The sequence below is a fragment of the Gossypium hirsutum genome, chromosome A03, assembly GCF_007990345.1.
Source record: "Gossypium hirsutum isolate 1008001.06 chromosome A03, Gossypium_hirsutum_v2.1, whole genome shotgun sequence".
Taxonomy (NCBI): domain Eukaryota; kingdom Viridiplantae; phylum Streptophyta; class Magnoliopsida; order Malvales; family Malvaceae; genus Gossypium; species Gossypium hirsutum.
In genome coordinates, this window is record NC_053426.1 from 84,662,947 (window position 1) to 84,735,035 (window position 72,089).

Below are 72,089 nucleotides of genomic sequence, written 5' to 3' on the forward strand. Positions count from 1 at the left end.
TCATAAGTTCATTTTCAACTAATCATGAACTCACCATTTCATGGATTCCATGTTCAATTTCACAATGTGAGTTAGCATGATATTGCAACAAATTTCATAATCATAATTCATACATCTTAGCTCACCAATGTCTCAATATTTCAAAGTCTCAATAATCATAAGCTTAGTGTACATACCTATACCATTCATAGTATAGTATACAACCATACCTTCTGTAACATGCCCTCCTCAGGCCTTTCCTTACATCATCCATTGTATTACCCGCTGAACACTCGGAATGCTATTGGATACGCGAAAATTCGCACATAAGTGCCACATATATTTACGTAGCCAAAGCTGCCACATAACATGTAATGCTCACGAAGGAGCTACTCACGGGCTTGCTCATATAAGCTATTGGTCAAGGTGTAGCTACACGAGCTGCTAACTCAAGTTGTCAGGTATCCGACCAACTCAAGGATTACCTAGCCACCGGTAAGACACAAAAGACCATTGCCCAAAACCCAATTACATGTATCGCATCCATAATGAACTCGGACCAACTCAACAAACTCGGATGTCACATGTGTCGAATCCATTATGAACTCGGACCAACTCAACAAGCTCGGATGCTCGCATCCATAATGAAATCGGACCAACTCAACGAGTTCGGATGCCTCATACATATCACGAACCCAGACCAACTCAACGAGTTCAGATTTCTATATTCCTAGTGACATGTCACTTGTATCCTAGACTATTCCTAAGGTTCAAATGGGATTTTCCTCACTTGCACATGGCATACTTTGTCATACTTGCTCGTGATGTCGTATATAATGGCCAATTATCATTTATGCTTTCATAACAACCAATAAGTATATAACTCATAATAACAAGAAAACATTTATCACATAATATCAAAACATTAAAAACATGCTACAACACCACATTATTTGCATATGCACTTACTATCGCAAACATATAATTCATCACAACTAAATTAACATACCAATTTAGATTTCAGCCATAAATAACAATAACATTAGCAACATGCTTATTTCATCACACGAACTTACCTCAAATCCGAGCACGGCTAATTATTTCATTGTAGTCCACAATCTCGTACTTTCCTGATTTAAGCTTGAATCTCGATTTTCTTGATATAAAAATTCAAATATAGCTTATTTAGGACTCACATTATCCATATAGACCAAAAAATAATATTATGGAAAAATTATATTTTTGCCCCTAAACTTTATCATATTTATAATTTTGCCCTAAGGCTCGTAAAATGACTTTCATTCAATTTCTTTGTACTTTAAGCCCAGAAGGATCATTTTCATAACTATAGCAGTCCACAATTTCCACTAAAACACACTTTTATGACAAATTTTATAACTTTTACGATTTAGTCCTTTTAAGCATTTTCACCAAAAATCTCTTAGCAAAAGTCGTTTATTTAACACCCAACATTTGTTTTTTACCATTAGACATAAAAAAAATGCATATCATTCATGGGTATATTTTTAAACATGAACCCTGGCTCAAAATATAGGTAGAAACGAGTATATCATGTTACGAGGACTTCAAAAATGCATAGAACATTAAAAACGGGGCTCGAAATCACTTACAAATGAGCTTGAAAGCTTGAACACAAACCCCAGCCATGGCTTCTTCTAATATTCGGCTGGATGGGGAAGAAGATGAGCAATATTAGCTGAATTTTCCTTTTTAATTGATTTATTTACAAAATGACCAAATTGCCCTTTTAACCTTTCTTTGAAATTTCTACCACACAAGGCCATTTTTAAGAACTTGGTCTAATTACTCTTTAAGGACCTCTAATTAATACTTCAATTTAATTTCATGCTTAAAGCTTCTAGAACTCAAGTTTTATAATTTATTCAATTTAGTCCTTAAAGTCAAATTAAACACCTTTCACATAAATTTTCTTCATGAAATTTTTACACCATCATATAAACATATCATAAGCCTTATAATAATCATAAAATAATTATTTCTAATTCAGATTTGTAGTCTCAAAACCACTATTCTAACCAGGCCCTAATTCGGATGTTACAACTCTCCCCCCTTTATGGATTTTTGTCGCCGAAAATCTTACCAGAAGAGTGGTTTGGTTCTCACATAAATTTCACTCTCTCATAATCATTGCTAAAGAACTTTTACTCAGGCTATACTTAGTACTTCATTCTTTAATTTCTCTTACTAGAGTAATAAGCAATTCTTCACCAAACGACACACCAACTGAATCTTGATCTCTATCCGCTTAAAGAGAACTAGCATACTAAGAAATCTGACAATCTTAGAGATACATGATACCATTAATCCGTTAAGCAAAAATTCAACACATACTGAAATGATTTGCGGATCTCATCAAACATTTAGCAACAAGCCACAAAACATTTTTCTCTTTCAAATATAAGAATAATCCTGATAACAATCCATGTATTCAAACACAAATATCAGAAATGTCGAGTTCTAAACTCGAGCACCAATACATCACTCTTATGAATTTTCTTGCAAACTCTCTGCATAAGCTCTAGATTTTCTCCCCAAGCACTTGTAACCATATTTTTCTTTACTCAAAGATCATACAATAACTAACTCAAGTCGTCTACGCTATCTCAAAACTCAAATCTAGCTATAACATCGGATACTTTGAGCTATCACATTGCCTTTTTTGTCTTATAACACCTCGTAAACCATTCAACTACATATCACTAAAAATCCAGAAGTCTCTGCCTAATGCAGACTGAACTGGTTCAAAGGCTTCGGTTAACAATGTCCTTGTCTATTTAAAGCTTTACTAACATGTAATAAACCTTTCGACTTTCACAAGGCAAAAAATTTATCATTCAAAGTAGCTTTAAATCATATCGACGTCTTCTAAGATATATACACTCTTCATTCAGACTATCTGTTCTTTACCTGAAAAGAAAAGAAGTAAAATCTTATTCTCAAACATTAATATTCCATTTAATCTTTCAAACAATAACCAATACAGATTTAACAACCAAGTCAGTCTTAATCACCAATAAATGACATTTCAAGAAATCCTCTCTTCCAGTCGATAGAATGATTCAACATGTAATCATTCAAAATTCACTCATCATGCCAATTAAAGTCTATTTCAATTGCATTAACTCAAGGCAGCATAAATATTCCCAATCGAAGGCATTAACTTGATTAACTTACTTGAGGAAAGAAATCCACCATACAAATTGTAACTAGCAATTTCACCACTTTTGCCTTCGTCGATATCAATTCTTCGCACGAAAATTTGGAGAAATCCAGATACTGGAATCATCACGTTACTATAATCAACCAAAAGCATGATCATAATTAACATATTCATCATAGGCTAAAGAACACATTTTTGATGAGTCACAATCGACAATTTGCGGAATAGAGATGACATGAAAACCAAGATAAAGAAGTCCAAGACAAAGAAATCCAAGATAAAGAAATCCAAGATATAGAAATCCAAAATACAATATCATAATGAAAGACCCAGAACAATGCTCATAAGAAAATTATGTAGAATCTCGATAATTCCTCAGAGAACAGAAATCTAGAAGAATACATCAATCCAACCCACTAGAATTAAATGCAACAAGGATAATATACCTTCCCATATATGTATCGAAGAGAACACCAGTTAGAAGAAACAGAATTATAACATCATGTGTATTTTCTCATAAAGTCCCAATAAATGAAATGTAATAGAATGCCAGATAGAAATACATCAATACAGGCTATATACTAGTCAGACTATCAATACTTTCGTCTATACATCATGATTAAAACATTCTCATAGAACAAGGATTTTATCAGAAGAGTAATGGCCATAGGAATAATCCCAAGAACAATTAAACATATAGAATACCTCAGAAAAAGCTGTCGAAATCTGTTTAGCCATAACTGTCATACTCAGATATCTTACCTTTCAAATATTATTCTTTCAACTACTTCTGTCATCACAAATCCCATATTATGATTCTCATTGAAAAAGATCGGTCCTGAAGAAATTCCAGTTAATACATTTCTTGACATCGCACCTTACTAGTTTTGTCTTTACTTATCAATCCAATTTAATCTCTGATCATATTTATAATCACTATACAGCCGAACTCTTTGGCCTCATACTTGTGAGCTTATTCAACACTGATATCATAAAATCCTTTACAAAACACCACTCTGGTAAGGGGTTGGGGTCTTAAGGTCCCTAACTCGTCTCTCATACACATATACATATAACACTATTTCATCATCATAGTAACATTTCCACAAGCATATCATTCACTTCAGGCAAACTATTATTCACGTCTGTATGACATGAACTTTCCAATTATCTTATTTAAACCAGTGCACTTATGCATGCATTCTATGGATTCTAAACAACTTTACTTATCATTTTCATTCAATTAAACAACTCAGGCACATAATATCATATGAAGGCCAAACAAACATGGATAAGTATATCACTGTCTTAACTTTCATCTTGCACATCATCGTATACATATCATTACATTCACATGAATCAATCCATCAATTTAACATAGATAAGTTCATTACATTATAATCCCTTGTCTCATTTAAAGATATCATTAAAATTCATCAACATTCAACGTCCAATCGGGACAATGATATTTTTATCTGTAACACGATATTGTAAACCTTTGTTCATACCTTTATGAATTTATTTTTGTGACATTCACTTAATCAAACAAGTGAAGTGCTCAATATCATGCGAACATCAAACAAGCATAGGTACTCATCGTAACATGAACTTTCATCTCATATGTTATCACAGACATATCATGAACTTTTATTCATACCTTTTTGAATTTAAACTCATCATGACTGTAATTTACTCAAATACCTTAGCTTCACGTTGAACATGGTCTGTGTAGCTTAGTTGGAGAGTACCTTTGTCTAAACTAGATAGCTCTCATTCGCATCGGGAGACATCACACTATCACAAATTGGTGGCATGTATAGCTAGACTCTTATGCATGATAGGTTAGCCTGAGAACCGACTAAACTATAGCTCTGATACTACTAAATGTAACACCCTTTACTAGTATCTGACGTCGAGACAGGGTTCGAGGTGTTACCAGACATAAAATTACACAATTTCATAAAATTGGGCCATAAAATTTCATTTAAATTAAAAATATTCAATCACATGCATAATGTCCCTTACACGAGCTACCGAGGCTCTAAACATGCATTAAAGACGGTTTGGGACTAAACCGAGAACTCTGGAAAGTTTTAGCAAAACTTAGAAAAAACTTTCATGAAATAGGGTCACGCCCGTTGGATAAAGGGACACACCCGTGTGCCTCCAACACGCCCATATCCTCAAGCCGTGTAACTCTCTGTTTATGACGTCAGCAAAATAAATCGAACTACACAGCCAGGCCACACACCCATGTGGTAGGCCATGTACTCCACACGGTTGAGACACATGGCTGTGTCTCTACCCGTGTGGCTAGCACTTGGGCTATTTACCAAGCCTTTTTGTAACACCCCGAACCCGAGACCGTCGTCGGAGTCGAACACGAGGTGTTAACAGACTTCAAACCACTTATTAAAAATTTCCCAGACAAGCTGCCAATCTGCATACTAGTCACTTTAAAAATCATATCCTGAGTTCTGAAACTCGAAATTCAGTTCTGTAAATTTTCCCGGAACTAGACTCATATATCTATATGGTAGAATTTTTGTAGAATTTTTGGTTGGGCCAATTGGTACAGTTTATTAGTTAAAGTCGTCCCTGTTCCTGGGTTCGACTACTCTGACCCTTGTGCATTACGACTTAGATATCTCCCTTTACAGAGCTCCAATACTTATGCCGTTGGTTTCTAATGAAACTAGACTCAAAAGGGAATCTATAAATATAAAGCATGACTTCTAATTGTCTCTGATTAATTTAGGGTGAATTTCTAAAGTCGGGACAGGGGATCCAGAAATCGCTCTGGCCCTGTTTCACAAGAGTTTAATTATCTCCTAACATACAGCTCATATGGTCGTTTCGTTTCTTCTATATGAAAATAGACTCATCGAGATTCGATTAAATAATTTATTCATTAATTAATTCCATTCCTACTATTTTTAGTGATTTTTCAATCTCACGTCACTGCTGCTGCCAGCATCTGTTACTAAAGCAACTATGCCTATTTCGTGATTTCTCCTTGATCTAACTAGTAATTCATCATACATATCACAAATTATGATCATGACTAGCCATGCCAAAGGCTAATCATTGTCAAACATCTCCCTACTACACTATTGCCATATCATGAATTTTAACACCAAAAATAATCAACCATGACATATGGCATAAAAATCGAATTACCAAGACTTACGACCTAACATTATAGAACCAAATCCAACCGAACATTTATGCCATTTTCGCATGGCTAAAAGTTTACATACCAAATTTCAACAAAACATATTAGCCTATACATGCCGAAATGTTCTCCTAGACCGACTAAAAAGAAGATACCAAAAGTTGCTAGCCGGTGTGATGACTTCGATGACAGTCCCGAGCACGCAAAAAGACGAGTCCAAGAAACCTAAAGTAGGTGACAAGCAAACACCGAGTGAGTATATAACTCAGTAAGTCATAAGCATTACATTGCCGTTCAGTAATAATATATCATAAGAGAAAATAAATAATGCGGGATTAAAATCCTCCATCCATACCCAAACTGTGCTATAATTCCTTAGGCATTTCGGTTCGATCTCATACCAAGCCTTACTTTGACATTTCATACATTACACCATATGACATTGGATGCATTTATCTTCAAGTATAATCACCACATAGGTTCAAGACTTACCAAGCTCAATCCCAAATATAAATAAAATGTCTATTCCTCATGAGCTCAAGGTGTTTACTCGTACCGTTGTCCATGATTGACTCGATAAGGCTGCACACTTAGAGCATGTATATTTATTAGAGAATGTATAATAAGCCCACACACTTAGTGCTTAATAGTCGAACTCGCACACTTAGTGCTATATAATCAACCTCGCACACTTAGTGCTATACAATTTGAACCCGCACACTTAGTGCCAATCTCATGATCATAAATGTTTACACCCGCACACTTAATGCCGAAACCAACAACTCAATACATCTCACCTCTTTTCTTTTCATTCAATACTTTCATCACCCCATGCATACATGTATATATATATATTTATCATTCCATTCAGCATCATTACATAGACGTTATGACCATTTAAATTAATACAAAATATATGCTTAATGACTTACCTTGTGTTGGGTAAGACGGTTCCAACTCGGCTACTCGATGATCTTTTCTTTGCCTTTGCTTGATTCTCCTCCTTTAACTCCTTGAGCTTAATCAATAAATCAACTAGTTTAACCATCTTGCTAAACATTCATAATTCAATTACACATGCATATGTATGTTTGTATATTCGGCAACCATCCTCACTAATTACCCATTTAGTCGATTATACACATAATTAAAGGTAACATCACGAATGGGCATACTTATGTATATATATGTATATATACTTCGGAATGGGCATCACAATTAGATTTAACACCACCTTCATACTCAATTAGATGGCCGAATGTATGTATATATGTACAATGTCAACTATAACATCATTTAAACACCTAATTTCATCTCATGAACACTTGATCGAATTTTCCTAATCTAGCATATTTTCACATCTATTTGTAACATCATGTAAATCCACATATAACTACATTTCTTAAGTTCCACATCTTAATGCCCATTATAGCCACTCCCATAGTCTAATTCTAACAATCGGCAACACCCACCTTTCCACTATGTTAGCCGAATACTCATTCTCTTCTTAGTCCTAAATTCGGCACCTCCAACAAAATAGCTTAACAATTTCAACTTTCATGCTAACATAACAAGCAACTTAACACATCCATATAACTAGCATGCTAATAGCATCAAGGTATCAACTAAAATTTTTTAAGCTCCTTAGCCGAATCCTAACTCTCCAACAACCCCAAATCCAACCATGGGATAGATAGAATTTAGACTCATCACCCAAAGGTTGTGTAAACTTCCAAAAATATCATTGAACATACCTTGATCTAAAGGACCACCTTGGCCGAATCTTGCTTCCTCTTTTTCCTCTAGTTACGACAATTGCAAAAGAAAGAAAACATGAACATTCCTTCTTCCCTCCTTATTAAGCATTCAAACTCCCTCATTTTCATGCCACAACATCAAACACTCCTCCTAGATACAAGCAATGGCCGAACTTCTTCAAAATTTTTCTCCCTTTCTTTTTCTTGGTTTTTCGGCTAGGAGATGGCAAGTATGAACACCCCTTTTTTTTTGTTCACTTTCCTATTATTATTCCCATCATTTGTTAACCAAAAAAAACATATTAAATTAGAATGAGTGGAGCATCATCACTCCTTGGCCGGCCACCATGTATTTTATGGGTAATTTGACATGCAAAGCCATGCTTCCTCTCCCTATTATTAATTACTCCTTATAATTCATCTATCATCTTTTCTAACTTCGTCAACTAGGTCCTTTTCGAATTAATTCACATTCCTAAAGCTAATATTAAGCATTTAATTTCTCATATATTCACTGTCACACAAAAATTTATGTAATTAAAACACAAAAATAAATTTTTGGCTCGGTAATGTGGTCTCGAAACCACATTCCGACCAGGGTCTAATTTGGGTTGTCACACTTTTGTTACCATTAATACCTCACATACTTAAATACATTATAGACACATATAATGTAGCATCAAGTAAATGATTAAGCACCCTCCATTAAGACTCAATTGTAATATTCAAATGTCATCATACATGTGTATTGCTTACTCATTTTATACCAAGTCTAAACACACCAATTCATAATCAATTGAACATGTCGTTTTGATCATCACTTATACACTTATACCATGCTTGCCTAAGTTATTCCACACCAATTTCATGTTCAAGCATTATTGACTTATTGCCATATCACACTTTTATTCTCTGATTATAACCACTTCGTTTGGTTATAAGACAATCTTCAAGCATACATACCGTAATACTAACCATTCATATCAAACAAATATAATCACATGACCACATCACAAGACATCAATACATAGCTTGGATAAATAGGCTTACAAGCCATGACCATCATAAGCCACATCTCATGGCTATATACAATGTACTAATATAAGCCAACATCTTGGCCAAATCATAATAACACATATCAATAACTAAGTCCCTATACATGCCACTTAATTGAAGACGTTTAAGATTCATCAATACCCCGAAAGTGATAGCTTGATAGTGTGATGTAGCCTCCGACGACCTCTAACCCCGAGCTAACCTGTCGACACCAAAGAAATGGAAAGGAGCGAATAAGCTTTATAGCTTAATAAGTCCGTATGAAAATAATAAGCAATTTTATCAACATGTTCTCGTGGTAACACAAGTGAAATTGCACACAATTCCATTATTTGCTCATATTCCAATCAAGCCATCTACTCGAGTCATAGTCACTAAATTATTAATATCATGAGCTACGGAACTCCAATTAAGACTCGTTTTCACTGAAACTAGAGTCGTACATCTTCTTACCATAAACTTTTAAAAAATTTTGGTCCAGCCAATAAGTACATTTTATTCTTTAAATTTACCCATATTCTACTGTTTGACAGCTTTGACCTTTCTTTACTAAAAATTGATTATCTCTTAGTATGAAATCTGGATGATGTTCCTCTCTATTTCTCTTGAATATAGACAGTAAGCATTTATTCATATAAATTCTAAACCATAATTATTTTTGTTAATTTTTAGTGATTTTCCAAAGTTAAGACAGGGAAGCCCAAAATCACTCTGACTCTCTCTCACAAACATTCAAGTATCTCACAATATTAGATTTTTTTCCTTACTCATTTTCCTCTATATGAAACTAGACTCTAAGCTTTAATTTCATATCTTATTCAGTCTCTAATTCGGTTTCCAAAATATTTGGTGGATTTTCAAATTCGGACTACATCTAATGTCCAAAACTATTTTAGTGCAATATGATGATAACTATCATAAGTTCGTTATCAACTAATCATGAACTCACCATTTCATGGATTCCATGTTCAATTTCACAATGTAAGTTAGCATGATATTGCAACAAAATTCATAATCATAGTTCATACATCTTAGCTCACCGATGTCTCAACATTTCAAAGTCTCAATAATCATAAGCTTAGTGTACATACCTGTAGCATTCGTAGTATAGTAAACAACCATACCTGCCGTAACATGTCTTCCTCAGGACTTTCCTTACATCATCCATTGTATTACCCGTTGAACACTTTAAATACAATTAGATACGCAGAAATTTGCACATAAGTGCCACATATACATACGTAGCCAAAGCTACCACATAACATGTAACGCTCACGAAGGAGCTACTCACAAGCTTGCTCATATAAGCTATCGGTCAAGGTGTAGCTATACGGGCTGCTCACATAAGCTGTCAGGTATCCGACCAACTCAAGGATTACCTAGCCACCGGTAGGATACAAAGACCATTTCCCGGAACCCAATTACATGTATCGCATCCTTAATGAACTCGGACCAACTCAATGAATTCAGATGCCTCATACATATCACGAACCCGGACCAACTCAACAAGTTCAGATTTCTAAATTCCTAGTGACATGTCACTTGTATCCTAGACTATTCCTAAGGTTCAAATGGGATTTCCCTCACTTGCACATGGCATACTTTGTCGTACTTGCTCGTGATGTTGTATGTGACGACCAATTATCATTTATGCTTTCATAGCAACCAATAAGGATATAACTCATAATAACAAGAAAACATTTATCACATAATATCAAAACATTAAAAACATGCTACAACACCACATTATTTGCATATGCACTTACTATCGCAAACATATAATTCATCACAACTAAATTAACATACCAATTTAGATTTCAGCCATAAATAACAATAACATTAGCAACATGCTTATTGCATCATACGAACTTACCTTGAATCGAAGCATGGCTAATTATTTCATTTTAGTCCACAATCTCGTACTTTCCCGATTTAAGCCCGAATCTCGGTTTTCTTGATCTAACATTTCCAAAATAGCTTATTTAGGACTCAAATTATTCATATAGACCCAAAAATTATATTATGGAAAAATTACATTTTTGCCCCTAAACTTTATCATATTTACACTTTTGCCCTAGGGCTCGTAAAATGCTTTTCATTAAATTTCTTTGTACTTTAAGCTTAAACGAATCATTTTCATAACTATAGCAGTCCATAATTTCCACTAAAATACACTTTTATGACAAATTTTATAACTTTTACGATATAGTCCTTTTAAGCATTTTCACCGAAAATCACTTAGCAAAAGTTGTTTATTTAACACCCAACATTCATTTTCTACCATTAGACATAAAAAAATGCATATCATTCATGGGTAAATTTTTAAACATGAAACATAGCTAAAAATATAGGTAGAAACGAGTAAATCATGTTATGAGGACTTCAAAAATGCATAGAACATTAAAAACGGGGCTCGAAATCACTTATAAATGAGCTCGGAAGCTTGAACACAAACCCTAGACATGGCTTCTTCTAATATTCGACTGGATGGGGAAGAAGATGAGCAATTTTGGCTTAATTTCCCTTTTTAATTCATTTATTTACAAAATGACCCAATTGCCCTTTTAACCTTTCTTTGAAATTTTTGCCACACAAGCCCATTTTTGTCCAAATTTTAAGAACTTGGTACTAATTACTCTTTAAGGATCTTTAATTAATAATTCAATTCAATTTCATGCCTAAAGCTTCTAGAACGCAAGTTTTACAATTAATTTAATTTAGTCCTTAAATTCAAATTAAGCACTTTTCCCATAAATTTTCTTCATGAAATTTTTACACCATCATATAAACATATCATAGGACTTATAATAATTATTTCTAATTCAAATTTGTGGTCTCAAAACCACTGTTCTGACCAGGCCCTAATTCGGGATGTTACATGTTATTCTTACCACTAATACATCATAACTAGACTCATATCTCATGAGTTTCAAATAAGAACATGTACCACTCACAACATGATTATTTCATTCCATATCATTGTCATAAGCTTAAAATAACCTGTGAAACCATTTGGAATACTAAAAGGTATCTAACAAGCTTTACACAAGAAGGTGAATTGTCGATGCCATGATCCAAACATGGTCTTACACTGGCTCACATGTTGAGGACGATGCCATGTCCCAGACATGTTCTTACAGTAGCTCTCATCTCAATGCTGATGCCATGTCCCAGACATGGTCTTACACTAGCTCTCATAATGTGGCCGATGCCATGTCCCAAACAAGGTCTTACAGTAGCACACATATCAGTGATAATGCCATATCCCAGACATGGCCTTACATTGGCGCACATATCAATGTCAATGCCATGCCTGAAACATGGTCTTACACTGGCGCACATATTAATACCGATGCCATGTCCCAAACATGGTCTTACACTAGCACACATATCACCCAAATGTCATGGCATGGATATCCAATCTATTCCTAGGCTCAACCGGGAATTTACCACATTAATTTCATCATGCATTATTCATAATCATATTCAACCATATTATGAAAAATTGATCATTCAACCCATAATAGCGATAAAGTTGCCTTACTTACGTACAACTAACCTTGGTATACAAAAAGAAGGCAACTAGTTGGATTTAATCTACTTGCTTGGCCTTCCCCTGATCTAGGCCCGAATTTTGTATTTCTTTATCTAAAATGATAAAAATTCACTAGTTTAATCACCATATTAATCAATGCATTTCATAATTAATATTTTGGAAAAATGACCATTTTGCCCCTAGACTTTCACAAAATTATAATTTTACCCCTATGCTCGTAAATTGATTTTTATCGAATTTCCTCATTAACCAAGCTTAGCCAAAACTACTTTAAGCCTAGAGCATCTCAAAATTTCAATTATCTCACACATTTACCACATAATTTATAACTTATGCAAAATGGTCCCTAATTAGGGTTTTCATGAAAACTACTTAACAAAAGTTGTTTATTTGACAACCAAGATATTTTTTCTTCCATAAAAATTCAGCAAACAACATGAATACTCTCATGGAAACACCCTAGACTTTCAACCAGTTTTGCAAAATAGTCCCCTCATTAGCTAGATTATGCTACAAAGGTCCCGAAAGTACAAAAATTATCAAGAAAGGCCATCAAAATCACTTACTTGCAAAAGTCTAAACTTGCTGAAAATTTCAATCTTGCACGGCCCTCTTTCTTTAATAAAATCGGTGGAGAAGAGAAGAAATAAAAAACAAATGATAGCTTTTCCTTATTTTATTTTATTCTAGTCAAATTGGTCACCAAATTTCACCTAATTTTGACTTTTTGTTTTTCTTTGTCCCTATGGCCTGTCATGCCATTAATAAAGGCCCATTTGCTCTTTAAAGACCCTTAATTTTGGTTCCCTAGCTATTTGACACATTTAGCTAATGTGATAAAACTTTTGTCCTTTATGCGATTCAGTCCCTTTTTAGCAATTAAGCATGAAATCGCTAAAATTATTTCACCAAAATTTTCATGCACTCATATAAATATGCTATAACACATAAAATAATATTAAAAATAATTTCTTTGAACTCGGGTTATTGGTTCCTTAACCACTATTCTGACTAGGCCCAAAATCGACCTGCTACAATCTCCCATTTACGAATTTTCGTCCTAAAAATCTTACCGTTAAAAAGGTTCGGGTATTGGTCTCCCATGGTCTCCACAGGCTCCCCATGTGGCCTCTTCTATCCCATGTCTATTCCATAATACCTTTACAAGTGCTATACTCTTATTCCTCAATTGTTTAACCTCCCAAGCTAAAATCTTAACCGGCTCTTCGCCATAAGTCATGTTTGATCGAATCTCAACCTCTATTGGCGAAAGAACTTGTGAAGGGTCAGAACAGTAACGTCATAACATCGACACATGGAAAACATTGTGGATCTTCTCTAACTCGGATGGCAAGGCTAGTCGATAAGCTACCGGTCCAATTCTCTCTATCACCACATTAGGTCTAATAAAACGTGGACTTAGTTTTCCTTTCTTACCAAATCTGAGGACTTTCTTCCACGGGGATACTTTCAAAAACACCTTATCACCGACTTGAAACTCAATTTCCTTTCGTTTTGAATCCGCGAAGGATTTCTATCTATCTGAAGCGGGCTTCAAACAATCACGAATTACATTAACTTTCTCTTCGGTCTCTTTGACTAAATCGATCCCGTGAATTTGATTTTCTCTGAGTTTAGTCCAAAACAAGGGAATTCGGCAGTTAAGCCCATACAAAACCTCATAAGGCACCATTCTCAAGCTCAACTATTGTTGTAGGAAAACTCTACTAGCGGTAAATGCTTTTTCCAACTGCCTTGGAATTCAAGGACGCAACACCGCAACATATCTTCAAGAATTTGAATTACTCTTTCCAACTGACCGTAGGTTTGTGGATGGAAAGTCGTACTAAAATTCAACTTTTTCCCCAAAGCTCCTTGTAACTTTTTCCAAAACCTCGAAGTAAACCTCGAATCTCTATCCGGAATAATCTAAAAAGGTACTCCATAAAGTCTCACAATCTCAGAAATATATAACTCGGCTATCTTATCGAGTGAGTAGTAAGTACGCACTGGAATAAAGTGAGTTGATTTCATTAGTCGATGAACTATGACCCAAATAGTATCTTTCTTTATGGGTGACAATGGCAATCCCATAAGAAATCATGGTAATTCGATCCCATTTCCATTCGGGAACCATCACAGGCTGAAGTAAACCCAAAGGTACTTGGTGCTTGTCTTTCACTTGCTGACAATTTGAACATTTCAACACAAACTCTGAGATGTCTCTTTTCATGCCAAGCCACCAATACAATCTCTTCAAGTAATTATACATCTTAGTACTACCCGGATGGATTGACACACAACTACTATGTGCCTGGTGAAGAATTTTCCCAATAAGCTCATCATCTCTAGGTACACAGACCCTATTTTGGAACATCAAACAATCATCAGTACTAATCCGAAAATCTGATTCGTCAACTGTCTCACACTGAGTCATCTTAGCTTGCAAATCTTTATCACTCTTCTAAGCTTCACAAATCGCTTGAAGAAACATAGGTCTAGCTCTCAACTTTGCTAGAATAGAACCATCCTTGATTATAGAAAACTGAGTATTCATAGCTCTCAAGGCAAACAATGACTTCCTCCTTAATGCATCAGCGACCACGTTTGCCTTTCCTGGGTGATAGTCAATTACTAACTCGTAATCTTTAATCAACTACAGCGACTTTCGTTGTCGTAGATTCAAATCCTTTTGAGTCATCAAGTATTTTAGGCTTTTATGGTCAATGAATACCCGAGCATTTCTCGCCATATAAGCGGTGTCTCCAAATCTTCAGTACGAACACTATGGGTGCTAACTCTAAGTCGTGAGTCAGATAATTTTTCTCATGTGGCTTTAGTTATCTCGAGGCATATGCTATCACCTTACCTTCTTGTATGAGCACGCATCCTAATCCATTCAAGAATGCATCGCTATACACTACGAATTCTTTTCCTGATTCTGGTTGCACTAAAATTGGGGCTTCAATCAACAACGCCTTAAGTTTCTCAAAACTCTGTTGGCATTTTTCTATCCACTCGAACTTAACATCCTTCTATAGCAACCTTGTCATTGGAGTAGCAATCATAGAGAATCCTTTTAACGAATCTTCTATAGTAACCTGCTGAACCTAGAAAGCTTCTAATCTCTGATACATTCCTCGGTGGTTTCCACTCAACCTAGAAAGCTATGGGGTTAGGTTGAGGGATTGGAGGGGGTGGGGAGGTGGAGTGCTTGAATTTGCACGAACAAACTTTGAATACCAAGCATCCATCATATGGAGGTAAGCTTCTCTAGTCCCTCATCCCTAACTCATTGTCACGGGCCCACTCTCTACTAGCACGGTCCCTTCAGCGGGAGCCGGGGTGTTACTCTCTACATCGTCCGCCGTTGCTTCGTCAGGATCTATTTACTATATAAAAACACAGTTTAAATTTGTCAGGAGTCGTCACGCTATCACAATATATTCATGAAATGTATAGCTAGACTCGTACTCATGCTAGGTTAGTTCGAGAATGGACTAAACCATAGCTCTAATACCACTAAATGTAACACATTTTACCTTAGTTCGATACTGGAATAGGATATAAAGTTTTACCGGACTTAAACACATACAAACGAACATTTACTAGTTATGAAACTTCGCTCTAATTTAAAACTTTTAACAATACCCTAATGTCCCTACTATGGGCCTACGAGGCCCCGAACACACTTTGGGGTTGATTTGGGACAAATCTGTCCTCTCTAGAAAACTTGGTAAAATTTCAAGTAAACAGGGACACACGCCCGTATATCTTCTTAACATGGCCATGTTGAAGGCCTGTGTGGCTCACACGGCCCGAACTTTTCGAGACACGCCCGTGTCCCTAGCCCGTGTAAATTTATTTTTTGATTCGAAACCATAGGGGTTTTTACACGGCTTGGCACACGCCCGTGTCCATGACCCATGTCTCCCACACGATCATTACACGCCTGTGTCTTAGCCCGTGTGCAAAAACCTTGCCATTCTGTTTCTGACATTAGTAACCCCTTAAGGGCACACGACCATAGTACACACCTGTGTACTAGGACGTGCCCTCCACACGGTTAGGGCCTACGGCCGTGTCTCCGCCTGTGTGGTTAATACTAGGCACTCTATTTTGCCAACTTTAGGTGCAGTGGGCACACGTCCTTACCACATGCCCATGGGGCAAGCTGTGTGTCACACATGGTCTAGACACACGCCCGTTTGTCTGCCCATATGGACAAAAACAAAGCTATTTACCAAGCCTTTTTGCCACTCTTACTTGCACCAACCTACACAACATCAACCAAAACCAATCCAAGCATAACACATATAACCAAAACAACAACAACCATAAGAAATTTGCATCAAATGCATTTAATAATAATCAATATTAGCCAACATTAATTGGCTATACAAAATGAATATCACATCCATCATATGAACCAACACTTGTGGCTAAACTAACAAGACACTAAACAAAAGATTCAAGTCCCTATACATGCCACAATCAAAATATTAAACTAGCTATACCAAAGCTTTAGGTGATAGTGTGATTGATGCCTCTGACGTCCCTTGATCCCCGATACTAGCTTGGCGACACTATAAGAAAATGGAAAGGAGAGGGAGGAACATAAACTTAGTAAGCTGCATTTAAATAAATAACAACGTCAACCATGCCTATTTAAAACACATAGCATATAATAAATCAACACAACATTCTTGAGTGCACAAAGGTAGATATCACCACATACTTATACATCACAAATATAAGCCAAAGATTTCAAAATCATTTTCATAGATAGAACTTACTCATGTTATTCTTACCATTAAGACATCATAACTAGACTCATATCTCATGAGTTTCGAATAAGAATCTGTACCACTCACAACATGGTTATATCATTCCATATCATTGTCATAAACTTTAAAATAACCTGTGAAACCATTTGGAATACTAAAGGATATCTGACAAGCTTTACATAAGAGGGTGAATTGCCGATGCCATGATCCAAACATGGTCTTACACTGGCTCACATGTTGAGTACGACACCGTGTCCCAGACATGGTCTTACACTAGCTCTCGTCTCAATGCTGATGCCATGTCCTAGACATGGTCTTACACTAGCTCTCGTCTCAATGCCGATGCCATGTCCTAGACATGGTCTTACACTGGCTCTCATAATATGGCCGATGTCATGTCCCAGACATGGTCTTACACTAGCACACATATCAATGCTGATGCCATGTCCCAGACATGGTCTTACACTAGCGTACATATCAATACCGATGCCATGTCCGAGACATGGTCTTACACTAGCTCACATATCAATGCCAATGCCATGTCCCAGACATGGTCTTACACTGGCTCTCATTACATTGCCGATGCCATGTTCTAAACATGGTCTTACACTAGCACACATATCACCTAAATGTCATGGCATGGATATCCAATCTATTCCTAGGCTCAATCGGGAATTTACCACATTAATTTCATCATGCATTATTCATAATCATATTCAACCATATTATGCATAATCGATCATTCAACCCATAATAGCGATAAAGTTTCTGTACTTACGTACAACTTACTTCGGTATATAAAAAGTGGGCGACTAGTTGGATTTAATCTACTTGCTTGGCCTTCTCCCGGTCTAGGCCCAAATTTTGTATTTCTTTATCTAGAATGATAAAAATTCACTAATTTAATCATCATATTAACCAATGTATTTCATAATTCATATTTTGGAAAAATGACCATTTTACCCTTAAACTTTCACAAAATTATGATTTTACCCTTAGGCTCGTAAATCTGTTTTTATTGAATTTCCTCGTTAACCAAGCTTAGACAAAACTACTTTAAGCCTATAGCATCTCACAATCTCAATTATTTCACACATTTGCCACATAATTTATAACTTATGCAAAATGGTCCTTAGTTAGGGTTCCCATGAAAACTACTTCACAAAAGTTGTTTATTTAACAACCAAGATTCTTTTTCTTCCATAAAAATTTAGAAAACAACATGAATAATCTCATGGAAAAACCCTATACTTTCAACCATTTTGCAAAATAGTCCCCTCATTAGCTAGATTATGCTACAAGGGTCCCAAAAGTAAAAAAAATGATTAAGAAAAGCCATCAAAATCACTTACTTGCAAGAGTCTAAACTTGCTGAAATTTCAAGCTTCCATGGCCCTCTTTCTTGAAGAAAATCGATGGAGAAGAGAAGAAATAAAAAAAAAGATGATAGCTTTTCCTTATTTTATTTTATTCTAGTCAAATTGGTCACCAAATTTCACCTAATTTTGACTTTTTGATTTTCTTTGTCCCTATGGCTGGCCATGCTATTAATAAAGGCATATTTTAATAAAGGCATATTTTATCTTTAAAGACCCTTAATTTTTGTTCTCTAGCTATTTGAAACCTTTAGCTAATGAGATAAAACTTTTGTCCCTTATGCGATTTAGTCCCTTTTTCGCAATTAAGCAGCAATCGCTAAAATTATTTCACCAAAATTTTCATGAACTCATATAAATATGCTATAACACATAAAATAATATTAAAAATAATTTCTCTGACCTTAGGTTAGTGATTCTGAAACCACTGTTTCGACTAGGCCTAAAATCGGGCTGTTATAGTTATTATATGAGAGTTCGACTAATGGTAATTATTTTTTTCCAATTGCCTTCAAATTCTAGAATACAGCTGTGAAACGTTTCTTTAAGAATTCAAATCATGCATTTAAATTAACCATCCATCTGAGGATGAAATCCGGTACTTAAATTAAAATCACTTACCCAGAACTTCTTGTAACTTGTTCTAGAATCGGGATGTGAATATTGGATCTCAATTAGAAATAATAGAAACTAGCATACCATATAATTTGACAATCTCAGAAACATATAATTTAGACAATCTACTAATAAAGAAATCCATTCATACCAGGATAAAATATGCAGACTTCGTCAAACGATCGACGATCACTCAAATAGCATCTTTCTTTTTCAAAAACAGAGGTAATCCCGATATAAAATTCATAATAACTTTATCCCATTTCCATTCCAATATCATCACTGGCTGTAACAGTCATGAAAGTATCAGTACCTGATGTTCAGCTTTAACTTGCTGACATATCAATCATTTAAATACAAATTTAGAAATATCACATTTAATTCTGGGACACTAGCGCATCTTTTTCAAATCAATGTACATTTTATTATTCTCCGGATGATAGACATATTACTATTATAAGTTTCGTGCAAAAATTTATGTACAAGCTTTGAATATTTCAATACACAAGCTTTGCTTTTGAATAACAAACAATTACCAAATCCATCCTGAAATTCTAAATCAGAAGTTGACTCACTCTGTACCAAATTAACTTGCAACTTATTATCACTTTTCTGAGCGTCACAGACCTATTGTAAAAACTTTGGTTTAACTTTAATCTCATCTAAAATTGAGTCATTATCAGACAATTACAATCGGATTTTCACTGCTCATAAGACAAACAGAGACTTCCTATTTAGAGTATCCACAAGTATATTTGCTTTTCCCGAATAATAATCAATTGCAGAATCCAAATCTTTCAGCAATTCAAGTTATCTACACTATCTCAGATTCAAAAATTTTTGTGACATTAGACAATTTAAACTTTTATGATCAGTACATATATGACATTTTTCACCAAACAGATAATATCGGCAAATTTTCAATGCAAAAATAATAGCTGTCAATTCTAAATCATGTATCGGGTAATTCTTTTCATGTGGTTTTAACTTTCTGGAAACATAAGCTATTACTTTGTCTCACTACATCAAAACACAGTCTAACCCATTCAATGATGCATCACTGTAAATCACAAATTCCTTACCCAATTCAGGTTGATCTAGAACTGATGTTTCGATCAACAGGGCTTTCAACTGATCAAAACTTTACTGAAATTTATCGGTCCAATCAAATCTTTCATCTTTCTATAATAATCATTTCATTACTGTAGCTATTTCAATTATTAACATCAAAGCTTTGAATTATTCTGAAGCCACAATCATCAGATAGATTAAAAATCATAGTGTTATAATAGGACCAACATTTAAACAGTATAGATGGAACAAGATCTCAACATCAATAATATTCTCCAAATAGAAGAAGAAAACCAAAAGTAGTCCCAACAACAATCAATGCCATAATATAATTTCTATAATCAGAAATTTAAATCACCAAACTCCTATGATTGAGTCAGGGTTTATGACAGTAGTAAATGTAATTGCCTCTGGACAATGAATATCTTTCACAGTTAAACCATGTTTGATAGATAAGATCAAACCATAAGAATAATAAGAAAACCAAGATAATGAAATCCAAAATGTGAAGCTATACTGAATTTCTAAGAATACAACCCATATTAAATGGTAATGAGATCGATGATATCCCAGAGAAAGTCCAGAAGAATAATATTGCTCATACCCACTAGAAATAGTGTAAATTGCATATTTGGATTTCAAAAAATCAACCAGTAGAAGTAGGAAATAGTATCATATGAATCTTATCATCAAGTCTTCTCTCAAACTTGATAGTTTAGAAAACCAGGGGAAGATAGAGCAATACCGCTCATGAATCAATCAGACAAACAATAATTTTGTCTAATATAATGATTCGCCAACCTTTCTATATGATAAATATTGCATCTAAACATGAACAATTTCATATTCCTTGAGAATAACAGAACATGTAGAATACTCAGAAGAAATTACTATAATATGCTCGATTATGACAGCTACATTCAAATATCTTTGCAATTTCATCACTATTCCACTGACTAATAAAGTCATCAATAATCTCACATTCTAATTGATATCGTACCTAAAGGATCCAATTCGGAAGAAATTTTTAGCTAATCCATTCTATAGATACCGTATCTGAATAAGTCAATTACTCATGAATAACTTCTTCCTTAATAGTGACATTGCGTATCCCGAATAAATCTCTAGAATAATTTGATGTATCCCGAATAAATCTTTAGAATAATTTGATGTCTCTTTTAAAACCATCTTTATTTAGTAATTCATTCTCAACTCTGACCGCATTTTTACTCATTCAGCCACTGAACTTTTCAATTTCACACTTGTGAATTGAATCAATATAAATCTTGTGAATTTCATTATTTAAAACTGTACCGGTGAGGGGGTAGAAGTCGTAAAGCCTCAAAATTTAACTTTCATAAATACACACATATAATATAACATTTATCATGAACATGTTCATTATAAAACATTTATTTCATACATTTATGAATCTCTACTCATCATAAGCAACATTTTTACTGAAATACTTGAGTATCACTTTGAACGTTATCGGAATTAACTCAGTTGGAAAGCATCTTTGTTTATTAGTAAAACAAATCTCATCACAGTCGAAGGATATCACACTATCACTAGTTATATAATGGCATGTATTTTTAGACTTCACATATGCTACGTTCAGCCCGAGAACTGACTAAATCGCAGCTCTAATACTAATAAATGTAGCACCCTAACCCGAAACCGTCGTCAATATAGGGTTACAGAGTATTACCAAAGTTTACAGGTCAAGTAATAGACATTTCATAAAAGTTTAGCGTTCATATCAGATTTCAATCAAATTTAATCATATAGTCCCTTACATAGGCCCTCAAAGCCCAAATCATGCATTAGAATCATGTCGGGACTAAACCGGGAACTCAAAAAAATTTTCATACAATTTCCAAGTTTTTCCTAACAGCACGGGTCACATGCTCGTGTGGTTAGGTCGAGTGGTTCACACGGCCAGGGACACACCCATGTCTCAAGCTGTGTAATTGTCTAACTTGGGGCACACGGTCAAGTCACACACCCGTGTGCTAGATCGTGTGTAGGTGTAGGGGTCACACGGCTAAGCCACACGCCCATGTTCTAGGTTGTTTGTCACACACGGCTGAGAACGCTCGTGTCTTTGCCTGTGTGGACAAAAATAGGCTATTTTCCAAGCCACATTTCTCACCCAATTTATCTTCCTCTTACACCAATACTTTAACATACTCACAAGCTATTTTTAATCAATTAATTCAAGAAAAAACCGAGTCTTATACATGACATAATATAACATACAACAATCGTGCTCTTAATCACCTCAAATAACACTTTACCATTATGTAATCAAACATACAAAACTTACTTAACTTATCAAATTCACCTATATGCGTATTTTACCAAATATGCTAGAATTAATCATCAATATGATAACATGATTTCTATCATTCAACTATTTAAGCACACACCAAACATGTTATAGACCCATTAATACATATCAAAACACGTTCATCACAAGCCATTCCAATGGCTAGTTTTAACCCAAATATTTACATGCCAATATTAGCTAATTAACCTATACATGCCATTATAACCATAATTAATTTACCATATGTACCAAAATGGGCCAATGGATAGTGTGAGTGATCTCTACCGATGCTTCCAATCCAACGAGCTTCTAAATTACTATAGAACAATGGAAAATAAACAGAGTAAGCATGAAATGCTTAGTAAGTTCATATAACATGGAAAATAACTTACTATATATTTATGTTCAAAATAAACTTGCAAGGCACTATCAATCAATTTTATCATAAGCCCTAAACACATATCCTCATCATGTTAGCCAAGTAATCATATATGATAGTTCTTAATCATGGATGAACAAAATCATCAAGCATGATCCACATTCATGTAATAACCAATCCATGCATCATTGTATCAAGAAATGTCATTTCCATGTACTTCATGTACATATGGGTAATAATTTGTTTCTAATTCATGCTATCTCATATAAACAACAAAAAACATGTAACACCCCTTACCCGTACCCGAGGCAGGGATAAGGTACGAGGCGTTACTGGACAAACATACAAACATTAAACTAAAATACGGGCCATAAAATTTCATTCATATTTTAAAACATTCATTCACTTACACATAGTCCCTTATTTGAGTCTACGAAGCCCAAAACATAATTTAGAAAGGGTTCGGGACTAAACCGAAAACTTACGAAAATCTTGGAAATTTCATGCTTTAAGGCTCCACACGCCGGTGTCCCAAAGTCGTGTTCCATACACGGCAGAGACATATGGTCGTGTCTCTGCCTGTGTGGAATATACCTAGGCTATTTTCCAAGCTTTGGTCAACCTTAATCTCTTACACACTTATACAAAATCAAAAGCATATAACATGGTATTCATTTAATGATTAAATATTCTCAATTAAACCACAAACATAGCATTTGTATGTCATCATACATGTGTCTCTCATACTCATTTTACCTTGTTTATTATAGTACCACTTATACATTTATACCAAGATTATCATCTTACCAAATATCTTCAGCTTAATCATCAAGCATTAATATTTAAAACTAGATCATATCTTTATAAAATACCACAATTCAGATGTGCAAAATAACATGTTTGCCTGAAACATTTAAATTCAACTCCATACCCAACAAGCATTACATTGAGACTAGTCATATATATACATGTCATGATACATATCATTCTCTTTCTGTTTTCTTATAAACACATATCATTTATTTCATTATATCAATATTTCATATACCATAGATTCCATGTATTCCACATATATTTATTTTCCTCCTCCTCCTCTCTATTCCACATCCTTAATGTATATAGCATTCTTCTAAGTACGATTTCACAATTTACTAATAAATGCTCAGATCAAACTATCCACACGAATCATAGTCACTTATTTATTTATAATTCGAGTTACAGAGCTCCAAATTAGGTTCCGTAAATTTATCCTGAAACTAGACTCACATATATTTCCACCATAAAATTTTCATAATTTTTGGTTTAGCCAATTTGTACAGTTTATTCATTAAAATTTCCACTATTTCACTTTCTGACAGTTCTGCCCTCTCTTCACTAAAAATTAATTATCTCACAGTACAGAACTCAGATAATGTTCTTGTTGATTTATATTGAAAATAGACTCATTAGGTGTTTTAAAAATATAATTTTAAGCCTCTAATTATTTTTATCCAAATTTTTGTGATTTTCCAAAGTCAGAACAGGGGATCACGTAATCATTCTGAACCAGTCTCACAAAAACATAAATATCTCAAAATATAGAACTCTTGATCTGTTTCTTTTATATGAAAATAGACTCATTAGGATTTAATTTGATATATCATTCAGTATCTGATTTAATTGCTACTATTTTTGGTAATTTTTCAAAATCACATCACTGCTACTTTCCAAAACAGTTTTATTGTTAATTCACTCTTTCACATTTTCTTTGTATTAACCTCATTTTAACATACATATCACAAATCATTTTCACCACATTTCATACATCACAAGTATAGGCCCATGATCACAAGGTCACCATAAAATCATCCTCATGTATAACTTAATTATTTATAACCTTACCACATCCTGGTCACTTAATGAACACATCATTCACATAACCAAGTTCCTGCACTTATTCATCATAAAACTCACAAAGCAATACATAGAGAGTCTCCCGTTGAACACTTCAGATCAATCCTTGATACTTGGTGGTTTCAGCACATAGCTCCACCCATCATATAGTTCGGCTCTCTTGTACACATGGTGAACACTCAGTACCACCCATGTGACCTAGCCAATTTATCTCGTAGCTCTCTTGTCTACATGGTGTCCTTCACCTGGAACCACGCATGCGACCTAGCTACATATATCCCGTAGCTCTCTTGTCTACATGGTGTACACATAGTATCACCCATGCGACCTAGCTACATCATAATGTCTTGTAGCTCTCTTGTACACATGATGTGCACTCAGCACCATACATGTGACCTAGCTACATACTATCTGTATCATCCAATCTTTCCGAAGGTTCAACCGGGATTTCTCTCTCTTTTCCAACAATTTCACCAATCAAGTAATTATCCACAAACATATTTCCAATATTATTATAAAACATCATAATACAAGTAATATTGATGTATTACTTACATATAAACTTACATCTCATTTAATATCAAGGCAATAACATTAAATTACACATTGCCTTATTAAAAATCATATGAACTTACAATTTCCCATAATATCCATAATCATAGAAATCATATTTATGTGTGATAATTCAATGCACTTCATGTACCATAGACATATTTTTAAATCAATTCATAAACTTGGCACCATAATCATTTAATTTAACATAATTCAATTAATTCACTAAATTTAACTTTCAAATATAAATTACAGCATTGTTGTTGTATTATTATCATGCCAACTTACATACTTTCAACACCTTGGAAATCATAATAAATATATCAATTTTACATTGAAACATGCATAAATTAATGCTTATTATACATATGAACTTACCTCGATACTAAAACGGCCATTTTACCAACTTTCCCAATTTTCGATTTTTCTCTCATTCTAGGTTCAAATCTCATTTTTCGGGATTTAAAACAACATATTTTACTTATTTAATTAATTTACTATACAAAACAATCCTTAACTCAAACTTTGGAAAAATTATAATTTTTCCCCTGAACTTTTGCATATTTACACTTTTGCCCCTAGGCTCGGGAATTAAACTTCATCCCTTATTCTTATGTTTTATGACATACTGATCACTTTTCCCTTCTATGGAAACATCAAATTCTCACTCTAACATATACTTATGACTATTAGGTATTTTTACCGATTAAGCCCTTTTACTTGTTTTCACTCAAAACCGAGTAGCACAAGTTGTCTAACATAATTTAAAACCTCATATCCTATCATAAAACAGCAAAATAAACACATTTCACCTATGGTTATTTTTCCAAATAAGAACCCTAGCTTAAATTATTGCTAGAATAAGCTTAATCAAATTACCTGGATTCTAAAAACGTAAAGAACTTGAAAAACATGGTTAGAACGGACTTACTATTGAGCTTGGAAAGATTGAAAACCCTAGCCATGGCTTCCCCCACGCTAATTTCGGCCTCCATGAAAAACATGAGTCAATTTTGGCTTTATTTTCCTTTTTTATTTCTTTTAATTACCAAATAACCAAAATGCCCTTCCTTACTAAACTTTCAAAAATTCCATCCATGTCCAATTTTTTTGTCCATCACTTAGAAATTGGTCAAAGTTCTATTTAAGACATCTTAATTAATATTTCAAAGCAATTTCATACTAGAAACTTCTAGAATGCAAGTTTTGCAACTTATTCAATTTAGTCCCTAACTTCAAATTAAGCACTTTATGCATAGAATTTCTTCACGAAATTTTCACACAATCATGAAATCATATCATATACCTCAAAATAATCATAAAATAATTATTTCTATCTCGGATTTTTTTGTCCCGAAACCTCTGTTCCAACTAGACCCAATTTTGGGCTATTACAAAACATGTATGGGCTCAATAATAACCAAATTCTCATATACATATATTTTCCACATCATGAATTCAAATAACATGTACAATTCATATCCCTGTATTTCTAGTACATTTTCATAATCATTCATCTCGATTTTAGATTATTTCATGTTGGCACTTCACCCATTAAATCATTTGAAATATCAATGTCACACGAGATATATGTAATATCCTGATTTTGGGCCTAGTCGGAATAGTGGTTTTGTGACCACAAAATCTGAGATAGAAATAATTATTTTATGATTATTTTAAGGTCTATGATATGATTGCATGATTGTGTGAAAATTTCGTGAAGAAATTTTATGCATAAAGTGCTTAAATTGAAATTAGGGACTAAATCGAATAATTTGCAAAACTTGTATTCTAGAAGTTTCTAGTATGAAATTGTTTTGAAATATTAATTAGGAGGTCTTAAATAGCAATTTTACCAATTTCTAAGTCTATGGACAAAAATTGGACATGGATGGAATTTTTGGAAAGTTTAGTAGTAAGGGCATTTTGGTCATTTAGGGGTAAAATGAATTAAAATACAAAATTAAAAGCCAATTTTGCTCATCTTCAACCCCATGGCCGAATATAGCAAGGAGAAACCATGGCTAGGGTTTTTCAAGCTTCCAAGCTCGATTGTAAGTCCGTTCTAGCCTCGTTTTTAATGATTTTTACGTTTTTGGAGTCCCGGTAGCTCGATTTTGCTTATGCTAGCAATAATTTAACCTAGGGTTTATATTTGGAAAAATACCCATAGGTGAAATTTGTGTATTTTGGTGTTTTATGATTGAATATGAGGTTTTAAATTATGTTAGACAACTTGTGCTACTCGGTTTTAAGTGAAAACGAGCAAAAGGGCTTAATCGGTAAAAATACCTAATAGTCATAAGTACATGTTAGAGTGAGAATTTGATGTTGCCATAGAAGGGAAAAATGATCAGCATGTCATAAAACATAAGAAAATAGGCTGAAGTTTAATTTACGAGATTTGGGGCAAAAGTGTAAATATGCAAAAGTTTAGGGGCAAAATTGTAATTTTTCCAAAATATGATTTTGGGTCAATGTGAATAATGTGAGTCCTAATTAGACTATATTTTAAATGATAGAGCAAGGAAAACTGAAATTCGGGCTAAAATGGGGAAAATACCAAGTTGTGGACGAAATGGTAAAAGTAGCCATTTTTGCATACGAGGTAAGTTCATGTGTAAATGTAGTAACATAATTGTAATTTTAAGCAATTTAATGTTGTTTGTATGATATGATGCTGATTATTATCATGAAATATTATGCTTTGTGGTTATTGTTGAATAATATGTAATTATGTGAATTACTTGATGAGTATGAACTATCACCGAAGTATCGGTTCCGATATTCCATGGAAGACGGCATATGTGAGATCGAGGGAAAAAAACCCGTTTGAACCTTAGGAATAGATTAGGATACAAGTGACATGTCACTAGGATGGTTGAGCATCCGAACTCATTGAGTTGAGTCCGAGTTCACCTATGGATGCAAATGTCCGAACTAGTTGAGTTGAGTCCGAGTTCGTGAGATGTAACTAGGCATCCGAACTTGTTGAGTTGAGTCCGAGTTCACTTATGGGCGGGTTACATGGTAGCTTGGCTACATATGTGGCATTTATGTGCAAACTTTCCATGTATCCGAATTATATTCCGATGTGTTCAACGGGTAAAGTTCTACTAAAATGGAGGAATACTCAAGATGAAAGGGACGTATTGGTAAGTGTTGTGAAATGGGTACTTTGAACAGGTATGTACTTAACCCTCGGGTTGAAAAATCGATATAACAACAATATGGTAAGATGATAAATGAAAATGTGATATGAATGTCTTGGTGATGATTATGCAAATGATGTTTTATGTTTGCTTATATGGTTATGTTACTTGCTATTTGCATGTGAACTTATTAAGCATTTATGCTTACTCCCTCCTTTTCATTCCTTGTAGTTTTGACAAGCCAGCTCAGAAATCGGGAACGGTCGGAGGCTCGCTCACACTATCCGTATACCATCTTGGCATAATGGCTTGTATATTTTGAGTATGGCATGTATAGCATTATAATCATTTTGTATATATGGTCTTATGATATGGTTATTGAGTGGTATGGAAATGCTTGGTAATGATTAGTCATTGGAATGGCTAATCATGATCATATTTGGTGTTATGTATGTCAAATTGCTAGCTAATCCATGGAAACCATGAAATAGGTAAAATTTACCATAAAATAGATTCAGATAGTAGTAGTGACGTTAATTTGAAAAATCACTAAAAATAGTAGAAATGGAATTAAATAATGAATAAGTTATGGAATTGAATCTTGATGAGTCTATTTTCATATGGAAGAAGCGAAACAGGTATATGAGCTATATTTTATGAGATGTTTAAATTTTTGTGAAACAGGGCCAGAGCGATTTCTGGATCCCCTTTTTTTACTTTTGAAATTCTCCATAAATTTTACAAAGATAATTAGAAGTCATGATTTATATGTACAGATTTATTATTGAGTCTAGTTTTATTAGAGACAAACAGCATATTCATTGAAGCTCTGTACAGGGAGATATCTGATTTGTAATACACAGAGGTCAGAGTAGTCAAACCCTAAAACAGGGGAGACTTTAACTAATAAACTGTACTAATTGGCCTGACCAAAAATTCTATAAAAAAATTAGTAGATAGATATATGAGTCTAGTTTTAGTAAAAATTTACGGAATTGGATTTCAAGTTTCGGAACTCGAGATATGATTTTTGAAGCGACTGTGATGCAGTTAGCCAGCTTATCTGGAAATTTTAAAATGAATTGTATGAGCTGTTTAAGTAATGAATTAAGTCCGTTAACACCTCGTGTTTGACTCCAGCAACGGTCTCGAGTACAGGGCGTTACAATATACACTTAAGGTGTACTAATCTATATTCATGGATCAATTTTATTAAATAGATTTCATGTTCATATATCATCAACTTGTATTTCCATAAATCATGTATCATTATTTCATGTATTTCAAGTAGACAATTGTAATAATTCATTTATTGTTCATATTTTCTCATGTCAGAATTTTGGCAGATGAATTATTGAAAGCATCGATGGATACACAGATAGTACACTTGCAGTGTACAAATCAAAAACCATCAAATCATATTCAGGAGTACCCAATTAGCGCATATAATCAGGAAGCACACTCTCGAGCCTTGTAATAGGAAGCTCACACAGAGCCATTTTGGGAAGCTTATCTATGCTATATAACAGGAAGCTCATAAGAGCTATAATTGGAAAGTTCATAATGAACCATATCGAGAAGCTCCTGATAGCCAATATCGGGAAGTTCAAGTGAGCACTATCGAGAAGCTCACAAGGAGCTAATGTAACGAGAAGTTCACAAAAAACCTTTAATCAGGATTCTCATAAGAGCTAAGGTGTGTCCACAACAAATGTAGGATCACAACCTATGGGGATGCTTGAAGAGCTATTATCGGGAAGCTCATGTAACAGTCTGACTTAGACCTTAATCGGAACGGTGGTTTTGGGACCACGAATCTGAGTCAAAAAATATTTTAAAATTATTTTCTATATTTATTTTGTGTGAATTTATATCTGTGAAATTTTCATGATTTAATTTTATTGTTTAAGTGTCCGATTTAATAAAAGGACTTAATCACGTAAAATGAAAATTTAGTGGTTATTTCAAAAAAGGGATAAATTATTAGTGGCTTTCTAACTTGAAGTATCTATGTTATAAATAAACCAAAATAATGTGTAATGGCCGGTTATATCCTTATATTATGTGTTATGGTTATTTAATTATAAAGGATATAATGGTAATTAATCAAAATGTTATTATAAATCATAATAAAACATAAGTTAAAGTTTAGTTTTTTTTTTCATCCACCGAAAAAAAAAAGAAACAACAAAAGCTAGGTTCAGCCATCTTTCTCATCTTGATTCAAGGTTCGTTCTTAGTCGGTTTTTGATAATTTTTACGTTTTTGAGATCGTTGCTTCGAGTACTACAAAACCCATGCTTGAATTTTTTATTTTGGTGAATATTTTGAGTTATGCCATTGTTGAGAGCTTGTGATTTTTTTGTTTGATGATGAAATATAAAAGAAATGTTTTAGATTAATATGTTTTGTATTGGAGTTTTTGATGATTTTGAGTAATTATGACTAAATTGCAAAAATAATAATTTGAGGGACTAAAATGTGAAATAAATGAAATATATGGACTTGTATAAGCATGGGTAAAATTCGGCCTAACATGGGTAGAGGGAAATTTTGCATATTTTGTGTTTTATACAATACGGACTAAATTGTAAAATTGTAAATGCCAGGGGTAAAATGGTATTTTTCCCATTTATGTGTTTTAGGATTAAATTGAATGAAAATATGTTTGAATGAGCTTAATTTGAATATGTTTAGATCAAGAACTAAAGAAATCAAATTTGGATAGGGGAAAAACGAAAGTCGCCGACTAGCTACCCTGTTCTGTTTTACATCGTCCGAGGTAAGTTTATAAGTAAATAGACGTACTTAAATTTAATTAAATGCAAAGTATATATGCTGAATTGAAATATATTAAATTATAAATGCATTGGTCGAATGTTGTTAAGCTTGGCAACTATGTTATGACTTCGTTTCGGTCGAGTTACGACGTACGAAAGCCCCACATGAACCTTAGGAATAGTTAGGATACATATGTCATGACATAAGATTCCGATATATGTGTGCAAATAAGACCTTGTCTGGGACAGTGGCATCGATATGTGACTACATGTAAGACCATGTTTGGGACGTTGGCATTGTATGACTTGTGTGATTATCCGAGTGTCCTATCCAATTCCAAATGGTTCATCAGGCAAAGGTAAATCGTGTACAGATGTGTAAAATGAGCTAAATGGCCAGGTATGAATTATTTTGTTGGCTACTAGTAAAAAGATAAGTATATAACTTTTGCTACAAGTCATGTGTTATGCTAATGTTGAATAAATGTGAGATTAATATGTGTGTTTGGCCTTGTGACTAAATAAATTGAGTATCAAAGAAGTGATTCCTAACTATGTGCATATGTAAGACCATGTATATTCAGTCACATATCAAGTATAGGCATATAAAGTTATATTATGAGATATGAGCTTATGACTTGGAGAGTATGTGGATTAGGTTTTTACAATGATTATTGGTTTGGAAGATTGAATGTTAAAATGTTAATTTGACCATATGGATATTCGGCCAAAGTGATTTTTATGTATGAAAATATATCAATAATGAAATTCATATATTCGTAATTAAGTGTGGTAATGATGGTATAATTTGGTTTAGTTTAGTTGAATAGACAATATTATTGAGTTGTTTAATTGCTTATGACTTGCTAAGCTAAGATAGCTTATTGTGTGTATAATTGCTTCTGTTTTATAGATTTTAGATTCAAGTTATGAGCTCAGGGATCGTCAGCAAAGTCTTTCACACTATCCACAGCTTTGGTATTTAAATAGTTGAACTTGAAGTATGGCATGTACAGGCTAGCTTAGAGTTGGCTTATTTTGGAAGATGAATGTATATAGGCTATGCGAAAATGGTTTCATTTCTATGCTTGAGTTCGGTATCAATGAAATCTTGGTTTAAGTTTATTTTGGTTATCATGTTGTATGTCATGGTTGATTATAAATTGTGTTATGTGATTATGATTTTCAGGTTGGTTGTTGAACTCGGATGCAGCATGAAGGAATCGGCTATGCTATATACATCTATATATATGTGTGTGTTCGGTCTTAGTTTGAGCTTTTATTGAAAAAGTACCTAAATATATGATGTTTGTGAAAATGCTATGTGTTTCGGCCATTTGTACAAATGGATGTTAATTAAGCTAAGGTAGGTTATGTGTTGTTAGGTAAAAATCAAGACATATGCATGGTTTAAATTGGGTGATCTTTGATGGACTATATTAATGATATGAATGACACTTGAATTGTCTTTTTGGTAAGTAAGACACATTGGGATTTAGATTTATATAAGCATTTAGGTTAATGATAAAGGACATATGTGTACTTGGTAAATGGTTATGTTATGTTAGTTGAGTTTTAAAATGTTTTACATGTATAAATTTATGTGCTTATAATATGGTTGATAGGTATATGTGCATGGCAATATAAATTCGTTAGATATTTATAAGTTATTAAATATGTATAAATGAATTAAGTTAGCCAAGTAGACATAGAATTGAAATGGGTTATTTATAACCGAATGCTTGTTATTAAATTGTGTTAATATGCAAACGTATGAATCTCACATAGATTAACACACTAACGCCGCATATATGAATGAAAGAGTTAGTAATGAAATTTAGTTCAATTGATATATAACTTGTATATATGCATGACTTAATTAATTATAAAAATATGGGTTTAATATTCAATGATGAATTTATTGATATGTTATATATATATATAGTATATGAATTCAATGATTTTAAATATATATATTTTTTGGATTATGTTTTATTTAAGCTATGAGGTGAATGATAGTAAATTTATGATTAGATATTGGATTAAGCCATAAGCATTGATGTGATGTATATCTTGAATTGCATTGAATGTATGATTCGCATTAGTAATACGGTTGTTAAATATAGATGATTATGACTTGAATTAATATGAAAATATTCAGAACTGTGCTTTCGTTTAGTAATGCCTCGTAACCCCATTTCAGTGATAGATATGGGCTAGGGATGTTACAGCTCACAAGAACCTTATACGGGAGGCTCAAGAGGGCTTATAACAGGACGCCCATAAGAGTTGTGGTGTGTCCGTAACATATACTGGACTACAACCAATACGGGAAATCCTGTATCCATCAACTTTCATTTATTTAAACGGGATTTGAAAATTTTCTAGTATTGTCGGATATGTGATCATTTCATATATTTATAACATTTATACAATTAACATAAATACATTCAATACAAGCATATAAATACACACAATTTAGTTACCCGAACTTACTGTAACAGCATGATTTAGACTCTAATCAGAATGGTGGTTTTGGGACCATGAATCCGAGTCAGAAAAATATTTAAAAATCATCTTATGTGTTTATTTTGTGTGAATTTATGTCTGCGAAATTTTTGTGATTTAATTTTGTCGTTTAGGGGTCCGATTAAATAAAAGGACTTAATCGCGTAAATTGAAATTTTGATAGTTTAAAGTATAAGGGCCAAATAGTTAGTGGCTTTCTAAGTTGGGGCATTTATGTTGTAAACATCCCATAAATATATTAGTGGGACATTTTAAGACTTATATTATGTGGTTTTTATATTAAACCATTAAGGATATAAAAGTAATTTAAAATATTAAACTTAATATATGTTATAATAACATAAAATAAACTATGTTTTTATCATTCTCTCTTGACCGAAACTAGACAAAAAGAAAAAGAAATAACAAAGGTTAGGGTTTGGCCATCTTTAAAGCTTAATCAAGGTAAGAGTTTAGCTCGGTTTTTGATAATTTCTACGTTTTTGAGATCGTTGCTTCGAGTACTACAAAACCCATGCTTGAATTTTTTATTTTGATGAATATTTTGAGTTGTGCCATTGTTGATAGCTTGTGGTTTTTGTTTTTTGATGATGAAAAATAGAAGATATGTTTTAGATTAACATGTTTTGTATTGGAATTTTTGAAGATTTTGAGTAATTAGGACTTAATTGCAAAAATAATAATTTGAGGGACTAAAATGTGAAATAAATTGAATATATGGACTTGTTTGAGAGTGGGTAAAAATTTGGCCAAACATAAGTATAGGGAAATTTTGTGTATCTTGTGTTTTGTGCAATAGGGACTAAATTGTAAAAATTGTAAATGTCAGGGGTAAAATGGTAATTTTCCCATTTATGTGTTTTTGGACTAAATTGAATGAAAATATGTTTGAATGAGCTTAATTTGAATATGTTTAGATCAAGAACCAAAGAAACCAGATTTGGATCGGGGAAAAACGAAAGTTGTCGACTAGCTGCCCGATTCTGTTTTGTATCATCCGAGGTAAGTTTATAAGCAAATAGACGTGTTTATTGGTAATTTAATGTTATATTTATATGTTTTTATGAAATGTTGGAATTTAAATATGCTATGGCCGAATATGATTAAATGTGGCTACTACACTTCCGAGTTTGATTCGACCGAGATACGACGTCTGAAAGCCCCGTATGAATAGCTAGGATACGTATGTCATGACATAGGATGCCGATATAAGTGTGCAAGTAAGTCCATGGCATCGATTTATGATTCTGATATATGTTTACGAGTAAGACCCTATCTGGGACAGTGGCATCGATATGTGGTTACAAGTAAGACCACGTCTGGGACGTTGGCATTGTATGATTTATGTGATTATCCGAGTGTCCTATCCAATTTTGAATGGTTCATCGAGCAAAGGTAAATCATGTATGGATTGTTTAATACGAGCTAAATGGTCAGGTATGAGTTAACTTGATATCTACTTAAGATAAGGTAAGGAAGTACTATAGTTATGTGTTGTAAATCATGTACAATGCAAATAAAGAATCCATGTGTATTTGGTATGTGTATTCGGCTTGTGAATGAATAATTTGTGTAGTATTGAAATGTTACTTAATATGTGTATATTTAATTTGTGTATTCGGCTACTTAGGTATTAATTATACATGGGATGTCATTTGATGATTCTTAAGTTGTATAAAAGAGTAAATGGATGTGTGGTTTATTATGTCTATTTGGTTGGAAGTTGATTTATAAGGTGTTGAATGATTACATGTGTATTCAGCTTAGGTGGATAATAGTCTATGAGAAATGTATTGTATATAGAATTTATAAGTTTGAGGTTAAGCATGAAAATGTTAGTGCATTTCATTTAGTTAATATGAGTCAATTGTGATATTGAGTTGTTTATTTGCTTATAACTTACTAAGCTTTGATAGCTTACTCTGTGTGCTATGTTTACTTTGTTTTATAGATTTTGAGGTCAAGCTACAAGCTTGGGGATTTTCAGCTAAGTTCATCACACTGTCTACTGCTTTGGTACCTTTAAGCTAAACTTAAATTATGGCATGTATAGGCTGGTTTTGGGGTTAGTTATTTTGGAAATGAATGTATATTGGCCATGCAAAAATGGCTTAATACCTTGCTTGAAATCAATTATGCTTAATTATGGTTTGTGTTCATTTTAATTATAATACTAGGTGCTATGGTTGAATGTTATTAGTGATATATATTTTTTGTGCGTTGAAATTGATTTATGGGTTGGTGGTAGTTTGAATGATTAGGCCATGACACATTGGTACGTATAAAAATATATTTGATATGTTACCTTTGGTTGAAATGATACGATTATGACTTGAAATGATAGTTATAACCTCTTTTGGTTGGCATGTATATTTGGTTAAATGATAGCAAGAGGTATTAAGTATAAATGATTATTAGATCGGCACATATACATATTTTTTTTATGTGAGTTGTGGCAGATTGTATTGATAATGGATATGTTGTTATTTGGTCTTGGATTAAACTCATGTTAAGATTATATTCACTTTATAAAATGTTTATTAAGTTGTTATATATCTCGACTATATAATATATTATGGTTGTTAATTGTACCAAGTATATCACCTACTAGTTAGATGGCAAGTAAAATACATGCAAAAGGTTTATTCGTTAATCCCATATGGTTTGGAATAATGATATGTACAAATTATAATTTGTTTATCATGGCAAAAGATAAATGTTAATATAATTAGATATGCTTTGTTAGTTGAACTTATATATGTATATGTATAGATGCACTTATACCATGGTTGATATATAAGTAAAGTAGAATAATATTTGTTATTATGTTTCGGTTTGTCTTAGGGGTTCATATGCATTTGTCATGCATATATGATCTGTAAAATAGATACAATTGATTAAATTAAATATTGAATACTTGTTGAGTATGTATTGATAGTAAAGTGGTTATTTAATAAATAATATATATAATATTTGTATACAGATGTGCATTTGATAAATTTTTGTAACTTAAATTAAATTATGGAATTGTTATTACTTAAATGTTTAATGAAATATTATTGAATATTTGTAAAATTGACTATGCCGTGTATGCTAAAGGACATAATGCCCTGTAATATGACTTAGTTGGTTAAACTTGCACCTATATAGAATTAAGAAATAAAATCTTTAATTTTTATTATAGCATTCGATTATCATTAAAGTGATTAACCTGTGATTTGTAAATGTAATATATTTACATTTAATTAGCCATATGCTTTTCTTGTATATAGGAATATGACATGTGATAATATGAGAATGTTCGGAACTGTGTTTATGTTCAATAATATGCCTTGTGACCCTAGTCTGGCGACGGACACGGGTTAGGGGTGTTACACTTACCTTGATAAATGTTTGTGTACGCAAAATCTATTATTCCCACGTTTTCTCTCTTCCTCGTTCTAACTCTGAATTTGGTCTATCTGAATCTATAAGAATGAATTTAACATTAATTTAATACAATTCATACTCAATTCAGTCCAATTCACATTTTAGGCAAAATTATCGTTTTGCTCCTAAACTTTTAATTAATGATTATTTTGTCCCTAGGCTCATAAAATGAAATTCATGCAATTAAATCCTTATTCCAAGCCTAGCCAAATTTTACAAGTAACATCTACAGCCCATGTATTTCACAAAATTCAAAAATTTTCCATAAATTTTACAACTTTACAATTAGTCCCTAACTCACATTTTCATCAAAATTCACTTTACAAAAGTTGTTTATCTATCAACAACCTTTCATTTTCTACCATAAAATTCAAAATTTCAACATATTCATCCATGGAAAAATTTATATACTTTGATAATTTTTCAAATTAATCCCCAAAACAACTAAATTAAGTTATCCTGATCTAAAAAATATAAAAATTACTAAAAACGAGACTTGAATACTTACCTGATTTGGCCAAATAAGTTTTCTCTTTCTTCCATTCTCCCTGGCTAGGGTTTCCATATTTATTTGGAAAGATGATGATAAATATGATGATATTTTATTTATTTTATTATTTTTCATCTTTATTTTTCATCTTTTCAATTTTCTCCTTTCTTTATTTTATTTTCCATGGATGATTCATCATCTTTAACGACTAAGTATTTTTAATGGTCTATTTTTCATATAAGGACCTCAAATTTCGAATTCCATAGCTATTTAATCCCTTTAGCTACTAGAACTCAACTTTTGCAATTTGTGCAATTTGGTCCTTTATGAAATTAAACATAAAAGCGGTAAAATTTCTTTACAAAATTTTTATATGACATTATTATCATACTGTAGATCATAAAATAATATTAAAATAAATTTCTTTTCTGCAATCAGATTTGTGGTCTCAAAACCACTGTTCTGATTTTACCGAAATTGGGCTGTTACAATATATTCCTTCAGTAAAGCTTCAATAGATGACGATGATGAAATCAATGCCTAAACTTGTATGATTTTTGGCCTCGACATAGGTTGAGTATAACTGGGTGGTGCATTGATGGCATATTGTCTTGCCGTATTGGTGAAATTTATACCAACTAAAGTTCGGATGTTGCTTCCACCCAGGATTATACGTGTTGGAATAGGGGTTATTATTATAATAGCCCAATTTTAGCTAAATTAGAACAGTGGTTTCAGAACCACAAATCTGAGGTCCTAAAATTATTTTAATATTATTTTTGGTGATTACATCATTTCAATATAAATGTGTGAAAATTTTGTGAAATAATTTTAACGTTTGAATGCCTAATTTGATAAAAGGACTAAATTGCATAAAATACAAAAGTAGCATGCTATAAGTTAAAAGGGCTAAATTGCCATGGTTGATTAAATGTGAAGTCCTTATGTTGTAATTAGTCCATTTATAGTGGATATGGACATAAATGGCCTTGAATTATGTAATTTAAAATGTTTTAATTAAGGGATAAAATGGTAAATTGGTTATTAAGTTAATATTAATAAAAAAAATCAAATTTTATATCATCTTTTATCATCCCTAGCCAAAAATCAAAAGAAAAGAAAGCCAAAGAAGTTGTTTTTAAGGTTCGGCCATGTTGGTGATCAATTGAAGGTTCGTTTTTGTTCCGTTTTCGATGATTTCTATGTTTTTGTGATCGTTGCTTTGAGTACTAGCTAGCCCGTGTCTTAATTTTTGAAACTGTTAAAGATTTTGAGAGTTTTCATTGATGATTTATTGTGTTCTTTGGTATTTGATGATGAAATATGAATTTTTTATGATAGATTATCATGTTTTGTAAAGTGATTTTTAGTGAAATTTCATAAAAGGGGTTAATTTCTGAAAAAATGAAAATGTGTGGTTAGATATGTAAAATATTGATAAATTTGGGCTATTAAGGAGCCTATAGAAATTCGGCTAGCTTGGGTTTAATTGAAATTGTTGTAAATTGTGTTTTTATAAAATAGGGACTAAATTGTAAGAAATGTGAAAGTTTAGGGCCAAAGTGCAAATTGGCTTAAATACATGTTTGTGGATGAAATTGATTGAGTTAGTGATTAAATGGATTAATTTTAAATATATATAGATCAAGAACGAAAGAAATCAGATTTAGATCGAGGGAAATCGAAAGTTATCGAATAGTCGATCCGGTCCCTCTATTCTAACTACGAGATAAGTTCATATGCAAATAAATGCTTTTAAATTGCATTATATACGTTTATTTGTCATTGAAATGTTAGAAATGTTGTGTAACACCCCAAACCCGGCCCAGACGTTATGGCCGAATCTGATGTGCCACATTGAAGTTAAAAACCCATGTTTCGTTTTAGTGCTTTAAAAACTGACTTTTGTTAAGCTAACAAAGTGAATGGGAGCCGGGCACCAGGTAGGAATCCGTAACAGAGGAGGTGAGCCATGAAGGCTGCTTAAGTACCAAGCTTTGATTGGATCCAATCCTAGACATGCCCATAACCATAGCCACACTTTGTTATATCGAGTTTAAGTTTGTTTGAGTGGACGTCTTTGATAAATCGATTAATCGTGGCGTTGTGATATTTTGAAATCAAATATTTTTTTGAAATCACGTCCTAAGTCTAGCCCCTTTTGAATAATTATCAACCAATTTTAAAGTTATTAAAAATAAAATAATCCCGAAAAGAAATAAAAGAAAAGTTAAAAATTGCCTTATTACAACCCAAAAATAAATAATAAAGGAAATTTAATGAAAACCAACGCTTATTTAAAAGCCCAAAGACGATCACCGTGGCTACTCTGAATCCTCTCCGGCCCAAGTCCCCACATCTAAGCTCACCTGCAAGATTAAGGAAAGGGGGGTGAGTTTGGAAACTCAGTGTGCAACAAGCCCCTTTCAGAGCCCAAAACAATAACAGTCTGTTGGGCCTAAGCCCAAATCCAATCTCAACATGTACTGGGCCGTAGCCCTTTTCATATTTCATTTTTTATAACACTGGGCCAAAGCCTTTACTGTAAACGGTATGGCCCATAGGCCCATTTCAATATCACATATAATGTCAATGAAAGAATGCAAGCCCAATTGGGGAGACTACTCAACCCACCATCCGCTACTCTCCACCCGTACCAACCAACACACCATGTGGGGATTAACTCAACCCACCCCGCCATAACTCTCCACTGGCAGCTTAGCTGCTTTATCATATAACTGGAGGCCTAGCCTCTTTTAATAATTGGGGCAAAAGCCTTTTCTATAACAGGGGCATAAGCCCTTTAATAAATGGGGCGTAAGCCCTTTTGATAACTGGGGTATAAGCCCTTTTGATAACTGGGGCATAAGCCTTTTAATAACTGGGGCATAAGCCCTTTTTCGCTTCCTCCATTCATATAAAAACCTAACCCAATGCATTTATGATTACATCATGTGCATATCATACATATCATGTGCATATCATACATGTCATGTGCATATCATACATACCATGTTTATCAAAATCCCATGTATTAAAATCATACATAAACCCTAGGGGTATAATGGTCATTTTTACCTAGGGGCAAAACGGTCATTTTCATGTTATAAGGGTAATCTTGTAATTTTACCAAAAATTAGGGTTTCCATGTTCATTAACAGTTTCTAACAATTCATGGGTGCAAACAATGATTCTGGCCCATTTTTTAGCGAAATCGAGTTATTGGGCCTAAAACCCCTAATGGCCCTACTTAGCCGATTTTGTCATCTAGGCCTATTCAGCCTATATTCCATAACGGTTTTATCAGTCTCTATGCGCAATTTAACAAGTTTCCATATTCTACCAATTTTACTCAAATGGGCCCGAATGCCTATTGGGCCCTGTTTCAGCCCCTCGAGGCCCAACTTACCGTGAATGCCAAAAATCACGCTCTTACCTTTTCCAACCTTCCTGATCATCATCTCAATGAATCTAACTGACTAATGAGCGTTCGCTTGCTCACAAGTCCTCGAAATGCCAGATTTTTGGCATTTCGGCTTTTCGATATTTATCGCTTTAAGCTATGAAAAAGGGTTCGTTACACACCTGTTTGCGATATTGCTCGTCGAGATCTCCTATGTGATTTCTCCTATAATCAACCGTTAATAGATTAGACCATGTTAATATTAAACCAAATCGAAAACTACCTATTATCATCACTTACACATTCGGCCACCATCCACAATGGCCCTTGGGTTCATACCTTTGCTGAAGTTGATGACTAGATTTAGTCACTCCGATGATCCAAGCTTTTCACACATTCCTCGATCGGTAGCCTTTAATCCTCACTAGCACCAACAAACCAAATAACACCAAAAACCCTTTTAGCCTTAGTCGACAGAGGGTTTTTCAGCTTTTCTTAAACCACAAGATACAAATGGAAAGAAGGTTCGAATACTTACCAAGAGATCTACTCGTTGAAGAACGTTCCAAATACCTTCCTACCCCATATCCGTTGTGAATCCAACTTAAACGTGCGTAGAAAATAGATCTAAATATTAATTCCCGAATCACTAAAATATGAAGCTTTCGGCTTTTCAGCAAATATTAATCTAAGCTATTACGAGGGTTAGTACACACCTGTTACAGGTTGAAGTTGAAACGTTTCCAAAATCAATCGCCTATGATAACCACCACCTGTCACTCAAACTTAACTAATCCAATATCAATATATGTAAATCCTAAGCACATCAATCATACGGAACATAAGGGCATATTCGTCATTTTACCATACAGGGGTATTACGGTCATTTTACCCTACAGGGGTTTACGGTCACTTTACCCTAATAGGGGTATTTTAGTCATTTCATCCTACAAGGGTGTTTTGGTAAATCAACAAACCAAAGGTATTTCAGTAATTTTGTAAACCAATGGTATTTCTATAATTTTTAGAAAGTCAAGGGTATTTATGTAACTTTGTAAATCAGGGGTATTTTGGTAATTTTACAAACTAGGGGTATTTTGGTAATTTTACAAACCAAGGGTATTTTAGTAATTTTGTAAATCGAGGGTAAAATAGTAATTCTGTAAATCAAGGGTAAAACAGTAATTCTATAAATCGACGGTAAAACGATAATTTTGTAAATCGAGGGTAAAACGGTAATTTTGTAAGTCGAGGGTAAAACGATAATTATGTAAATCGGGGGTAAAATGGTAATTATGTAAATCGGGGGTAAAATGGTAATTCTGTAAATTGTGGGTACTTTGGTAATTTTACAAGTCGAAGGTATTTCAGTAATTTTACAAATCGAGGGTATTTCAGTATTTTTACAAACTAGGCGTATTTCGGTAATTTTAGTAAACTAAAGTATTCTAAACAGGGATAACAATACGAATGGGCCTAAAGTCTATTCTCGACCCAAATGGGCCCACACGCTCGTGTGGCCCTTTTAGCCCAAATCTAGCCACAAATATTAGATTCACCTAGCCTAGCCCAATATTTACTACACAATCAAACAACTTATCCAATTGGGCCCGTAGGCCCATTAGGCCCACATGACCCCTTTCGGCCCATCGCGGCCCAAAGTAGCCATCCTACAGCTAGAGTAGTAAGAAATACACACCTGATAGGAGACTGGAGTTAATCCACGCTCCGAGCACTCTTAGCCGACGCCCAACCCAAACGAGCACGCCATACAGCGAAAGGGATCAGCCAAGAAAGGTACATTTACTCTCCTCATGGTTCCCTCTATTTAAAGCCAGCTTCACAATCACTCTTATATTAGCTTCCTGATGTGGGATCCCTCAAACATTAGAGTTTAAATTCAACACCAACTCTTGCCGCCCCCTGTTAGCAAAATAAATGCTCTTTGCTTGCCATGGGATTCGAACCTATGCCTCCCCTTAAATGCTCCACACGCTACTTGCCACTAAGCCACAAGGCTTTTTGTGTTATATTTTATCCCCAATTAATTATAAGGTCTAAAGGCCAAAGTCCAGGTTCCCTTTAAAAAACCCAAAATAGATTGCAAGAGCCAAGGCTTGAACCCAAGCTCCCATACAACCTTAATGACGCCACAACCACTAGACTACAAGCTTCCTTGTGTCATTTATTTAACACAATAATTTAAAAACCCTCATCCAAGCATCCAGGTTTTTTTCACTTAATACCAAAAGTTTTGCTAAAGCCCAAGTTTGAACCCAAGATTTCTCCAACACTTCTCAAAGCCATTAACCACTAAAGCAAACATTTAATTGTTTCATTTTATTGCACAATTAAATACCTATATACAACCTCCTTACGGACCCCCACTCAAGGCCCAATACTTGTAGGCCCAAATTCGGGGTGTTACATGTTGAACGAGCAATTACGAGCAAGAATCAACGAAGTTACAATATCTGAAAGTCTTGTACAAACCTTAGGAATAGAATAGGATATGAATGTCATGACATTACGCTATCGAGATGTGATTACATGTAAGACCATGTCTGGGACATTGGCATTGTATTGTGATTACATGTAAGACCATGTCAGGGACATTGGCATTGTTAATCGATTTCGTGTAAGACCCTGTCTGGGACAGTGGCATCGATATGTGATAACATGTAAGACCATATCTGGGATATGGCATTGTACGAGCTTATGTAATTTTTGAGTATCCTTAATGATCCTGAATGGTTCAACAGGCAAAGTCAAGTGGAGAAAGAATATGTGAAAGAGCTAAGTGATTCAGGTACGTACTAAATTCATACGAGTATTGAAAAGGGGAAATATTTGATGAACTCGATTAAGACATTGAATATATATTCAATGAGAAAGGTTTGTCCATTCGAAAGTGATTAGTTATGTTTAACATATTTGAATTGATATACAAATATTCATGTGTTGACTTTATTTGTAATATGGCTTACTAAGCTTTTGAAGCTTACTTTGTGTGTTCTTCCATGTTTTATAGATTATCAAAGCTAGTTCGAACATTGAGGATCATCGGGAACCATCATCACACTATCGACTACTTGTTGGTATTTTTGGATGCTTGTAGATATGGTATATGGAATGTATAGGCTAGTAAGTTGATGATATGTTTTATGGTTTGATATAGCCATGAGATTGAGCTTGCTTTTGTTGGAAATGTTGGTATGTATTTGGCCATTTAAGTTGGCTTAAAATTTTGTTTTGGATAAGTGTTATATGTGATGTATATACTGTCTTGTGTTTTGGTATTGTTTGCCATGGTTATGGATATGACTAAATGGTTACACATTTGGTTAGTTGTTAATGTTTGAGGAATGGTATTATGGTATGGTTTATAGATGATGATTTGATATGTTTGAGAGGCATGATTTAGTTGATGGTAAGGTGATGAAAATACATTTAGAAGTTATGTGAATTTGGTGATTTTGGCATAATGAGTTAGTATGTTTTGAATATGGAATTGAGTAGTTGAAATGGTTGAGGATAGATGGCATAATATGTGTATGAATTGGCATGTTTTAGCTACCTATATATGCATTGAAATGGTATTATTGGGTTGCTTTGTGTGCATGAAAGAAGGGTGGCAAATTGGCTTTACAAATGACCTATTTTTGTCCACACGGGTAGAGGCTCAATCGTGTGCGACATATGGTCATGCTACACGGCCGTGTGTCCCCTAAGGTAACCCTTCAAATTAAAGTCAGAATACCCTAAAGGTTTGGTGATAAACCGTAATTTATACATATTTTTACCTTATGTTTAACACATTTTATGGATGATTTCTCCTTAGAATTGGTGAATTTGATGCTCTTAATGCTTTAATTTCATGTTTTATACTTAGGAGAGCATAGGAGAGCGAAAGGAACGAGAAACGGGCCAAAAACGAAGAAAATGGGCCAAAGTATGAAATCCACACGGCCTGGACTTCCTCACACAGGCATCCCATATGGCCGTGTCAATTTGGTAGAATCGAAGCACGACTCACATGGGTAGAACACATGCCCGTGCCATTCTAACAGGCTCGAACACGGCCTGAAATAATCTCACATGGGCAAGTTCCTACCGAGCCCAAGTTGAGTCCAATTCGAAAAAGGCCACTTTTGAGGGCTCTTAGGCATTCTAAAGCCTATAAATACACCCTAGAGGAAGAAGAAAGGGGACACACAGAATAGGGAGTAAGGAATTACTCCAAGGAAGCCGATTGATCCATCTCAGAAGCCGGATTCATCATCAAGACTGAAGATCTCTCCTCAATTTCCCTTTCAGGAGTTTTGGGTTTTCTTTATGTTTTGTATTCTTTATTATTCTGAGATGTTTTCTTATTTAGTTATGAACTAAATCCCCTAAATACCTAAGGGGAATGAAACCTAAGACGAATCTTGTTATTATTTTCTGAATTGTATGATAAACATTTAACTTGTTCTTAATTATGTGTTCTTAATTCTTGTTTTGATATCCCAGGATATTGATTCAAGATAAGCTCTTATTCAGAGGAGGAATAAACCCTGTCTAAGAGTACATTTGTCATAATTAAGCGGAGTTGATTGCGCGCCTAGACATAAGGTGACAAGATTGTGCCGGATTAGTGTGAAACCTAATAAGGGGATCCATAGATCGAGTTAATGCAACCATAGGGTGTTAATTAGAGAAAGGTCTCAATTATTCAATCTAGGGATTAGACGTTATTAGTCTTAAATAGGGATAATAACATAACTTATGGATCTCTACGAAACAAGTTAAATGAATAAATCATCCGATTCGGAACCAGAATAACAAGTGCAGTCTAGGTGGATTTTTCCTTAGGTATTGTCTTAATTCAATCGATTTTCTCAAAAGCAATTCCCCAATTCTATTCTCTATGAGTTTTTAGTTTAGATAATTAGTTAGTTAAAACAAAACCTCTTTATTCCTAGGCTAAATAATAAAAAGGCAGTCATTACTAGTACTTTTAGTTCCTTTGGGTTCAACAATCCAGTCTTGCTAAAACTTTACTACTATTCGATAGGTACACTTGCCTACATCGCGATAATAGTTAGTTTCAAGAACGATTAATTATAAATATTTAAAACCTATCACAAAATCATGTGATCATTTGGCACGGCCTAGACACACGGGCTAGCACATGGGCGTGTGGTCGACCATGTGACCCAAGTCAGTAACCTCTCCAGTTTTCCCACGGCCATGGCACACGAGCGTGTCCTCGGCCTTGTGGTACAAGTTAGTATGTATGCCCTATTTTCACACGGCCTGTGACACGGGTGTGTTTGGTGGCTGTGTGAGGCACACAGCCTGTTCACACGGACGTGTGACCCTTTAATGTTTAAAAATTTTCTAAGTTTCCAAAAGTTTGTATATGTTATCGGTTTAGTCCTGAACCACTTCTAAACATGTTTTAAGGTCTCGTAGAGCCTTATAAGAGACAATGTGAATGATTTGAATGGATTTTATATATGAATGCATAAATGTATATGTTTTATATGTGAATGATGTGTATTGATCGGTAATGCCATGTAACCCTATTCTGGCGACAGATACGAGTTAGGGGTGTTATAATTATTCCAGTCGAAATTATCCATATAACACACAAATGATGGATTTGATAGGCATTCATTGAACACATGGTCTTCACCACAATAAACACATGATAGTTTAGCTGATTTTAATTCTTGGACTTCAGTTGGATTTTTCTTTGTTTTAATCATATTAGTCAAAGAAGATACTTGGGCTGTCAATGTAGTGATTGCATCCAACTCCATAATACCAGCAGCTCTCTTGCCCGTTCCAACTCTTATGGTAAGATATTGATAATCATTGTTGGAAATCTTTTCCAAAATCTCATGTGTTTTATTATAAGATTTATCCAACAAAGTACCATTGGCTGAAGCATCAACTACCATCCTCGTATACACATTCAACCCATTATAGAATATCTCCATCTGAATCCATTGTTGGAATCCATGCATCGAGCTTTTTCGAATTAAATCTTTGAATCGTTCCCAAGGTTCATATAGTGTTTCATCCTTCAATTGCTGAAAATATGTGATGTCATTTCTAAGCTTGGCATTCATATTCGAAGATTATATCATAGCAAAAACCTTTTGCAAAGATCATCTATGATGCCACTATTCCCGATGGCAAAGCATTCAGTTATGCTCTCGCTCGATCTCTTAAAGAATATGGAAATAGTTTAAGTCGTAGAGCATCTTCAAGTACACCCTGCTGCCTAAACGAGTTATAAACCTCTAGAAAAAGTCGTAAAAGTAGTCTTGGATCTTTAGTGGGCAGTCCACCAAACTATCCTACTTTTTGTAACATCTAAAACATTAATTATTTCAGCTCAAACTATTGTGCTTGTATTTGTGGTCTGACTATCCCAGGATTCAGGTCGTCCAAAATTGGCACAACATGCTCTTGGGTTATTCTATCTCTATCACCTATCACCCCACGAACATGAGGATTAGTGCCCTGCCCATTCAAATTATCATTCATACCAAGTATCACCCTACAAACAGGGGGATTAGCATCTTGACTATTCAGATTATCATTGAGGCCAGGATCATTCCCGTTCCTAACCATTTTTCTTAGTTCTTTCCACCTTTTTCATAAAGTTATTTCAATCTTTGGGTCAAAAGAATATTCTTTGTTAACAGGAATGTCTTTTCTCATACACTGATGGAAAATCTGTAGAAATTGATTATAACTAAGTTAAATAAAACTAATGGAATTAAGTAAAATAACCAAACCAAATTACACCAAATTGTGGATCCCCGGCAACGATGCCAAAAACTTGTCGTATGTGAATATGATATGCAATTTGTGGAAGTATACATGTTGAATCAAGTAATAAAGTGATAAGTGAGATCGTCTCCACAAGGATCGGCTTAGGTACAGAAATGGTGAAGTTATGATAATGATTAATGTTACGGCAAAATCGAGTTAATTACATAGTGATAAATTAAAATAATAAGGATGAGTGCGAAATGTATACTAGCTAATATTGGAAAATGCTAACGCAAAGCAAGAATAAAAATGCAACCACCATTATGAGAATAATTACGTCAATAAAATGCGAACAAATAAATAATTAACAAATAATGTTATGGCAAAGATGCTACGGCAACGGATTGAAAGCCTACGATATTGATTTGGAAGGTTGGGACTACTAAGAATCTGTCCTTACTTTCAGTAATTCCTCAACATAATTGTACTTAATCTACTACTCAGAAGAGACCTAAAGTGACCTACTTCTTTCAATAGCAAGGTCTCAAGTTACCTAGCCTTTGTCTATAGGCCTTATCATAATACCCTGCACTGTTTTTTCTTCATTCTACACAAATGTTGCTTTATGTCTAGAGGCTGCTATGAGTATTTAGTCAAACACTCACTTGTATAATTCAATTTTGGTCCAACTATTCCAACCTTTTTCAGAATTTGATTCAATTTATGGGCATGTTGCACATTCATCTACGTTTAGAGAATAACACACATTTAGAAAAAAAAACAATTGAATGAAGTAGAGATTAAATAAAATATATGCTTCAACCATTAAAGAAAATAAAAGTTTTCATCTTGTAATTCCAACCCTATAAGATTTAGCTCATAGGTCAATGATTAAAATTCAAGTTTCTAATAACATCCAACGTCTTTTTGATCAAATTAATTCATGGAGAACAGAATAAGAAATAATGGAAGAACTTAGGAAGATGGTTGTCGCCAAATAAATCCTCAATCCAAGAACACAACTTCATGTGATGGCTGAGAGTTTGGTCTCCCCTTTTCGTCTCTACTTAGCCATTACCCTCAATTGTTGCCTCTAGATCTCTACAGTTAGGGCTTCCTTCTTCGGCTTTTTTAGGCTTTTTCTTCCTCAAATAGCTCCAACAACCCACGATATCTTCTCATCTTTTTAAGCAAGTTTTTCTGTTACAAGTAGAGTTGGGTTGAAACTAGTATGCACTGAATGTTAACTCGGTCATCTTCCTAAATTGCCATGGCATACAAGATGGCAACCTATCCAACCTTTTACCCCGGCAAACCTTCACTCCTCTATTTCTTTCTCCATATTCTACACCTACCAAACCACCAAACACAACCCTTCATCATGCAATTAAAAGTATCTAACACATAAACATAGTCCAAGCTCCTAATGCAAATGATAAAAATACTAATAAAATATCCTAAAATGCCACTAAGTGTACCTAAGTACAAACATTTAACTAGGTCTAAAGGCATGAAATATAACTCTTTTCAAGAGTTATGACTTTCCTCTTCTTGTAATGTACGAATTATTGGAGTCATCCATGTCACCTCTTGATCCAAGCTAAAAATTTATGGGATTTTGTATCTTGGGGTGTCTCTATATTCCAACAAAATTTTTCCTTTTTATTCAATGACAATCAAGGATGCCAACTTAGATAAAGCATCTACGTGCATGTTATCTTTCCTTGAGAGTTGTTTCACATGTATTTTGTTGAATCTTGCAAGTAGTTGTGTTGTAATTGAATGATACTTCTTCAAAATTGACTCATTCACCTTATATTCACCACTCATCTATTTTTCCACTAACTAAAAACATGTATGCACGACAAGGTCCCTCATCCTAAGTTGGCAAGCTAATTCTAATCCTGCTCTTAGAGTTTCATATTCTGTTGTATTGTTGGATGTTTGAAAACTAAAAAATAGCCCTACTATCACTCATTCTCACTAGTATCCACTAGGACTACCCAGGCCCTAATCTCGTCTTTATTGCAGAACAGTAAACATAGACTAACCATATTTTTAAACTATCAGTCGCGTTTACATCCTCCTACTTGACTAATAGGCTTTTCAAAAGAACATTCAACAATAAAATTAGCTAGTATTTGCCCATTTATTATAGTTCTCAGTGCATACTCCACACCAAACTCAGCTAACTCGATACTCCACTTCGTCAACCTTCCTTATGTGTCAGTTTTAAAAAATATATATTTTATAGGTTGATTTGTCATGACGACAACAAGATGGGCCTGGAAGTAGGGGCACAGTTTGCGAATTGCAACAATCAGAGAAAAAATAAATTTTTCATTTTTCGATACCTTAGTTCGCCATTTTGCAACACCTTACTAACGTAGTACACTGGGAACTAGCGAACATCTTCTACTCTAACCAAGATAGTTGCAACCATTTCCTCCAAGGTAGTCAAATATAAGTAAAGGGTTTCTTCCACTCGTGGTGACATCAAGAGCGGTGGGGACATGAGGTACGACTTTAGCTTTCAAAGGTCACTTGACATTCTTCGATCCATGAAAAAGTAGTGTGCAAGGCTTTAAAGAAGGGTAATCATTTATCTACCATTCGTGACACAAACCTATTAAGTGCGACCACTCTTCCTATCAAACACTGCACATCATTTATCGTCTTTGGATGGGGTATGTCTAGGATGGCACGAATCTTTTCTGGGTTTGCCTCAACTCCTCTTTCTGAGATCATGAAACCTAAAAATTTACTAGATTTTATACCGAAAGCACATTTGTCCAGTTTAATGTCATGTTATAAGCTTGTAACTTAACAACTGCTTCAGTCAAATTCTGTACATGCTCACTGAGAGTAAGACCTTTTACTAGCATATCATCAACATAGACCTTAACGCTTCACCCAATATGCTCCCTAAAATTTTGTTCACCAACCTTTGGTAGGTCACGCCTGTGTTTTTCAAGCCAAAAGGCAAAACAAGGTAGCAGAATAACCCTTCCTTGGTAATAAAAGTTATCTTCTCCTGGTCTTCTAGGGCCATGGCTATCTGATTATATCTACAAAAAGAGTCCGTAAAATTCATGAATTTATTGCCCGAGGATGCATCGACCAACCTATCAATCGAAGGTAGGGGAAAGTTATCCTTAGGGCAGGCCTTGTTAAGATTGGTGAAGTCGATTCACATTCTCCACTTGCCATTGGCCTTCTTCACCATTACAATGTTTGAAACCCAGTCAGGATACTTAACCTCCCTAAGGAACCCTAATGATAACAACTGTCCAACCTCCTATCTCACGACTTTAACAACCTGTGGAGCAAATATTCTTCTCTTCTGTTTTACTGGCTTAGCTTCGAGAAAGACATTTAACCTATGAACAATCACTTGAGGGTCTACTCTTGCCATATCTACAGCTAACCAAAAAAAGATATCAACATTTTCCTTTAAGCACCACATTAAACTATCTTTTTCCTCACTTGCCAATGCAGTTGAAATTTTAACCACTTTGTCTTTATCATCATAAAATAATTGTAAAGTTTCCATGACTTCTGTTGCCTCTGGCTTTTTATCCAAACTATCCAAATCTAGCAATTGACCATATGTGCTTATTTGTTGTGACCTTTGCCCTTACTGACCTGCTCGCGTGTTTACTTCACCGAAAGCATATGGCACTGCCTAGCTGTTCTTTGATCTAACAACCTGTACCCTACTCCTGTTCGCGTAAGGAATTTTAACATCATATAAAATATTGCCACCATCATCTTCGTCATCCTCATAATGGGTCATCCAAAGATAGTATTATAATCCATAAGATGATCCACTATAAAAAAATTGGACATACTTCGTTGTAGCATGCTCACCATCTCTTATGGTAACTGGCAAAGTAATGCAACCCTTCACTTCGATAGAGTGGTTCATAGAATCGTACAACAGCCTTTGCCTCTTCAATGCTTGCTATTTTAACCCCATCTTTTGGTATGCTTCCCATGTTAGTACCTCAACCACACTTCCACTTTCCACAAGTATTCTCTTGACTTCAAAACCCGCAATCGTTGCAAAAAACAACCATTGGGTCATTTTCTTCCTCATCACACACCAACTCTTCATCCTCGTTACTAAAATCAACATTTTGCTTCCCTAGTTGACACAATATTTTGGGTGTATTAACTAACATTACGCTCCTTATGTGAGCCTTCCTCTTTGCATTGGATGTCATCCAGTCTTCATTTATGCTCACAATTAGTGTATCGTACCTCTTACCTTCTACTAACCCATGGCCTTAGCACGTGAAATTTAGCCCTGTTGGGTAGTACCTTGAGCTACAAATTCAACGAGCTCGTCATTTCTCGTTGTTTCTTCAATAATGTCTTTCAAAGAAAAACAATCTTCAGTCGTGTGTCCCCCATCATTATGGAAAACACAGATATCTCTTAACTTTGACCATCTTGCACTTGGCCTCATAGGGGAAGGGGTGGAGAGGATACCCAAGCTTTTCACCTGATTCAAAATATAAGCACGACTAGCATCCAGGGGGTATAGGCTTCAAACTTACCATGGGGGATGTACCTCCTCATGCGCTCCGATTGGGCTCTTTGAGACGCCTTATGTGGCTCATTTTTTTATTGTACTCCTCTACTGCCTTTCATTCTATACACGCAAAGACTGATGAAGTGGCCTTTGTCTGGTGTAAGCCTCATCTTTTTTTTGAATTGCCTATCTTCCCTCTAGGCTGTGCCGCATACTGCTCTTTTTATCTCTTCTGCTTCTGCAAACATGTGAGCCCTTTTATCCAATTCACCAAACTTTGGGGCATATTGCTAGTGAAGGAATATTGTACATGCTTGTGCAGTATTCCTATAATAAAAGTATAAATAGCCCATTGATCCTCAAAGTTCTTTGTGTATAGTGTTACCACGTGGAAATGTTTTACATATTCTTGTAGGGACTCTCCTTCCCTCTACTTCATAGATATTAAACCTTTGAGAGTGCTCATATTGTCCTGGGTGCTTCCAAAAACATCTGACCTAACTGAGAAAACTTCGAAAAGACCTCTAGGGTAGAGACAAGTACCAACCCTTCGTACTTCCCTTAAGCATTATGGAGATAGCCTTGCACTTCATAGGATTTGAAGCACCCAACACATTCATGTAGTCATTATACTACCTAAAATGAGCTCGCGGATCCCTCTTTCCTTCAAACATGTCCTTCAAGACCTTGAAATCAACTAGTAAACCTATTATTACTACCTTTGGAGCCAAATGATTATTGGATCAAAAAAGCCAATCCTGTAACATCCCTTACCCATGCCCGACGCCACGACAGGATATGAGGCATTACCGAACTTAATCGCAAGCAACATACAAAACTGGGCCATAAAAATTTTGTTCCAATTAAATCTATTCATACATATGCAAATTGTCCCTTATATGGGCTTACGAGGCCCAAAGCATACTTCAGGTATAGTTCGAGACTAAACCGAGAACTTCAGAAAACTTTGGAAAAACTTAGAAAATTTTCATGAAACAGGGTCACACACCCGTGTAGGTAGGCCGTATGGTCACACACGCCCGTGTGGCTTAGGACATGCCCGTGTCCTCAACCTGTGTAACTCTCTATTTATGACTTCATCAATACAATTAGGGTCACACGGCCAAGACACATGCCTGTGTGCTTAGGCCGTGTGGCGATTTAAATTCCAAAAATTAAGTGCAGACTTCACATGTCCATGTCCTACGGCCATGTCCTTCACACTGAGACACACAGCCATGTCTTTGCCCGTGTGTTTACTATTGAGCATTTTGTTTTGCATTTAATAGGGTGCAGGGGATACACGACCAGAGCACACGCCCAAAGGGAAGACCGTGTGTCACACACGGCCTAGATACATGCCCGTGTGCCTACCCTTATGGACAACTTTGAGGCTATATTCCAAGCCTTTTGTCACCCTTAATGACACGTGCACACTTACACATTCATAATCATGGCTCATGCAAGTCAACTTCTTATCAATTTATACTTGCTTAAGACTTTATATTTTATTTAGACCAAGCTTACCAAATTCACATGCAATATGAAACATCAATTTACTTCCATTTCATAGATTCATGCCCTAGTTGTTATTATTCCATTTACTCATATTTCCATCATCAAACATCCATGATAATATCCACAATTCATCCATGCCAAATAAATTTAACCACAACATGAGTGAACATAGCACATGCATTGTAACAGCCTAATTTTGGGCTCAGTCAGAATGGTGGTTTCAAAACCACCAATCCAAAGTTAGAGAAATTATTTTATTATTATATTAGAGTTATATCATGTTTATATAGGTGCATGAAAAATTTGGTGAATTAATTTTAGTGTTTAGAAGCTTAATTTTGAAAAAAGACTAAATCGCATAAAGGGTAAAAGTTTTATTTTACTTGATAGATATACTAAATAGATAGAGAGCCATAATTGGAGGCCTTTAAAGTGCAATTAGACCTTTAAAAGAAGCTTGGCCGGCCATAGGGACAAGATTTGACCAAGTTGACTAGGTTAGGTGGGTTTTGGTGACTAAATTGGTTAAAAATAAAATTGAATAAAGAGAGAATGATATTTTATTTTCTCTCATCATCTTACCACCATTTATACTAGCAAAAGAGGGGTTTTTAAGCTTCAAAAATTTCAGCGAAGCTATCCTTTTGCAAGTAAGTCAATTTGAAGGTTATTTTTGATAATTTTTGTACTTTTGGAACCCTTGTAGCTTGAACTAGCTAATAAGGGGACCATTTTGCAAAATGGTTAATAGTCTAGGGTTTTTCCATGAAAGGTTTTATGATGTTTGCTAAGTTTTTGTGGAAGAAAATGAATCTTAGGGGTGTAGTGAACAACTTTTGTGAAAGAACTTCTCATGAAAACCCTAAAAGTGGCTATTTTGTAAAGTTTGTGAAATGGTTGGTAATGTTGTGAAACAAAGGGAATTTTGGGTCATTATAAGAGTAATAAGGGTTTGGCTAGGCTTAATATTTGAATAAATTCGATAAAAATTAATTTTTGAGCCTAGGGGTAAAATGGTCATTTTGTGAAAGTCTAAGAGCAAAATGGTCATTTTGCCAAAAATGTGAATTTATGATTGCTTAAATTTATTTAGAGGTTAAATGAGTGAATTTTTATTATTTTAGATCAAGAAACACGAAAACGGACTTGGACCGGGGGAATACCAAGCAAGTTGAGTAAATCGTCTAGCCGCCTACATTTTGTAATCCTAGGTAAGTTGTATGTCAACAATGCAACTATATCTTTATAATATGTATTTGAGTTGATATGGCACGAATTGTCTCGATTTTGGAATATGAGAATACATGTTGAGAAACTTACGTAGTAAAGACTTTCGTTTGAACCTTTGGAATAGACTTGGATATTTGTACCGTGATAATGGGTGATATGTGTGCTAGTGTAAGACATGTCTGGGACATGCATTAGTCACAGTATGAGAGCCAGTGTAAAACATATCTGGGACATGCATGGCATTAAGACGAGAGCTAGTGTAAGACATGTTTGGGACATGCATCGGCCTCGCAAATACACAAGCTAGTGTAAGACCTGTCTGGGACATGGCGTCAACTTGTAGTGTGTCAGTGTAAGACCTGCCTGGGATATGGTATCGACACCGATAGATGAGAGCCAGTGTAAGACTGTCTGGGATATGACATCGGCCTCGCTCTATGAAAGCTAGTGTAACACCATGTCTGGGACATGGCGTCGGCATCTTAACCCATGTTAGGGCTATTGAGTATCCGATAGCATTCCAAATGGTTCAACAAAAGGTTTATGATTTATATCAAAATTAGAAAAGTCATGATCATGTGGTGAGTGGTACAGGTACCTAATTGAAATGTATGAGACATGGGTTCAATGTATGCAATATGAGTTGGATTGGATGGTGATGAGTAAGTTGTACTTGCGTTTATTTATGGTATTCATAAATAATCTATGAAAGGTTATGAGCATATTTCCTTATGATAAGTAGTTGTTGTTTATTTTCATGCAACTTACTAAGCTCTATGCTTACCCTATTTCCCTTTCCATTTTCTTATAGTGCCGCCATAGTAGCTTAAGGATCATCCCTACGTCAAAGAAACTAGTCACACTATCATCCGAAGCACTTGGTATAATTAGATCTTTTATTTTGATTATGGCATGTATAGGACCACAACTTTTGAGTTTTTTGTCATTGTTAATTTGTCAAATATGTTGGCTTACTTTAGCATTTGATTCATTTTGTATAAGGCCATCGAAAATGGCTAATATTGAAAGTTATTATGTGAATGCAAGCTAGCCTTTCATGAATGTGAACTTGTTAGCATGGTTGATTATATGTAATGTATAGGGGTCTTAGCTATGGTTGTTTGGTTGAGAAATCATATTAAGTTAATCTTTCATGTGTTGGTTGATGTTATATTTTGTTTCAAGGTGGCAAAGGCTTGGTAGATAGCCTTATATTGTCCGCACAGGTAGACACACGGGCGTGTGTCTAGGCCATGTGTGACACACGGTCAGCCCCACGGGCGTGTTGTTCGGCCATGTGTCCCTTGCACGTAAAATTTGCAAGCCAGAATGCATGGTAGTAATCACACGGGAAAAGACACAACCGTGTGTCTCAGCCGTGTGGAGGACACGGCCTCTAGTGACGGGCATGTGCCTTGTCCGTGTGCCCCAAATTGGGTGCTAACGTTAGAAACTGAATGTCAAGGTTTTCATACACAGGCTAAGACACAGGCGTGTCGTGGCCGTGTGAGGGACATGGGTTATAGACACGAGCGTGTGTCAGGCGTGTGAAACCCCCTGTAGGTTCGCATTTAGAATTTAATTCACAGGGGCATGGGACACGGGCGTGTCCCTAGATGCTTAAGCCGTGTGTGTCACACTGGCCATTAACACGGTCATGTTATAATGACTACATGGCATGTTGCCCTTCCACACGGGCATGTGCCTTGTTTCAAGTGATATTTTTCAAAGTTTTGATAAGCGATCGAATTAATCTCAGACCATTTCCAAAGCATGATTTGGGCCTCATAAACCCATATTAGGAATCAACGGACTATGAAAGGAAAGTTTTAATTTGACCTAGTTTTTACATTTCAGAAAAGATTAAATGCATGCGTTTAAGTCAAGTAATGCCTCGTGTACAGCTCCGGTCTCGGACTTGGGTAAGGGGTGTTACATGCATGCATATATGAATATGATTATATACCCATATGAGTCATATCTCATGGCCATATACAAAATGAATCATCAAGTTATTATAAGCCAACACACTTGGCTAAACCAATATGACATATAACAAAAAGATCAAGTCCCTATACATGCCATACTCAAAATACTTAAATTCACTATACCCAAAAGATTAGTTTGATAGTGTGAATCGAGCTCCGACGTCCTTCGATCCCCGAGCTAGCTTGGCGACACTATAAGGAAACGGAAAAGGAAATGGAGTAAGCATAAAGCATAGTAAGTTTGCATGTAAATAATTAACAACATTGACCATGCAATATTATACACATAACACAATAATATTTATCACAATGTCATCAAGTATCATAGGTACATTTTAAGTCATGCCATTTACATAATGTACAACAAAACTCATAATCATAATTCATTCATTCACTTCTTTTGAGGTCTTTCAATTCATAATCTCAATGTTTTTGAGCTTTGTGTACGTACCTGTATTCTTTCAACATGATCATACCTTGTCATCTCTTTGACATAATCATTGGATTACCCGTTGAACCACTTGGAACACTAAAAGATACTCAAACACTCTCATACACATGATAGGATGCCAATTCCATATCCCGGATATGGTCTTACATAGGATCACATATCAATGCCAATGCCATGTCCCAGACATGGTCTTACATGGGATCGTAGGTCGATGCCAATGCCATGTCTTAGACATGGTCTTACATGGGATCACATATCAATGACGATAGCCCAACTATGGTCTTACACAAAATTACATATCAATGCCAAAGCCATGTCCCAGACATGGTCTTACATGGGATTGTACATAACCCTAATGTCATGACATTTGTATCCTAACTATTCCTAAGGTTCAACTGGAATTTTGAGGTATTGAACTCATCGAATCGTCATCGAGTCATCATTAATTAAATCCATAAAGGCAGTTATACAATTCATGCAATATTAAAGCATTAAATACATAATAATGTAATGTTGCATTATTTACACACAAACTTACCTCAGTACCCAAAATATGGCTACTATTCGATTTAGTCCACAATTTTGTTCTTTTCTCGGTTTAGATCCGAACTCCGTTTACATTGTTCAAAATAGTCCATAAATCATGCTTTGAAAAATTACAATTTTTCCCCTAAACTTTAACATAATTACAACTTAGCCCCTAGGCTCGTAAAATGAAATGTGTTCATTTTCTTTGATACCCAAGCCTATCCGAACTGATATCATACTCATATCAGCCCACATTTTCTTTCAAATAAGATTTTTAACCACCTCTTTTACAACTTTTACAAAAAGGTCCTTTTTAGGTGTTTTCATAAAAAACCACTTAGTAAAAGATGTTTATCATGCATCAAACTTTCATATTCCTCCATTAAACACCAAAATACATGCATGTCACACATGGGTAAGTTATTGAACATGAACCCTAGCTCAAAATAATGGTAGAAATAGTTATATCATGCTTCAAAGATCTTAAAAACATAAAGAACATTAAAAACGGGGCTAGGGCGTACTTATAATCGAGCTTAAAAGGATGAACAAAACCTTAGCTATAGCTCCTTGAGAATTTCAGCTAAGGAGGAGGAAGATAGACACAATTTGTGACTTATTTTTCCCTTTTTATTCTTTTATTAACCAAATGACAAAAATGCCCTTCAAGCCTTTCCTCCAAATTTTTCCTATTCATGCCCATTTTTGTCCATAAAAATAGAAATTGGACAAATTACTATTTAAGGACCTCTAATTAATAATCCATGGAAATTTCATGCTTAAAGCTTTTAGAACTCACATTTTGCAATTTAGTCTTAAATATCAAATTGGGCACTTTATCAATAGAATTTTTTCATGAAACTTTCACACAAGCATGCAATCATATCATAGACCTCATAAGAATCATAAAAGAATTATTTTTACTTTGAATTTGTGGTCTCGAAACCACTATTCTGACTAGGCCCTAATTCGGGATGTTACAAATCCATGTCCTAAAACTCAAGATGCAAAGCCCTCACGTCTTTTCACAATGCATCTATCTCACTCTGCCATTCCTTTGCATGCATGCCTAGTCCTTCTTCCTGTATGGCCACATTATCATGAAAATCGGAGTTGTCAAATTGTACCTTTCTCCTAATCTCCTCATTATGCTTCAAGAGTTCCTGATGAAATGTTTGTTGTTGCTCAAATCTCACATTCTGTAGGGCCATCTGATCCTTCATCAACCTCATATGTTCTTGAAGAACCAAGAACTATTGTTGTGACACTTCTTGACCAGATGAAAATGGTAACCCTTGGCCAGAAGGAAAGTTTAAGTCAAATGTGTTCGAAGCTCCAGCATAAGTCACGTTACCCAAATTATTTGATCGGTCAGCAAACCAATCGGTAAACAAATCTGTCTCGATGGGTTGACCACCTGAACCCGAAGCTCTAGTTTATCTAGATGAAAAGTTAATGGGGTAATTTTCATTTGCGTGAGCCATTCTAGTTTTTCAAAATGAAAGAAAATCTTAGTCAGAAGTCTGTCCACGCTCATCGCACCAAATTGTTGAGTATTTTTTTTTGTCCTCTTCGTGAGGAGAGTTGGGTATTTATATGACATGGTTATTGTTCATGGAAGTGACATCCTAGATAGGCTCCATGCATGCCAACTCGTATGTTGTCCCAGACTTAAGGCGTGTTCGCTGGTCCGAGTGTTCGCCAGTTCACTCGTTTGGCTTCACGCTCTCTACTTGCGAGTACCTAGGGACATGCGAACTAGGCTCGTGAACTTTCCCCGCGAGCCCTCCCCTTGAGCCCTTAATGTATTCACCTAGTGGGGCCCATACTCTAGTCGCAGGTCGATAACCCGAGTTATATCTAGATTTCAAGTTGGCAATCGAAAATACCGTAATAGTATTCATTTTTTATTTGATTTTTTTTTCAATTTTAATTTTTCTTTCAAAGTTTTTTCTTTTGAATTTATTTTTTAAATATCGATAAGAGAAAAGAATTTCTTGTCTATTTGAGGTTATGCTCTCACCATTGGCTCTTATGATTATGATCCCCAATAACCTTAGACGGATTTCAATTTTCTTAGTTTCTTTTTTTCTAATTATTCTATTATTTTCATCTTTTTAAACAAAATTGTCGGAGTTAAAAGTTGAGTTAGAGAGTATATTAGGTGTGAATGAGGGTATACTAACAATTACATTTTTTAAAAAGGTTTATTATATTACATTGTTTTATTAGTAATTAAAAGCCTTTAACTTTTAGAATAATCTTAATATAGTTATTCTCATTTATTATAGTTTGTGATGGTAATATTAAAAAATTAAAACAATAAAAAGTCTACAAAATAAATAATATAAAGTAATATTGTGCATGATTTATTTAGATAAGTGAAAAGGCGATTTGTGGGTGTGTTTGTTTGTTTAACATTTTTTTTACATACATATTGCATCCTAGAAGCTTAAGAAAAGTAGAAAAAAAAAAAGATATAATTTTTAGTTGTTCTTTGTTGTTGACCTGTTTTAGGTCACGAGTCACGACCTTAATAATTAATAATTTTACTTGGTCTATGATTTCTCTATAATTTTTTAATCAATGTCAAATTTCCACTACAAATCGTGGTCCTTTCAACAACGTAAGAAATGACGACTCTGGAATTCTCATCTAAAACGAAGTTCTTTACTGTCAGTTTTTTTCATAAAGGAGGTTAAAAATTAATTTAGCTGAAATAGTTAATTGTGTACAGCTAAAAAGAAAGTTTAACTGACTAGTTCCCTATTAAGCCATTGACTTGTCTCTGATCAATTGAATTAACCATTAATTCGGGTTCCAAAGAGGTGGAGTCTGAAGTGATTATTTGTGTACTATTTGGAAGCTTCAACGACGGCAGATGGATATGTTTAAGCTCTCCAGTTGGAACTTTCATCAATGATGCGCAAATTTCCTTCCGGCGTTTCATCTCCTCTCGGTTCTTTCATGTAGGCAGGAGGAAACCAAGCGGCGCAAAACCTAGCTTGGTTATACTTGGCTAACTAAAGTAATGACACCCTCTTGTTTCACGGGGTTGTAGAATACTTTTAACTTTTTTGTACTCAATGATGATTATCTTATCTATTTATCTATAATATATAAAATATATGTTTTTGAGAAAATATTTGAATTGACGGCGATATTTTTTTTCATCATATTATTAAATTAATTTTAAAATAATTATTTATTAATTAATTTTTTTACTAATTTCAAAATAGGATTACTAGTTAGATGAAACTTTAAGTATGAAATATAAAAAAATGTGATAATTATAGTTATCATTTAAATATAACTATTAGTTAAAATAATTTGACCTAAAAAATTGTGTTAGTTTTTTCAAAATTGTGGTTATTGATGTAAATTAAATTTATTATTTGAATAAGAGTTATATAACCTTTAAAATATAATATTAGTTTTATAAATGACATTTGCTAATTAGGCATATAATTAAGTAACATCTAAAAATAATTATCAATAAAAAGATGGAGATATTTAATTAGTAAGTTAGAATTATAAAAAAATAGTTATTCAAATAAGAAATATCAAATCATATTTGAACAGCAATGATGATGAGGTAATATGATATTATGATATATTTTTTAATTTTTATATAAGTTTATATTATGTGAAGCAAGTGCTCTTAAAATTGTTTTTTTATTTATCTATTACTTGGTGTAAGTGAAAAATGTTGTGCTTGTTTTTGAAAACAAAATCATATTTCAATAATTGTTTTCTAATCACTATTATTAAATATGTTTATTAATTTAGTTTAAATATCTTTCCTCATGACCTTTTTTTTAAAAATAAACTAAAGAGAAATTATCATTATTAATGTAGACAACAATAATTAAAATACATTATTTAAAAATTAATTAAAAACTAAATTTAGCAATTTTACATGCAAGAAATACTAAAAACTAATTAAATACAAAACAATGCAGTTTTCTTTTAAAAAAAATAATTATAAAACGTTGATATCTGAATTTTAAATCTATTCCTCTTTTTATATATTTGAATAAGATATTTTTTTTTACGTTATAAAAGTGTCTCGTTAATTTTGTTTAAAACAACTGTGATCTCATTATTTTTGTGGTCCAATAAAATCGTTGTTTTCCGAGAAAAAACAAAAGGTGTTTCAATGATTAGCTTAGGACTTGTGAAGAGGGACTAATGTCAAGCTAAATCATGTTTCGAATACAAAGGATAATATTAAACCGTGTATGATTGCTAGTTGAAACCATAATATGTGCTACCAAATTGTTAAATAGTGCAATCATGTGACAAAAAAAGATTTTAAGGGCACGTTTGGTTCGCTGTATTGGATTAGAGGTGTATTGGATTAGAGGTGTAATGGATTAGATGTGTATTGGATTAGAGGTGTAATAGCAAATCAACTGTTTGGTTGAATGTAATGGAATAGAGGCGTAATAGTAATCTTGTGTTTGGTTGAATGGAATAGAGGTGTAATAGCATAATGGAAAAAACTAAAATGACTAGAATACCCTTACCATAAATTTGTTTTGGTAAATGATTATTGTTATTGTTATTTAAATTTTAATAAGATTATTAATATCAATAATAAATAATTTAATCATATTTAAACATAATTATTATTAAATATATTATAATTAAAATATATAATTTAATAAAATTCTTAATAATCAATATTCTTATATGAATTTACTCAAATCATAATATATGATACTATAAAATATAAATTAACATAATTATTATTAAATATATTATAATTAAAATATATAATTTAATAATATTATTAATAATCAATATTCTTATATGAATTTACTCAAATCATAATATATGATACTATAAAATATAATTTAACATAATTATTATTAAATATAATTTAATAAAAATATATAATTTAATAAAATTCTTAATATTAAATATTCTTATATGAATTTAATAAAATCATAATATATAATACTATATAATATAATTTAAAATTATTATTATTAAATATAATTTAATAAAAATATATAATTTAATAAAATTCTTAATATTAAATATTCTTATATGAATTTAATAAAATCATAATATATAATACTATATAATATAGATTAATAATGTAGATACTTGCTAAGAAAACATGGATTAAACAAATGTCAAGCATAGGCTTCTTCCAAAAAAAATTTTCTATGAACAATCACATAGGCATAAAGCAACCATGGTAAACTATAAAAAAAAGATCTATATGTTATCAAGCAGCAAATTTGTGTTTGTAACTTCTAATATATAAGTTCTGCATGCATATTCAAGAAAAACAACTAGTATACAAATCACTTACCATACAAAAGTTAAACTATAAAGCAGTAAACAGAGTGACATTAAAGTGAACTTGAAACAACCAACACTGACTTATAAAACAGATTCTTGAGCCTTAGCAACAGCTTTCTAGTGACATTTACATGCAATCGCAGGCTTTGAGAAATGATGTAGACTAGGGTCATTTTCTCATTTACAAACATTATGGACAAACATTGCAAGTATTGACAGGTTTTCTATCCACACTTTATTTCATCAAAAACATTGCAAGTATCTCTTCATCAGTCGAGTACAAATTATCAAAATCTGACTCGAACTCTTCATCATCCACATCGTCTCGTGGTTGCACCTCCAATTCATCCATCGATTCATCATCGGTCTCCTCATGCTTCCCAGCTAACTTTCTACGCAAAATGGCCTCAAGAACTGAAGGGAGTGCCTCTTCATCCCCTTCAAAGTACTTCTTGATTCGGCTTTTCAGCTCTGGCACCAAATAACTAAGTTAAACAACATAACAAAAAAACAAACTATCATGATTTATCCAAACAAATATATACATATATCATGATTTAGTTTCCCTTCCTTTTTCAACAACCAAACAAATAATTTCCAAATAAAAAAAAAGTAAATTCCAGCAAAGAAGAAGCAAAGATTAAAAAAAAAGTAATTTCATCTTATTCAACTCTTGGAAGAAATCATATAAAATTTAGTTTTAGCCTTAAGTTCTACACCAGTAGCATCAGTTGACACATTATACACATAGGCAAATTCAAAATACTAAGAAAGAGCTAAACATTGTAGTAACCGATTAACTTTCTGATATATTAATGAGTCATCCATTTCAACATCACCAACTACACATATAAATAAGAGTACCATAGAGTCGCATTTGCAAGCTATGCTACTCGTACTCGAGTATGTTCAATTTTTTAAGTTTTTTGAGACATCTTCAAACTCGTATCCGGAGATATACCAAAAAAAGGCCAGCCATGAATACTTTAGGAAAAGAAATAAAAGTTGCAAGTCTAGAATTCCAAGCAACTACTGTTCTAGATGAAAAGGGCATATCAAAGCTCCTTTTCAAAAGCATAGGCAATTTTCCAACTGATGACAGCAAACTAATTCTAGAATAAGAGCTAAACTATATACATATATAACTCAAATATATGTGCTACAATGAAAAACAATCGGCTTCATCACCATTCTCAACATGGTCTACTGTGTTATTAATTTTATGAATTTAAGCAATGAGAAATGCTACCAGAGACACCGATCACCTCTCCTTAGGTAATGCCAATTTTTTATCTTTAGCTACAACATTCGGAGCAAACAGCAACATATATGAACATCATATTTGAAATGAATGGATGGTCCACTGGAAGGCAAGTTATAATAGTAGTCCTATGTCCTACCAACTGTATTGATGCAAGTAATATCAATGCTATTAACTAATTTAAGGGAGGCATCCAACAACAGAAGGCGAAGTTGGTCCATCCAAAGAAAAGACAAAAAGAAGCTGGAGTCCAAACACCATAGTTGAAGCAGGAAAATCATCTAAACAAAAGGCTTTGCATGTCCAGAACCAGAATGCAGGCATATTATAGCCTTGTGACAAGTATTATAACAAAAAAAATAACAGCCAAACCTCCTGTCCAGCACCAGTTGAAATGATTGAAGTCGGTGAGAAATCTTCCAATTCAGCAGCCTTTTCTCTTGCAAGAGCAACAACACTTTCAGGAAAATTGGCAAATTCTACCACATGAATACCAAAACTTTCAGGATAAACAGGTATATTTCAGAAGCTATAAATCATGAATAAAGCCTTAGTGCAACACATAAAGCAAATAACCTATCAAATAATTACAGTTCTTCACAGCTTGCAGACCTTAGCAGCAATAAGTCCACTGATTTGAGCCATATCACAAAGCAAAACAGCACCACACTTATCCGCAATCTGTTGAAACCTTCCGTAATCCCATTCCCTCGAATACGAACTACCACCACAAATCAATATCTTAGGCCTAAAATCAAGCGCCCTCTATTCCAACTTCTCATAATTTATATACCCAGTTTGTGGATTCACTTTATATGGCAAACTCTCAAAGAAAATTGAAGCAGAAGATACTTTTCTACCATGTGGGGTATAATACCCATGACTGGTATTCCCTCCTGATGGAGTATCCAATCCCATGATCCTATCTCCGGGCAATAGTAACCCAGTATAAACTGCGGCGAAGATGAAACTAACCCTAAAGGGAGCGTTGATGAAGTGTCAGCCGATTGAGATAACAAATCCATGGAACAAAAGCTTGCATTCAAAGAAAACCCAAACGAAAAAAACGAATAAATAAGAGAAAAATTAAAACAGAGAAAGCCGAAGACAATGTTGAAGCAAAGATTCATACCTGAAATCGGCCTCCGATGAAACAATGTTTGAGGATTTGTTATGAAAGCAGAAGAAATGAGGATAGATCTGCAATGCCGGTGGAAGAAGAAGCAGAAATCTATGAGGGCAGAAAAAGGAAACGAAAATAAGAAATGGGGTAAGGATTCTCTAATCGGCGCTGGATGGGGGGAATAGCTATTACGGGACCGGGTGTATTAGGGAAGGAACAGATTTGGGACGTAATGGTAATACAACCAACCAAACAACAGATTAAATGGGGATTATATGGGGCCCATCGATTAGGGCCAATACACCCAACCAAACATGCTGTAAATGTATATGTTTCAAATTCAAATACAAGTACGAGTTTTCTCTTTTATGAACACAAATATGAGTTTTCTTTAGTAAAAACATAAATGAGATGTGTAGTAGGCCTAATTTGCCCGGCCCGCTATAAAAAAATATAATAATAATAAACTAAATAATAATTAAATGTCCAATTTTGCAGTCCAATTACAAAAACCTACGGCCCAAATTACAGTAACCAAAGACTTGGCCCTAAAAGTTAAGACCCAATTACGTAGACCCAAACAAACCCAAAGTCCGAAGCTCAAATCAGATAAACCAATTCCAACCCAAACTCCATTACAAAAACCCAAACAAATCAAATTGCCTAACCACAAAAGTAGGCCCAAATGGCCCAAAATGTTTCAGACTATTGAAACCCTGAACCCTAACGGCCACTAGCTCGCCTTCGTACGCCCCACGCCGATTGCCACGTACCACCACGCCAACTGGCCTCCGTACCTGCACAAAAAGAGGACAAACAAATACAACAGTACAAAGAAAAATAGCAAAAAAGCTTGTATTTTGATTTTTATTTTTTCTCGGCTATAAAGCCCAAAGAGAAAGAGACTGTAATTGTTTACGAACGCATACTCCGCACAAATACACAGAGAATATCAATCAAAAAATTGAAAGTTTAAAAAGGTGTTTCTTTTTTTTTTCTTTTTGACTCTTTTATTATCTTTTTTCACTTGATTTTCTGCTTTATTTTTCATTGATAAAAGAGTACTAATCGGAACAAAAAGAGAGGGAAGGAGGCTCACCTGACTTTCGGTGGTCACGAGGACGTTGGGATCTCCTCCGTCGTCGAAATCGGGCCCAAAAGGAGAGGTTGTGAGCCGCCTCTTATTTCCCGTTTGGGTTCTGACGACTCGACCTTCTAAAATGCCTAAAAAACAAGGCTAAAGAGCCCACCTTCCGCAATATCGGCCACTGGCCACGGCGGCGGTAAGGTGGAGTGCTGAGGAGACCCCATTGTCAAGGGAGTATGAGAGGATTTAGGTTTTTGAAAAAAAAATTAGAAAGAAATGGGCAGAATGAATTTTTTTTTTTAAAAATTTGGTTTTATAAGACTAGTGAAGCGTTGTCGTTTAGGGCCTATTTCAGTGGCCTCAAAACAGTGCCGTATTAGGCCTCTGACCCGCGCGACCCAACCCGCTCCAGGGGGATCCGTGCGTTTCTCATTTATGGGCTATTTGCGCGCGAGGTCCCTCTATTTTTGCGGTGCGCTACAATCTGGCCCTTGTTGTTTCTTTTATTTCTTCCTTAAATCCCCGCGTAATTTAGTTTGTGTTTCATTTTGGTCCATTGCAAAACGACACACCTCGAGGACTGAAAAAATTTCCCATTTAGTCCTCCACCTTTGCGCGTGTTTCATTATTGCTCTTTTATTATGCCCTTTTCTTTTATTTATTTATTATTTATCCTTACAATTACATTTTAATTTCGTTTTAACCCCTTTAGTTATTTTTACTATTTTATTAATTAATTTAGTGTTATTATTACTATACTTATATTTTCTTTTATGCTTCTCATTATTGTATTATTATTGTATCATTAACTTTATATTACTGTAACTATTATTATTGTATTTTATTTTCGTTTTTATTTATCAACTATTTTACATACATTTACTTCATTTTATCATTTCATTATTTATCCATATCCTTCTATATAGATTTAAAACTTTAGACTTTTATTATATTATTAATATCATCTTCATTAATATTAATATTATGTCTTTTTAACTTACATTACATTATATTTATTTATTTATTTCCTCAACCCTTTTTAATAATTTAAGTTCCTTTGTTTATTTTTTATGTACTTTTTATATTTTATCATTATTATTATTATTTATTTATATATTCGATTTCAAATTATATTCATGATTTCATTTTCACTTTAACTTGTTTCTTTATTTTTGATCTTTTACAAATTATTTTCCTTTACATTTATTCATGTTTTCGGCTCTATTATTCGATTGACATTGTTCCTTATGTGTATGTGTTTTATCATTTTCACTATTTAATTTATCATTTGATGGTGCTAGTTAGTGTTAAAATAGTGTATATTATATGATTCTCATACGTAGTTTTATTAACATACTCATCATCGTTCTTCGCTAATATCTCACTTCATTCATGAACCATTTTAAATATTATACATTTTTATCCAAACTTGTAAAAAATTTAAAATTTAGAAAACCGGTAATATTTCGTATTTAGAAAATTCGAGAAATTGTACCCTAACTTACGGGGTCTCGATTTTCTCGTTAAACCTAAGTAGTCGAATATCCCTTCAAATTTTGAAATGCATGAATTTTAAATAAAAATAAAGGCAATTTTTCGTATTTAGAAACTCGAAAACCATACCCTAACTTACGGGGTTTCGATTCTTTTCATCGAATCTAAATAGTCAAACATCCTTTTGAATTTCAAAATACATGAATTTTAAGTGAAATTAAAGATAAGATTTTGCGTTTAGAAACTTGAGAAGGTCTTGCCCTAACTTACGAGTTTCGATTCTTTTCCTCAGATCTGAACCATCGAACCTCCCTTTTGAAAGTCAAAGTACTTTAAAAAAAATAAAGCAATTAAAGGGTAAGCTTATTTTCGAGGGTTCAAATGTCGTGTCCTAACTAACGGGATGTGACATTTTGTTATCTTGAGACAAGAAGGCCTTTAACGCTCGTTTCAATTTATTAAAAAATGGATCATACTTTAAATTCTTTTTGAGTCTTCAACTTTCGACATTAAGGCATTAATTAATCAATTGGGTACCAATTTTGGGCGTTACGAGGGTGATAATCCTTCCTCGTACGTAATCGACTCCCGAACCCTTTTTCTTAATTTTCGTAAACCAAAATTATTGTTTTAGTAAATCAAAACGCTTTATTAAAACGATCAATCATAAGGTGACCCGATCACACCTCGAAAAAAGGATTGGTGGCGACTTCCATTTTTGTTTTTGTTTTCAAAATAAAGTCGATCCCTTTTTTTAAAAAATTGGTTTTAACAAGAAGAAAAATGGATATGTTCTATTTTTCAATTATATATAGGAATATTTTGATGCAAGAATCTCAAGTTTTTTGGGCTCCCTCTTCATCTAATTAAAGTAAAGGAATTGACCTCTAAACCGAAGAGCTTGAAGAATAATTGAGAAACCATATAATCCATTTATTAATTCATTCTAGCAAATGCCTTTCTTGGTATTCGTCAGCCGTACAAATTAATAGGTTTCTTTTATTTTCTTGCTAGCCAATGGTGGTGTCCTGCAAGCAGTTCAACCTTATGGTGTCCTGCAAGCAGTTCAACCTTATCTACTAATATAATAATAACTGAAATAGATCAAAGAAAGAGAGGAATAGATTAATGCATTAAACTTGAAAATTCATATATTTTATTATAATTATATAATTATATAATTATAATATCTTAATAATTTGTATTATATAAAATTTAAAACATTTGTATATAAATGTCGAATTTAAATTATTTTTATATATCGTATTTATATCGTGTGGATATAATTAAAACATCTGTAATGGAGAAAATTTGTTTAAATTAGGTGGGGGAAAAGCAAAGTTCTTGAAGGGCAGGAATAGATGAATAATATAATAATTGTCCACGAACTACATAGTGGAAAACTCACGTTGCATTGTTTATTGTCTCCCCATATTATTGATCCATCCATCTTAAATCTTATAAAGGCCATTATCCCACGCCCCTTCAGTACCAACAATAAACGTAGTCTTTAAATCCGCCAAAATCTCACCAAAGCAAAGAAAAAACAATAAACGGACACCCCCACTACAGATATGGCTGAGGAATGCACTTCCACTTCGCCTACACTGCACAATTGGTGGGATCTCCACCACGCAAGCTCTCTTTCTTCATGGACTACAAACCCTAGTTCTTGGCATCATCATCAAAACCCTAATTCCAATACTTGTAACTGTGATCAGGATGATGTACTTTCCATCTCTACTTCCTTGACTAATGCTTCCATTCAGTCAGTGTTAACTAGCGTTGACGAGTTGTCCGGGGGCGGTAGCGGCACTAGGCGTCAACTTGTTGAACAACCAACTGTGGATCCTGATCCGTCCAATGAGTTGATTAATGGAGAGCATGGTTTCGATAATCAGCTTTGGAGCAATGTTTTATCGTAAGTAATTTTTGTTTGTTGCAATTTGCACCATATATCCCAAAGTTACAGATTTTGAAAATCGAATAGCGACTTTTTTGATCCCCTTCTTAAAAACAATCGTATATTCAATTGAATTAAACTTGGAATTGAAGCATTTTCTGGTTTGCTTGCTTCCTTTATCTGAACATTTACTTACAAAGAACTCATAGTACTATGCTTTTAGGTCTTAAACTTAATTACTGTCTCAAAGGGTAATTAAGACAAACTAAATCATATCTTCGAAACTTAATTACTGTCTCAAAGGGTAATTAAGACAAACTAAATCATATCTTCGTTTATTACTTTTCGAAAGTCTGCAAATCAAATCACATAACATGTTTGGTTTGTTTATTTGACTATTTTATTTAGCACTTAATGACATTGGATTGTTTTCGGCAGAAATGTTGGGAGCAACGGCGCAGATATTGGAAACAACCTATTAGAGGCAATATCGTCAAAGAGTAACTCATCAGCAGCTGGAATATTTGAACCTGCTTGTGACTACTTAAAGAAAATAGATGGCAATTGGGAATTCTCAAACTCCTCAGTTTTCAACAATTTTATCAAAAGCATGAACGAGGGGTTCGATACCAGTAGCACTGATAATAATCAACAAAGCTCAAGCGAAAGTGAGAGGTTAACCAAGTTGTCCAACATGGTCAGCCACTGGTCCATAGCACCACCAGACCCTCAAGTCAACCCCCCACAGTTTATTAATCCAAAATCATCATCCCAAGATCAGACCTCTTTGCAGCCGCCTGCTGCTTTTTGTGGAATGGCAACAGTCAAAAACCCAATTTTTCTATCATGTTATGGAAATGGTAATCATCATCATGATGTGAAAATGGAGACCCAAAGTCTAGATATGGAAGCTCCAAGTTCGTATTTTCGAAGGGCTTTCAAGGCTGGTAACAATAGCAATGGGTATCATATTCACAACAGCCCTATTAACAGTTCAATATCAACGGAAGCTGACAACTTTTATGGATCCATGTCTCATTTTCCATGCACAAGTAGCATTACTTATGGCAGATTAAACAAGCCTTTGATTGACATCCATGCATCATCAAAGCCCGGTTTTATTAGTCCCTTGAATTTATCAGATTGCAAGAAACAAGGGCTCCAAGCTGCAAATTCTATGCAGGTATATATATAATTAAGCTTAATCATATTTATCAACCTTACTTCTTTTATTTATTACCTTATTTTTGTTTGTTAACTGTGAAAACTTTCACATTAATCGTTAAGAATACAAACAAATGCAGACAAGAACCAGAAACGGTAGAACACAAGGGATTGCAAACGAGGGAAAAAAGAAAAGAGGTGAAGA

General features: G+C 34.1%; 1 protein-coding gene, 1 long non-coding RNA gene and 1 other non-coding gene across 5 annotated transcripts in view; 2 read left to right on the forward strand and 1 right to left on the reverse strand.

The window, feature by feature from the left end:
* Nucleotides 1-40,439: 40,439 nt before the first annotated feature.
* LOC121223022 (uncharacterized) lies at nucleotides 40,440-42,096 on the reverse strand. The gene is made up of 4 exons (XR_005920353.1): nucleotides 42,052-42,096; nucleotides 41,853-41,937; nucleotides 41,696-41,738; nucleotides 40,440-40,479 (listed from the first exon to the last, which is right to left on the reverse strand). It is a non-coding gene; the product is annotated as an uncharacterized lncRNA (long non-coding RNA).
* Nucleotides 42,097-47,516: 5,420 nt separating this feature from the next.
* LOC121226311 (small nucleolar RNA R71) lies at nucleotides 47,517-47,623 on the forward strand. Its single transcript, XR_005924158.1, has one exon. It is a non-coding gene; the product is annotated as a small nucleolar RNA R71 (small nucleolar RNA).
* A 22,647-nt stretch (nucleotides 47,624-70,270) lies between these two features.
* LOC107897758 (transcription factor bHLH111) overlaps nucleotides 70,271-72,089 on the forward strand; it is a 3,057-nt gene continuing 1,238 nt past the window's right edge. For 2 of the 3 annotated variants that reach the window (XM_041103925.1, XM_041103927.1), the window contains exons 1-3: nucleotides 70,271-70,738; nucleotides 71,159-71,903; nucleotides 72,025-72,089. The exon at nucleotides 72,025-72,089 is cut by the window's right edge and continues 67 nt beyond it. In XM_041103925.1, coding sequence (XP_040959859.1) covers nucleotides 70,392-70,738; nucleotides 71,159-71,903; nucleotides 72,025-72,089 — 1,157 coding nt within the window. In that variant the 5' untranslated portion in view covers nucleotides 70,271-70,391. The remainder of the gene's footprint in view (nucleotides 70,739-71,158; nucleotides 71,904-72,024) is intronic. The other variant, XM_016823331.2, reaches the window with a different exon arrangement.